Below are 72,089 nucleotides of genomic sequence, written 5' to 3'. Positions count from 1 at the left end.
GTGAACCAAGAAATTCCCTCAGTGATGGTGAATATCTATTCTCTTCAGAGCACCCTGTGATAACAGAATCACAAGTTGGAAGGCTGATAAGAAAAACTACAGGATGCATTAATTTGTCTGACAACTACAAAAAATAAAATTGTGTTTAAGTGGGATTAAACAGTTCATATTCTTTGTCATATGGGACACAAAGTTCTTTTGTTTTTTCCTTGATATTGTAAAATCAGAACCTTCTTTATTTTGTCTTGCCCTATACATCATCACTACCATCAGTTATTGTTCCTGTGTCCCTACGTGTTGAGAAAAAACAATTGCTTCCACTCAATAAGATACTTCATTATGCTCACCATGTGCCCATGGTCAAAATTAACTTTACATTTCCTCCTAATTGTTGTATTTTCCAACTGCCTTGATCTAGTTTATAACATCATCTATTCAGGCTTAAGTGGCTTTTCCAGAACTGTATTCTTATTTTAGAAGGCTTCTGATGTTGTTAAAATGTTTAAAAATAAGGTTTTCACCTCAATTAAAGAGCTTCAGCTGGAAGTCTCAATTCTTTGGCTCACCTAAACAGAGTCTGGTGTCCATGAATGCTTTCAGAGAGAGAGTGATTCAGGGGTCTAAGTTAAAAGCATGCATCTTTCCACTGAGTTTTGAATTCAGAGAAGAGACAGCTTGGGGGGCGGTGAGGGGGGAAGACAAGATGTAGTATATCTAAACAGTGATTTAAAGCAGGTGTCTACCCATATGGGAAGCAAAATGCTGTATTCTCTTTTGAGCATAGGTATGCATTGTACAGAAAAGAAATAAATGTCCATTTCAGTAGTTCAGTCCCAGAAAGTAGATAGAGACTGGGAATGAAGCTGGTCAGTGTCTCTGAAAGACTTAAACACAGGAAAAGTATTGAGCTTGCCAGGAAACAAAGTGTCAGGACCTTCAGGGCCCTAATAGGTCTTAATGCTCCTCCCTGGGGCTCCTGCCACCCTGCCCATGGCCCAGGACCCCATGTCAGCCCCCTGGGGCCGTCAGTCCTTGCCCCAGCGACACCACAGCAGGGCCGGTCTCCAGCTCTCGACAAGGGCTGTGGAGAGCCCGGCCCAGCCATGGGCCCCTCTGAACAAGGCCCACCTATGGGCTGATGGCCCCAGCCCATCCCCATGGCTCTGCCTAGCCATCATGGGGCTGTGTCTGACCCCAGTTCCCCTCATAGGGCCTGATCCTGACCCCCAACTCCAGGCTGATGTCCCAGCCTAGATTTGGCCCATCTCTATCCCCATGGAGGTTCGTGATGCCTGGGACTGGGGGCTGCTGCTATCCCCTCACCTCTAGCCTGCCCTGCTCCCTGGCTGGGGCAGTGAGATGGACCAGAGCTGCTGAGGCCCTTGGGGCCTCCTCTCCCCCCTGCTGTTGCTGGTGTCCAGACCCCAGGGAGTTGCTGACCTATGGGGCACCCTGACACAAAGACTTAGATCCTTTCATCTTCAAATTATTCCTAGGGTAATACTAGGAACTAGTACTTACTGGCTTTAGCATTTATTCTTAAGAGGAGACAAATTCATATTCCATTCCCTGTTCTGTATGCAAAACAAATTTTCATTTTTTGGACTCAGGCTAAAAAAGACACAGGTAATATTGCTCAAATAATAAAAGTTGTTCCATTACACAGTCATGCATGCAAGAGTCAAGGACCTTTGAACCCTGATGGGTTCTCACTAAGGGTGTGGAAATTTTGGGCCATACATATATTGCTAAATAAATGATGGTCAGGGACAATCATTTTTGGAACCCTGGTCCCAAAGCCAGAAGGCACAAAGTTTAGGAATGAGCACAAAGTTTAGGAGTGACTGCAATAGCATGTTTTTCTTGAAGAGAACAACTAGAACCTTTTCAAAATAGAATCAAAATAGAGCATGGAGGGATGGGGTTAGGAAAGCCAAAGCCCTTCTGCAGCTGAATCTGGCAAAAGACATGAAGAGCAACATGAATGGCTTCCACCAGTGCATCAGCAGCAAAAGGAGGACTAGGGAAAATGGAGCAGCCTGTGTAGTGACAAAGCATGTGGAAAAGGCTGAGGTACTCAAATCAGTTTTACTGGTAAAATTTGCCTTCAGGAATCCCAGGCTCCTGCTACTAGAGAGAAAGTCTAGAGCAATGCGGACTTACTTTCAGTGGAAGACCAGGTTTGGGAACATTTAAACAAACTGGATATACACAAGCCCATGGAACCTAATGGGATACACCCATGAGTACAGACAGAGCTGGTCCATGCCATTGCAAGCCTGCTCTCGATTATCTTGGAAAGGTCATGGTGACTGGGGGATGTTCCATAAGAAGAAGTGATAAGATTCTTTTGGGTTAGACTTCAGTTAGTTTAAAGCTGAACATTGACAAATTCTAGGTATGTAGGTTATAAAAATGTAATGAGGTTAAGTGCATAGAATCAAGCACTAACTAGAGCAATAATGTTGCTACATGAACTTGTAACTGGTGATTAATAGTTTAAATTAGTTGTAAATGAATTCATTAAAATCTTCCATTTTGCATTTCATCTACTGAGTATCAAGTGAGCATTCCCAGTACATTCAAGTCAATTTACTTTTAGTTAATACTTTGTTTTGCTTTTTACAAATTAGAAAAGGCAGTAAAATGTATTATTCAAAATAAATACTTTTAAAACATGTCTTCCTTGCTATTGAATTGTTAGTATAAAGAAGGGAACAAACTTATGTATGGAAATTAAATAAGAAGAAACCAAAAATTTAAAGGAAGTTCTGAACATTCCAAAGCTAATATAAAAAATATTGCTTATTCTTGATATGAAGATTACTCTATGTAGTGTAATGAAAGAGAACAGCTTATTGTATTTATAGATCAAGATAAGTCTTCAGGCCAAATACGTTTTCTCTCTGTTTTGTGCTCTTTTACTGCAAGATTCCCAAAATACTTCAAGATTAGCTGATAGTGCCTGAGAGTAATTTCAGTATACTTCAGTAGATTTCACTATGAAAATAATACACTTGAAGGTGTCTGTTGCAGAAACATGAAATCTCATCTTCGTTCATAATGCCTAACTTGAAGAAGTCAAGGCAGTGGGGTATTTTTAGGGATATTCTTTAAATGTGCTTTTTTTCTTCCCTAAAAGTAGGAATCTTTATAATAAATATATTCTACTAATAATTCAAGTAATTTTAATAATTGTGAAATTACCTATTCTTCCCCCCAAAATATAAGCACATTTCCCAGATTATTAAATTATAAATTATATATATATATATTTTTTTTTTTTTAAGGTGAAAACCCTAAGTGTTAATTCTACACTATGGATTAGGAGTGAACTTTCAGTAATATGTTCATTTCAGTTTCTTCTTCAAATCTGTGTTCAGATCTATGAATCTGTCATTGCGACCAGTGATTAATTTCATAATTATTTACTCCACACAAGAACTCAATACAGTGATAACAGGCAAAACAGGCTGTGTTCAACTATTACTTGAAAGATTCAAAGCAAAGTATGGGGTCTAATTTTATCTGTAAGTGGCAATATTTCTTCACACATCCTATTAGGGACGTTAGGATATACCTTTCTTAGAAACAGTGTATACAACATGAAAGGAAAAAAAAATTGAGTCTCGGGAAAATTTAATGTATTATATTACAATCCTCACAGGTCTGCAAAGCTATTAAACCTCATCTTAGTAGTGGGAACTATGAAAAAACATCCCTGCGGACTGATATTTTATAACTGGAAGTGGTGTATGCTTATTTAAAATGGTTGATTCTCTTGGGAATAGGATATATTTTCAGGTAAAGAAAATTAAAAATAGTCCATATAAATTAATTCAGAAAATATTGTACTGAATCTTGACTTAGCACATAAACACAGTTTCAGCAACATAACAAAAAGACAGAAAGTGAAATGCAAGTCAGCCATTTTATACCTTCCAGTTAAACATATAGCTCACAGTTGAACATCACAACTAAGGAGATGCTGAAAGATCCATCACTTTAGATAACTCAATGTAAATCAGAGAGAATGTTGAACTGTAGGCCAAATAAACCCTGGGAAAGAAAAATAGAGTAAATGTTTCATAATTGGTCTTACAAATTTAGAAAGAATGATGGTCCTGGCATATACACATGAAATTAAAGAAAGTATTTAACAATTTTTGAAATATAACATTTCCAAAATCCCTCCATTGTTTCTTATAAATGTTTTCTTTTTCTGCAAATATTGCATTGAGAATGTTACAGAGGTTTATTAAATAGCATGCAAATGGAAATGAAACTAAGAATCATATAGCAACTTTTGCACAAAACCAAATGACAGTTCAAAAATTATGAAACGTTCTGCATGTTTGAAGGTATAATATTTGATGTTGTTAATTCATGGTTACCTACTTATATTTCAAATCCATCAAAATCATATCTATCAACTTTTTGATTTTAATTGACAGATCTGCTAATGGATTTGGGTGCTTTTCAGACTCTGTTAAGCAAAAAGATGTTCTACTAGGTTTATGTTAATGATTAGCAATACCAAATATAGTATTAAAAGAATCAATGCATTTGTAAAATTGTTCCTTTGTAAGTGAATCACTGACGAGAACCTGTGCAATAACTACTAAGTGTGAATTCTCCTCCTGAACTGTCCCAAACAATACAGCCCAATAATATTTTTACTTAACCTGATTGGACAAAAGAGGAGAGGAGCAGCAATCTTTATACACAACTTTCTAAATTGCTGTCACTACATTAATGTATGTTTTTGTGTGGCTTATCCATGTGGGGGAAGAGCATAACTCCATGGTTTTGGTATTACAAAGCATATATTTTGGATGGAGGTCAACAATAATCATTACTAGTATCTGATAGTTTCCTGCTAACTATGTTTAAAACCAAAGAATCCAATTCATTATCCAACACACAGGATAATATTAATTTTGCAGTGTATTTTGTTTAATATGACAGTCAAGAAAAAGGTAATTTAATCATAATAAAAACAACAAGTCAGGAATTGTGCTCCACTACAATGTACCAGCTGAACTGTTTGAACGCTGGCAGTAGCTCTTTTTGTTTTCTCAAGTGTATGGGTTATTAACGTATGACAAATGAGCCTTGATGTATAAGACTGGGGTGATGACATTGTTAGAAGTCTATTTTTTGTTGCTTTAATGAGCAGTGACATGGAACAATAAAGTAGGTACTGAAAGTTATATTATGACATAAATTTTTGCCTTTTTGGATCTAGCCTAACTCCCCATCAGCATCTCAATCTGAACTGGAAAATCAAATTCAATAGAACCATGAAAGTAGTATTTTTACAGTGTGTCACAATTTGTCATTCTTGGGATTGAGAAGGAAATACAGTAAAAATAAAAGAGTTCTCCCAAGTCCATCATAATATGCACTAAAATGAAAACAAAGGACTGCTTTAGAACACATGAGAAGATACTCCAGGTGAAAGAGATATTTGTAAATTTATGCATTAATTAAAACTTTTAATAACTTTTAAAGATATATCCTACCTACTATCTTGTAAATTTATAAAAGCCTACTTGTTAAGGGTATACAAATAATAGGATTTGATAAAATGCCTAGATTTCTTAACTTGATAAGAATGAAATCATGAGCATTGTCTTGAAAATATTGTGGGAGGTTTTTTTCCAGATTATTTCAGTAATCTGCTTAACATTATGGCTCCCATGAACACTGGAATTATCAGAACATTGGGGAATGACAAATGGGGACAACAAATACTGTAAACCACCAGGGAAATCATAGCACTGAAATAAAAATACCTGGAAACAAAAATAGGCATTCTAAAATTTGAAAAGGCACATTGTCCTGGTTTCGGCTGGGATAGAGTTAATTTTCTTCCTAGTAGCTGCTATAGTGCTGTGTTTTGGATTTAGGATGAGAATAATGTTGATAACACACCGATGTTTTAGTTGTTGCTAAGTAGTGCTTACACTAGTCAAGGACTTTCCAGCTTCCCATGCTCTGCCAGGTGCACAAGAAGCTGGGAGGGGGCACAGCCAGGACAGCTGACCCCAACTGGCCAAAGGGCTATTCCATACCATATGACGTCATGCTCAGTATATAAAGCTGGGGGGAGTTGGCTGGGGTGTAGCGATGGCTGATCGGGGACTGGCTGGGTGATCGTTGGCAGGTGGTGGGCAGTTGCATCACTGTTTTTTTTCCCCCTGGGTTTTGTTCCTCTCTCACTCTCTTGTTGTTTTCCTTCTCATTATTATTACTATTATTACTATTACTATTACTACTACTACTACTACTATTATTATTATTATTATTATTATTATTATTATTATTATGTTCCAATTATTAAACCATTCTTATCTCAAGCCACAAGATTTCTTACTTTTGCTCTTTTGATTCTCTCCCCCATCCCACCAGCGGGGAGGGTGAGTGAGCGGCTGTGTGGTACTTAATTGCCAACTGGGGCTAAACTACAACAGTCCTTTTTGGTGCCCAGCATGGGGCACGAAGGGTTTGAGATAATAGCAAAGCATATTAAGGAATTTAGATCTGTTAGTAGTTGCAGGCCATATTGATTTATCTGTTCTCGATATTAGTTTACCTGATCTGCACCATGCTCATTTTTTTGCTGTACATGTTAAAGATTGGTGTTGGTTTTTGCAGTTTGCTCTGCTCTGCTGTGCTTAGTGATGTTTTGCCTGGGAGATTTGTTATTAAAACAGTGACCTTGGGTTTATTTTGGTATCTAAGTGCCATACTGACACCATTATTGTACGTCGGGTACCAACTTACGGAGACAATTAGCAATTATACTTCTTCCTCTGAAAGTTTTTTTATAGAGGAAATGCAGAATGGCACCTTCGCTACTTTCTTCTACAATGTTTCCTCCTTGGTTACAATAACTTTTCAGTATCTTGAACATCCTTGGGTAGTTGAGGTGCATCTATTCGTATTGCTTGGGAATATTGTTTTGGTTTTGTCTAAGATTAGTAAACAATTTAAGAATATCATCCAGACATCTGCCCCAAGGCTGGATAGTTATGAGTGGCAGGGTGTGTGGGAAAGTATGGGCAAATGCCTAAGTTATTGGGCACCTCCAGTGTTTTGGAACTTCACCCCTGAATAAGTGCAGAATCCTGAAAAATTAGTAGAATATTTGCAAAAAGTATGTTGTCACCCTGGCAATTCTAAGGAGATACAAATCACTGCAATGTGCTGGGGCCTGGCCCATGCCTGCCGAGCCCTGTTCAACACTATTCAGAACTCTCAAGGATCTGGTTACAAAACGACAGGCACTGCAGCTACTCCAGCCCCCCCTGCGACAAGCACCGTGGCTACTGCAGCCCTCCCTGTGACAGGCACTGTGGCTACTCCGGACCATTCTGCAACAGTCACTGTGGTCACTCCAGCCCCCCTGTGACAGATAATGCATTTCAACCAGGGAACAAACGCATGTCAGTATCAGTCACCCCTATACACAAGAAGAAATCCTGGAAGCGAAAGTCAGCTTGTTTAGAAAGGGAAGATGAAAGAGCAAGGCCATCACAAGGAGAGGAGGAGGAAGAACTTGTGGATGAGATGGAAAACACCCGATGCCTATCCCTGAGTGAGCTGCGAGATATGCAAAAAATTTTCAGCCGTCGCCCAGGCAAGCATTTTGTCACCTGGCTGCTCCGATGTTGGGATAACGGGGCCAGTAGCCTGGAATTAGAGGAAGCCAAGCAGCTGGGATCCCTTTCTAGGGAAGGAGGCATTGACAAAGCGATTGGAAAAGGGGCACAAGACATCAGCCTCTGGAGGCGACTCCTGTCAGCTATGAAGGAAAGATATCCCTTCAAGGAAGATGTTGTATATCGCCCAGGCAAATGGACCACCATGGAGAAAGGTATTCAGTACCTGAGGGAATTAGCCATGCTGGAGGTGATTTATGGTGACCTGGATGACGAGTGGTTACCCAAACATCCAGATGAGGTCCAGCGCACACGACCCATGTGGCAAAAGTTGGTACGGAGTGCACCATCATCATGTGCCAACTTATTGGCAATACTGAACTGGAAAGACGGAGAGAGTCCAACAGTGGATGAAGCAGCTAGTCAGCTCTGGGAATACGAAGAAAGTATCTCTTCCTCCCTTGTCTCGGCTGTGGAGAAAATGTCCCAGAAGGTCCAGCGACTCGAGGAAGATAGGTCCTACTTTCCACCTGTACGGACCAGTATCTCATCTATTAGGAGTCAGCGTTCCTCTGCTCAAGAGAGAGGATATAGAGGGTACACACCACGGGCCACCCTATGGTTTTACCTTCATGACCATGGAGAGGCCATGAGGAAGTGGGATGGAAAATCTACCTGAGTCCTAGAGGAAAAGGTACGTGAGTTGCAAGGAAAAACAATCACCAAAGGGGGTTCTTCCAGGAAAATTGCTGCTCTGGTTTCCGGTGGACAGTTCCCCAGACACAGTAAAAGGGCTGATCTTACTCCTGATTTTAATGAAGGAACTCCTGACTTGTATGTACAAGAAGTGGGTAATGAATACTATGACCAGGACTAGGGGGGCCCTGCCTCCAGCCAGGTGGAGGAAAGGGACAACCAGGTTCACTGGACTGTGTGGATTCGATGGCCTGGCACATCAGACCTACAGGAGTACAATGCTCTTGTAGACACCGGTGCACAGTGTACCCTAATGCCATCAAACAGCGGCAGAATCCATTTGTATTTCTGGAGTGACAGGGGGATCCCAACAGCTAACTGTATTGGAGGCCAAAGTGAGCCTAACTGGGAATGAATGGCAAAAGCACCCGATTGTGACTGGCCCAGAGGCTCCGTGCATCCTTGGCATAGACTGCCTCAGGAGAGGTTATTTCAAGGACCCAAAAGGGTACTGGTGGGCTTTTGGTATAGCTGCCTTGGAGACGGAGGAAATTAAACAGCTGTCCACCTTGCCTGGTCTCTCTGAATACTCTTCTGTTGTGGGGTTGCTGAGGGTCAAAGAACAACAGGTGCCAATTGCTACCACAACAGTGCACTGGAGGCAATATTGCACCAACCAAGACTCCCTGATTCCCATCCATAAACTGATTCGTTGACTGGAGAGCCAAGGAGTGATCAGTAAGACTCATTCACCTTTTAACAGGCCTGTATGGCCGGTGCAAAAGTCTAATGGAGAGTGGCGACTGACAGTAGACTATCGTGGTTTGAATAAAGTCACGCCGCCGCTGAGTGCTGCCGTGCCGGACATGCTGGAACTTCACTACGAACTGGAGTTAGAAGCAGCCAAATGGTATGCTACAACTGATATCGCTAAAGCATTTTTCTCAATGCCTTTGGCAGCGGAGTGCAGGCCACAGTTTACTTTCACTTGGAGGGGCATTCAGTACACTTAGAATTGATTGCCCCAGGGGTGGAAACACAGCTTTACCATTTGCCATGGACTGATCCAAATGGCACTGGAAAAGGGTGAAGCTCCAGAACATCTGCAATACATTGATGACATTATCATGTGAAGAGGAATTAGGCATAGCAGGAGTGAAAGGGTTAACAAGATTGAAGTACTGAGAGTTTGGGTTATGCCTGAGGGAAGGAGGCTGTGTGTCAGGAGTAGGAGTGGATGGGATTGGAGAGAGATAGGCGAGCGCGTGATTTTTTGCTGTGAAGAAAGGAGCTGCAAAGTTGCAAAAAGTCAGCCAATTGTATTAGCTGAAGGAACGCATGAAGGACGCATGGACAAGACATATAAACCAATAAGAGTTCTTTCAGTAGCGCATGTACAAACAATTAGAAGCCATGTAATAGTTCAATAAAGAGTCTTTGATTTATCCCAGCACTGGAGTCCGTATCTCATTCCCTTCAAATGGTGACCCCGACATTCGGAGGTAGCAGCGCTGCAAGTGGTGTCCGGAGGGAACCCCAGCTGAACGAATCAAGCCGGCGGCAGGACTGCGGCTTTAATCCCGGGACATCACCTTAAGAAACAGGTGAGCGGCTGGGCAGTGATCATCGGAGCTAAGATATCAGCCGAGGAAGAGGCCATAGTGAAGTTATTAATGCAGCTCCTATTAAGAAGAGGTGTGAAGTATGATCCCTATAAGATAAAGTTATTACTGAAGTTTTTGCAAAAGCAAGGGACTCCCTTTACAGTATCTGCGGTGTTTGATGTGAAAACGTGGGAACAGGCGGGGGAGAAGATTTGGGAGGCAGCATCCAGGGGGGACACCACCGCCGCTGAAGTTATGACCATGTGGCGTTTAGTAACTGAGACCCTGCAATCATGGCAAGCAGAAAAGAAAGTGCAGAATGCAGTCGCTCAGGTGGCACAAGCAGGGGATAGTGAACTGATCGCGAGCAAGCCCCAGGAAAAAGACATTCTTATAGACTTGGGGGAGCCACCCCCTCCTGCCCTCCCCCCGTTGAAGCCGCCCCCCCCCCGCGCGTCCGATACATGCATCAGAAGCACAACCCACGCCAATAGCAGAGCAGGCTTTCAACCCCCGAGATCTGTGGGAGCGACTCCATAGGGAGGCACTGAAGGATGGGGAAGCTGCGGGGTTTGTGTTTCCGGTGCGCGGACAAGACAATGGGCTGAATGAGTGGACCCCCTTCCAGTGGGAACTAATTAAGGAATTGAGAAAGACCGTCACTGTGTATGGCTTGAACGCGCCATTCACTCAGTCATTGTTAGAGAATGTTATGACAGGATATTTGCTAACCCCGTATGACTTGCGGCACGTAGCAGCAATGATTTTAATGCCAACCCAGCGATTGTTTTGGGAGCAAAAATGGAAAGAATCCTGCGAGGTGGCAGCCCTGAGTAATCTTGGGCAGCAAGATGGCGATCCCCTTGCCGGGGTGGGAATTCCCCAGTTGATGGGCACCGACCCTTTGCTGGATCCTCGAGTGCAAGCTAGATTGGATCTGAAAGTTCTCCGACAGTCCGTGGCATTAGCTTTCCAGGCTATGCTGCGATTGCCCGAAGTTGGAAAGCCAGAACAATCATTTACTAGTATACAACAGGGGCTCCAAGAACCGTATATGCAATTCATTGATAGACTGAGGGATGCGCTAGATAAACAAATTGAGAATCGTGAGGCGAAAGAAGCCCTAATGCTGAAACTCGCAGTAGAAAATGCAAATACGGACTGTAAAAAATTATTGCGCGCACTGCCTGTTAACTCTACGTTAGTATAGATGATCGAAGCATGCAATCAAGTTGGATCTATTGAACATCACACTGCTGCGTTGGCCGGAGCGTTTGCCGCTGCCCTCAATATCGGGCGGGGTGCCGTTGCAGATAAGCGATGTTATCGGTGCCATGCCATAGGGCATCTAGCTGCTAACTGCCCGCAGCGAGGGTCAGCTGTTGGCCAGGGCGCTGGTTCTAATCCTCCTACCTTATGTCCACGATGCGGAAAGGGATGTCACTGGGCCAGCCAGCGTCGTTCACAATACAATGCGGAAGGACAACCTCTGCCAACGTGTCAGGGAAATGGGAAGCGGAGCACGGGGCGGAAACGTGCGATGACACAAGTTCCGCCGCCCCTCGGACCGGAAGGGCAGTCCATGCCGGACTTCCGCCCAAAGGCAATGATGGCCAGAAGTTCAACACCAGCTGTAGCGACAACAACGCCAGAGACGTCGTCACCATGGATACCCTCTCCGCCAAGACCAGAGGGAGCGCCGGACTGGATGTCGCCACGGTAACGGATTTTACCCTTTGGGGACCCCATGTTCAAAAGATTCCACTGAATGTAAAGGGGCCCTTAGGGCAAGGGTATAGTGCACTTTTGTTGGGCAGATCTAGTACCACCTTGACGGGACTGTTCGTTTTGCCAGGAGTTATTGATGCGGATTTTAAAGGACAGATTCAAGCCATGGTCTGGACCCCCTCTCCTCCAGTGTTTATACCCAGAAAAACTGGAATTGCCCAGCTCATCCTGTTTAAGGCCACAGTTCCACAGGCTGAGAACTGCGAACGATGTGACGCATGGTTTGGATCAACCGGTCCTCCTGTAATTTTTTGGGCCACGCAGATTGCCGCCACTAGGCCTATGCTTACCGTGACGCTGTATAATCCCCACACAAGCCCTGCTTGTATTCAACTGCCGGTTCTCATAGACACAGGGGCAGATGTTACCGTGCTAGCCTTGAAAGATTGGCCATGCAGTTGGCCACTGGCTACCCCCACAGAAGGATTAGTTGGCGTTGGTGGCACTTCACATACCTTTCAAAGTATTAACTCGCTTAGTATTAAAACTCAAGAAGGATCCACATTCACTGTATGCCCGTACGTAGCTAATTTACCCATGAGTCTACTGGGGAGAGACGTGATGGCACAAGGCGGCTTTACCCTGAATTGCCGCGAAAAATTTCGGTAGCGGCCATTGATGAGTGACCAACAATGAAACTAACCTGGAAAAAGGAGACGCCAGTTTGGGTAGATCAATGGCCGCTCCCTAGAGAAAAGGTCGCTGCACTTCAAGACTTAGTCGCAGAGCAACTCCAACAGGGGCACATCACACCTACGACCAGTCCCTGGAATTCTCCGGTATTTGTTATCAAAAAGAAAAGCGGAAAATGGTGACTGTTGCATGATTTGAGACAAATAAACGAAGTAATGGAAGAAATGGGGTCACTCCAGCCTGGATTACCTTCACCGACCATGATACCCCGGAATTGGGACATAGTAGTTATAGACTTGAAAGACTGCTTTTTTACAATCCCTTTGCACCCTGCAGATGCACCTTGTTTTGCATTTTCAGTGCCTAAAGTAAATCGAGGCGAACCAATGGATAGGTATCATTGGACTGTTGTACCTCAAGGTATGAAAAATTCTCCAACAATCTGTCAGGCATATGTGGCCGAAGCCATACACCCTGTGCGACTCAAGATTTCCAGGAATGTATATTTGTCACTATATGGATGATATTTGCTTGCTAGCCCTACAAACAACCAAGTGCAAGAGGCGTTACCTGTTTTGAGGAGCACGTTGCAAAACCGAGGCCTCCAGATTGCGCCCGAAAAGATCCAAATGGAGGCACCCTGGAAATATCTTAGGTGGAAAATATTACACCAAACCATTCAACCTCAGAATGTGGCCATCTCTACAGACGTCAAAACATTGAATGACTTACAAAAACTACTGGGCAATATAAATTGGATTAGAACACAATGTGGTATAGACAATGAAATATTAGCACCGTTGTTCGAGTTATTAAAAGTTATTAAGAGTTATTAACACTGATCTTAATGCTCCACGACAATGGACCACAGCGGCGAAAGATGCACTGAGAACAGTGAATGAAAGACTCCTGCAGCAATGTCACCGATGAGTTGAAAATCTACCCGTGCAGTTATACCTTTGTAATCAAGAACAACAACCTTTAGCAATTATTGGACAATGGGAGACCCAGGAAAGAGACCCCCTTATACTGTTAGAATGGGTGTTTTTGCTGTATCAACCTACAAAGACTCCTGTTACTCGCATTGAGCTGTTTCCTGCCCTAATCAAAAGAGGCAGAGAATGAATTGTTGAAATGACTGGGGAAGAACCTGGACTTATTATCCTTCCAGTTGTAAAAAATTACCTGAATTGGTGTTTGCAAAATAGCCTGGAACTTCAAATGGCTTTAGCAGGGTTTGATGGGCAAATAGATACTCATCACCCCCCTCATAAGATGTTTACCTTTTACAATAATGTAAAAACCGAAAATAGGCCACTATATCAGTGGCAACCCGTTACGGGCACCACAGTATTTACTGATGGGTCAGGGAAGACAGGAAAAGTGGTAATTACATGGAAAGAAAAAGATCAATGGCAACATCAAATAGAACGAATTGAGGGTTCACCTCAGTTAGTTGAGTTGCACGCCATTACTATGGCTTTTAAAAAATGGCCTTTGACTCCTTTAAATATTGTATCAGACTCGCAGTATGCTGTAGGAGTAGTCCAGTGCATTGAAAGAGCACAGTTAAAACATATACCAAAAGAAGCTCTGTTTTTGAAATTTAAGGAATTATTATTTTTAATAGAGCAGAGAAGACATCCCTGTTGTGTGATTCACATTAGAAGCCACACAAACTTACCAGGGTTTTTGACAGAAGGAAATGCACGAGCTGACTACCTAAGAAATATGGCATTACACACTCCTGTACCACACACACTTACCCAAGCTCAGTTGTCACACCAATTTTTCCACCAATCTGCCAAAGTTTTAGCAAAGCAATTCACGATATCTGTGGGGGATGCAAAACTCATAGTTCAAACGTGCCCAGACTGTCAACAACAACCATCTGGACCATCTTTTATGACAAACCCTAGAGGTTTTTTTTCTCTCCAACTCTGGCAGACTGATGTGACACATATACCTGAGTTTGGTCGACATAAATATGTTCACGTGTCCATCGATACCTACTCTCATGCGGTATGGGCTACCGCAATGACGGGCGAAAACAGTTGACATGTCCAAAGCCACTTCCATGCTGGTTTTGCAGCGCTCAGTATTCCGAGGGAGATAAAAACAGACAATGGCCCTGCATACATTAGTCACACAGCATGTAGGTTTTTCCACACATGGGGCATCAACCATAAGACAGGCATACCCCATTCCCCCACAGGACAAGCTATTATAGAGCGCACACACCGCACCTTGAAAATGCTTTTACAAAAACAAAAAAAGGGGGCAGCTCAGGAGTCACCACAAAACAGGTTGGGGAAAGTTCTGTATGTAATGAACCATCTATCGTTACCTTTTCAACATGAAGATATTCCACCTATAGTTAAGCATTATAAGGCAATGGAGTCAGGGTTAACACCAATATCGTGGGAAAAAGCAATGGTAATGATGAAAAATCTAAATACAGGGTGCTGGGAGGGACTGTATCAACTAATAACCTGGGGTCGAGGATACACTTGTTTCTCCACAGGTCAAGGGCCCCGATGGGTACCAGCACGGGGAGTTCAACCTTGGTTAGAAGCATCATCATTGGACTCAGCGAGCCATGAATCTCTGTCCAACCCCGAAACAACATATGGGTAACGCTCGCCAACAGGACAGGGCAGGATTTTTTTTTGATTTGTGGCGATAGAGCACGACAAGGTATCCCTTCTCATATATCTGGGGGGCTTTGTACCCTAGGATGCCTTACCTTGCTAACACTAAAAAAAAAGAAAGAAAAGAAAAAAGAGAATAAAAGAATGCAAAAGAAGGAACAACAAGATAACTATAAACCAATGAAATGCTGCGTGATGAAAGTTACAGAGCAACCAATAATGATCCTTTGCTTTTGATAGAATGGGTGTCTTTAGCGCAAACGCTGAATCAAACTGCTTTTTGTGTATCTAGGGAACAACCAGAACAACCATTCGATACATGTCTTGTAGGATTGCCTATAGATGAGGTAGGGTTAATATAAAAAGAAGCAAGTGGAGTGCTAACTGTAGATAAATGTAATTCTACCACCAGTAATGTTAGCGCCTGCTTTGTGGATTGAGATAAGTGGGTGGCTTAAATCATTATTAAAAACTGGGTTATTGGTTATTGGTATATTTTTATGTATCTTGCTGCTTTTACCCTGTTTATTGTCACGTGTCCAAGGAATGCTGCAGAAAATGGTGTAAAAAATATATGTTGTTGAAAAACAAAAAGGGGGAATTGAAGAGGAATTAGGCATAGCAGGAGTGAAAGGGTTAACAAGATTGAAGTACTGAGAATTTGGGTTATGCCTGAGGGAAGGAGGCTGTGTGTCACGAGTAGGAGTGGATGGGATTGGAGAGAGATAGGCGAGCGTGTGATTTTTTGCTGTGAAGAAAGGAGCTGCAAAGTTGCAAAAAGACAGCCAATTGTATTAGCTGAAGGAACGCATGAAGGACGCGTGGACAAGACATATAAACCAATAAGAGTTCTTTCAGTAGCGCATGTACAAACAATTAGAAAGTATATAAGCCATGTAATAGTTCAATAAAGAGTCTTCGATTTATCCCAGCACCGGAGTCCGTGTCTCATTCCCTTCAATCATGTGGGGCAATACAGCAGAAGAAGTTTTTGAGAAAGGGAAGAAAATAGTCCAAATCCTCCTGAAAGCAGGTTTTGCCATAAAACAAAGTGAGGTCAAGGGACCTGCAAAGGACATCCAGTTTTTAGTGTTAAAATGGCAAGATGGACGTTGTCAGATCCCAATGGATGTGATCAACAAAGTAACAGCCATGTCTCCACCAACTAGCAAAAAGGAAATACAAGCTTTCTCACGCATTTTGGGGTTTTGGAGAATGCATATTCCAAATTGCAGTCTGATCTTAAGCCCTCTCTACCAAGTGACCCCGAAGAAGAACAATTTCAAATGGGGCTCTGAGCAACAACAAGCCTTTGAACAAATTAAACAGGAGATAGTTCATGCAGTAGCCCTTGGGCCAGTCCGGGCAGGGCAAGGTGTAAAGAATGTGCTCTACACCACAGCCGCGGAGAATGGCCCTACCTGGAGCCTCTGGCAGAAAGCACCAGGGGAGACTCGAGGTCGACCCCTAGGACTTTGGAGTTGGGGATACAAAGGATCTGAGGCCAGCTATACTCCAACTGAAAAAGAGATATTGTCAGCATATGAAGGGGTTCGAGCTGCTTTAGAAGTGGCTGGTACTGAAGCACAGCTCCTCCTGGCACCCTGGCTGCTGGTACTGGGCTGGATGTTCAAAGGGAGGGTCCCCTCTACACACCATGCAACTGATGCTACGTGGAGTAAGTAAGTGGGTTGCACTGATCACACAACGGGCTCAGACAGGAAATCCCAATCGCCCAGGGATCTTGGAAGTAATTATGGTCTGGCCAGAAGGCAAAGATTTTGGAATATCACCAGAGGAGGAGGTGATGCATGCTGAGGAGGCCCCACTGTACAATAAACTACCAGAAAATGAGAAGCAATATGCCCTGTTCACTGATGGGTCCTGGCATATTGTAGGAAAGCATCGGAGGTGGAAGGCTGCTGTATGGAATCCTATAAGACAAGTGGTAGAAACTGCTGAAAGAGAAGAGGAATCGAGCCAATTTGCAGAAGTAAAGGCCCTCCAGTAGGCTTTAGACATTGCTGAACAAGAAAAGTGGCCAGTGCTCTATCTCTATACTGACTCATGGTTGGTGGCAAATGCCCTGTGGGGATGGTTACAGCAATGGAAACAGAACAACTGGCAGCACAGAGGTAAACCCATCTGGGCTGCCGCACTGGGATTTTCCCGGAGGCTATTCAAGAGATATTCAAGCCATTCAAGAGAAAATTCAAGCCATTCAAGAGAAAATTTTAGGAGATTTCTGTATGTATAATGATAATTAATTATAATCTCTGATATAACAAAACGTGATGTGTTATGTATTTACTTTGAAAAAAAAAACAGTTTTAGGTGTCTTAACGATAAACAGAAGAATTAATATGTTTACATTATTGGCTAAAAGAAAGGGAGCAACAGAGAGGCCAAGGGACTAGAAGAGACATAAGACATCAAAAAGTTATAAACTTAACAGGCTTTTATACTATTTTTTGTTTGTTCTAGTTGACTATTCTTTCCTCACTTACTAATCTAAATTAAATTCTGTCCCTTTCCCTTCTTTCCTTTTCCCTTCTTTCCCTTCTTTCTCTTCTTTCCCTTTTGCTTTCCCTTTCCCCTCATTATTTAAGCTTTATTTTCTACAGACAAAATAAATTAATTGGCTTCCAGCTTATCACATGCTTCTGCCCTTTCCTGTGTTCTCTTTCATTTTCTATCAATTGATTTTCTATCTTATTTGTACTATTTATGGTGATTCTGAGTCTATTTAATTTATTTTTTGCTTGCCGTTTTTTCAACTTAATGAAATGATGCAATAGAATGAAGCTACGTTTTTCAGTATGAAACGAGGATTAGACTATGAAAGACACGGTATGATTAATGTATGATGTAACGCAACTGGCCAGTAATACTCAAACTGGATACTAGGGAATCTGCAGACATCCTTTGTGACACAATAATAAAATAATATTTTAGCCTATCACTTGCACAACACAGCTGCCCCATGATATTCAAGTAACCACATGGTTTGATCAAGATTGTATTTCTAGACAGTTTATTGCTTACATTACCATCATTAGAATGTAATGTTTCCTTCTTTTAGGTAGGAGGAGAGAGTCACTGAAGATTTTCTTAATCTTCATTAGAGATTAAGCAATCAATTCATTTATTCATTGGAATTCGAAATAACTTCCCTGGATGAGAAAGAAGATGCAACCTGTTACTGACACTTTTCAAGTTTTATACAGGAACAGGAGGCAGGTGGTTGTAACTTGAAAAAGAATGCGGGGTTATAGCTAACCTCAAGAACATTAGTCAAAAATACTCTTGGGGAAAAAAAAAAAAAAAAAAGAAAACAAAAAAGAAGACCAAAATCCTACTGCAAGCTGAAGTTATGACAGTGATTTTTTTCATTTTATTCAGCCCCAGCTAGGCCATGTGTTTGAGCACAGATGGGATCTAATCTCAGATGGCTCAGAGGAGATTAAAGAGCATGATTAGGAGGGCTAAAAAACATGAGGCAACATGAGGCCTATGAGACAAAGTCAAAGAGGTTTGTGTTGTTAACTTCAGAGTAGTGGTTTTAAACATATGATCTCCATATCAAGGAGAGAGGTTTTTGCTCAGCACTTGGACATAAAAGACATAAAGAAGCAAGCCTAGTGTTGATAAGCTTATATTAGCTGTATAAAAAACTTAATTTCCATTGGAAAATGTTGGTGATCCACCAGTTGAAAATATTTGAACGGTTTTGGTTTGGGGCAGCAAGAAGTTTGACATAAGTTTGCTTTTCCCCATAGCATTTGAGGTAGGGGTCTACTTTTTCAATTGCCATGGTTATACCAGGAGTAGGAAATCTGAATTTTGGAAGCCTATGCCTTTAAACAACTCTTGGATCCTACTCCTTCTGGGTTCCAGCAAAATTTAGAATGTTTCAGAAAAAAAAATTAACTCTGAAAGTTAAGTTTCTTGTACTTCAAAAATCACCTGCAATGTGGGCTCTTTCATTAATGTTCCTCTGTTAGTCAGCCACTACAAGAGGAATCAGCAGGTTGCCAAAAATATCTTTTTATTGCAGTTGTAGGACTCCCGAATGAGTTGCTTGTACCTTTAAAACTGCACTTGTGAGATTGAAAGGTTGCTTCACATTCCTCATTCATCAAAGTTTTCAAAGCCATAGGTTTGTATGGGGATATTTCTCATTTGAGCTGTGTATCAGATAATCAAGCATACTATTTCTTAACACAACACCTTGGTTTCCGTTACACCTAGTACACCTAGGGAAGCTCAGTACACCTAGGGAAGCTCAGTTACAGGTGATTTTAACAGTCATATTTTCAAAGTTTATGTGAATTTCATCAGTTTGAATTTTGTTTATGTTTGAAACTGCTTTTGAATATATAAAGCTGAAGCAATGAGCCCCAGTATTTTGAAAATCAGGTCCTAACAATTTTCTATGTCACTCAGAGCAAGCATGGAGGGTAGAATTGTCTTATTTCTTCATTCCTTCTGACTTCTCTTAGGATCTGACATGAATTAATTTACATTCTCCCTTTTTGAAGAATTTTATCTTTTCTTAAGTGTCAAGGCATCAAAAGAGTTCTAGTACCCTTAGGTTTGGATTCTAGCACTGCTCTCAATATAGAGTCCTAACTCCTGCCCTCAAGCTGAAAAGTAGAGTTAGGGAGGAAGAGTCTGACAGCAACAAATAAATTATATTTACTTAAAAAATCAAGAAAATGTATATATAACTTCACAATTGCTATCAAACAAAATTTATTTGTTGCACTTATTTTTATGCATGCATATGATTATGTACTACCACTATTCTTTACACAATGTGTTACTTAAACAGTACTTTCTTCAGGGCGGTGATTTATCATCTTCAATATTGTAAAATGCAGCATTTAATCATTCTGTACCATAGGCATAATAAATGGGGAGATAATATGAGGAGTGGTATTGCTGCTTAAGTGAGAGAATACTAAAAGTAGTTATTTATTTATTGTGTAAATTGAGAGCATTATATATCAGAACTGCTGCAGCAAAATCTCCATAGGCTAGAGAAATCAAATAGATTACACAAGTATTCTAATGCTACATTTGATCACTGTGAATGCAAATATCCATGCCACCATCTAATAAAGTAAGAGTTAACATGATTCTGTATGATTTTAATTTAATTTCTCCCCATTTTCAGTTTAATGCAAAGCTTTCAGATTTATATGAAACAATTTAGTATCTACTGGGGAATTTATTTCTGTCAAATAATTTACAAAAATGTTGGAGTTCACAACAAACTGTACTCTAGAGGGGAATAGAAAGCAGTAAAGACTTCAAAAATACTTTCTGTTGGGTATCATAAAATTCATTATCATTATAAATGTACACACTGTGCTAAAAAGAAATTTAATTTCTTACAAAATTCCCATAATATAGATTTGTGTCACATTGGGGTATACACTATTTTAAATTTTGTGAGCTTTCATGTACTTCACAGACTCTAAGGGTTTGATCACACTAGTTAGCATGAGAAGAGCTGTACTATTTTGAATGAAAAAGAACCAGTACTTGAATATCTAGAATTCTTTGGGACTATTCACACAGCTAACACTCTTCAAAATCAATATTTATGCTATACTTAATTTAGTATAAGGGTTAGCTATAACCATTAGGTTTCCCCATTGGTACTACCTTCTGACAGGAACCAGTAGAATATATTATTTACTAGAATTTACCTGGGAGAAATGAGCTTATATATAAATGTAGGAATGCTTGAAAAGTCATCTACTTTTGACAACTGCAAGCTGGATCAAAACATTTGTAACATCATGAAATATTTTCTTGTGTTAAGATGGAGATTTTATGGCCTTTTCTTCTTTATTTTTCCTTTTTTCTCCACCTTGCTCTCCCAACATAAATGGATGCACTGAAATACTACAGAAATAACAGGTTTGCTTTGTTCAATTATAGGCTAGTATAAAATGAAGGAAAGCCCTTAATTCCCCCCCCGCCCCCCCAAGATTTAGCTTACTTTTGTCGAGCTATAGCATTTACATAGAGTTTGGCTATTTACTGGATGTGAATCAAAATGTCATTCTTTTTTATGTTTAATCTTTGCTAGCATGAAGCCCAAACGAGGAGGTGGGACAGTTATTGTTATGGCATATAAAAGAATTTGTTCTCGCTTTTATCTGTATTATCTCTGTAGTTTCTAGTAAAGATCTACAAGATCCAAAGTGACCTCTCCACTTACATCCTCCTTCCATCTTTTGGCCCTTGCTCCTGCCTGTGACTCCATTTCTTCCCACTTCAACACCATGACTTCTCAAGCCCTGCTGTCCTTTCTCCTGTTTCTTTTGCTAACAATATAAGCATACTGTAATATCCAGCAGCTTCTGAAAGTCAACCCTTCTTTCTCCCTTTCTTTTCTGTATCACTTCTTCCCTTCATCAGTGAACTCCTTGAACTCCTAGATTATAGCAATTGCCTCAAGTTCCTTTTCTCTCAATCCAGCATAGATTCTCTCCAATTTGGCTTTTATTGTACACCAAGGATATGCTAACATCAAGGCCTACAATGACCTCTCCATGTCAAGTCTCAGGGCCTTTGCTCCATACTTGAACTCCACTGTTTTTATCATGACTGATCATACATTACTTTTCAAAATCATGCCTTGCCTTTGCAACTCTGTCCTCTCCTCACCATTTAACTATTCTGACTTGAACATATCACAGATGGGCCACAAGTGGGAAAGAAGGGGAACTGTACTAGACTTCTAAAGCTCTCTTAACTAAAAATACAGATCTTTTCTGAAAAAGACTTTGTCATATTGCAGTGTGAATTTCTTAATGTAAGCAACAAAGGCCTGCTTCTCCATGGCTTCTACAGTTCTGTCATCTTCAGCAGATTTATATTCCACTTCTCTTTTCATATTATTTTTTGAGTTGTGGAGGAGTGGTAAAGGCAGCCAGCAGCATACTATCAACATGTTCAGGAGTTTTGGGGGTTTTTTAGATGTACAAATAGCCCTAAAGTGTCATCTCATGAGACAATATAGCAGGGTTGCACTATCATAACCTTTCTATCAGGCTTCTGAAGAAAACAGAATTGAAGAAAACAGAATTGAAGGTGCAGGGGGAAAAAAATCACTTCCTTGTAGCTAAGTGAATATATATAAAACTTTAGTCCCCTAAACCATAATGAGTTCATCATTTGGACCTGGATGATCAGTGAGGTCCTATCACTTCAGTGTTTTAATTTATTAACTATAGCTGATTCCCATTTTTTAACTCAGTGAGTATCACCAGAAGCTTCTATAGGTATCTTAGGATGCTAAGACAGTTCAAGTTCTTTCCAACTTTAAAGAACTGCTAAGAGAATGTTAATATGAAATATATGAAACACAAAAGCTCCATGAAGTCAGAAATAGTGTAGTTTTGAGCTTCAAATGTTTTTCACAATATTACTTCAGTATTTCTTTGGTATTTTGAACATTATCAGGTTGCAGTTAGAAAGATAATATGACACTTCAAAAAGAAAAAAAGTTTATTCCAATTAATTATTTTACCTGTAATACAGGAAACACATTTAGGGCTCCAGCTGAAGAAATAAAACTTGACTTATGTTTTGTAGCCTGGAAGAGAAGACTTACTTACACTTCTGAACAAATTGAATTAATTCTAATTATTATATAGACATATTTAATAACTTCCATTAAAGTTCTGAAGAGAAACAAAACTCAGCTGCCAGAAAATGGGAGGGATAACATGGAATAGTGTTTTTGCATATCATCTTATTCAATTTTTCACTTACAAAATCACAAAATGGCCTTATATTCTAATAAGTAAGATATTTAGCGTAAATATTGTTTGAACTCTGATTTATTATGAGTATTATGTATTATGACTATATAATATACCATAAAATAAAATTTGAGAAGGAAGGGAGAATGACACAGGAAGTAAGAAGACAATTAAAATACAATATCTGACAATATTATTTTGCACAGTAGAAATAAGTCTGATTTTCAGTTTAAAATGTTGGGTAAGTATCCTGTGTTGTGGGAAACACTGTCAAAACATCAATGCGTATCTAGATCTTTCTTAGGCATTAACCACCATAACATTTAGGCACAAGAGTAAAAATCTTGGAATAGCATAAAGCCAAATCCTTACTGAGTCCTATTTGTATCTCCCTCGTCCCTAGTTTTGCAAATACAAACAACTACTCTTACTCTTGGTGATTGTGTCAGCCTCTTTTCCACTCTTCTTCTGTGTTTCTGTGCATAGCACTCCTTAAAATACATTGTCTCCCTTGTACTCCCAGGAGCTGATCTACCTGTCGTGCTTGCTGCACAAAGGAATAAAAAACTATGTAATGAAACACCTGTTGGGAAAAGAAATGCCAGTTGCAAAAAAAATTGAGAGCTGCTTTTTTGCCCTTGGAAATGCTGTCTCCAATGATAGGTAGACTACTAACTCTGGAGGCATATCATAACTGTAAAGCTGTAACAACAGCCAGAAAAAGCTAACTGAAAGCAGTTCTAGTTTTATTTGCTAGTTCAAAGAGGGGTCAACACAGCATTGCAAAATATAAAGAAATAGTAAAGACTGATTCCCTTAAATGAATATGACTTTCACAACAAGGTTAAAAACGGAGACATCATAACTATCAAGCTGTCACCTGAACAATGTTTTAACTCCACATTGCTGAAATTTAATAACATGGAAGAAGCAGAAAGCACAAATTAAAAAATGGGCTCTATTTCAGTTCTTCAAAGGGTTATGTAGCACATCTTACGGTATTTTGTTTCTTTCATTACTCTTTTCTTGTTTGTATGAGTGGATCTATTGACACTCTCGTCAGTCACTCTATGTGAAATTCTGATTTATTTTGATACTAATAAGCTAAACAGTGCTAGGGACATTCCTCTGGCTCAGATGCCAAATGGTAAGGCTTAGCCATAACTGTACAGTTAAATGTGTTATCCTTTGGGACAGAATAGCTGCATTCAGGCTGCTTGCTTCTGGTCTGTGCTAACTGCTCAGCTGTACCTGGAAATTATTGAGGCCAGTAAATTGGCCAGGACTAAAATAATTCCAGGAACCATACTAACAATTTAATTGTATAGTTATATTCTACTGCTTCATAGTACTTAACTTACCAGTATAGCTAAAAAACACATGATCATCATCTTGACTGCACTAACCTGATGAAGAGAGAAACGCATTTCAGTGTTGATCACTGAGCCTGTGGGATGTTTTGATGCGATGGAGGACTGAAGCTTAGCAGCTGTACTGACTGTACTTCCATGGCAGCCAGATTCTGAAATGTGATTTTTTTTGTCAGCTCTTAATCACTGACATTTTGTTTGTTTGCCTCTCATGGTGGTTGCAACCATCCCTGAATCTGGCAGAGCCTTGAGGCATATCTAGCTTGACTTAGTTCTTAATTTGCATATACATTTATTTCCCTTTCATATATGTTATAGTCACATATACAATATATTTTGGGACATTAACTTCTGATTCTTCTGTCAGATAGTAGTAGAAATAAGACCAGCAAAAAAAGCCCATAGCTAAACAACAATAAAGGAAACTGTTTGGATTGTCACAGCCTTATTCTTGTTAAGTTGCTCCGAGTAACCAGTTTTGTCTATTAAAGGAGAAAAATATCTGAGAAAGGTTTTGTTGTTTTCAAAGAAAAATTTCTGAACCTTCAATTGTTGTAGGGCATGGACTGTTATGGAAACAGATACAGAAAACAGAGAGAGACATGACAGAGATAAAGAAAACAAGTTTCTGTGATGTGAAAAACTACTTAAAACAATTACAATTATAACTTGAATTAACATTTGCTTAATTTCTGTGAACTACTGACATTTTTTATAAAGAACATAATTTGTATAAATATTCTACTTCAGTTTTTCCAGAAAGGGTGCAAGTATTGCCTCATCTATCCCATAGCTATCTGGTCTATTTCCCCTAACAAATGAATTAATATTAGAATAGAAAATAATATTTCAGTTAGAAGGGACCTGCAGTGATCACCTAGTCCAACTGCCTGACCACTTCACGGCTGAGCAAAAGTTAAAGTATGTTATTAAGGGTATTGTCCAAATGCCTCTTAAACACAGCCAGGCACGAGGCATCAACCACCTCTCTAGGAGTCCTGTTCCAGTGTTTGACCAGCCTCCTGGTAAGGAAATGCTTCCTGAAGTCCAGTCAAAACATTTCCTGCTGCAGCTTTGAACCATTCCCATGTATCCTGTTGCTGGACCCCAGGGAGAAGAGATCAGCACCTCCCTCTCCACTTCCCCTCCTCAGGAAGCTGTAGAGAGCAATGAGGTCGCCCCTCAGCCTCCTTTTCTTAAAAACAGACAAATCTGATGTCCTTAGCCGCTCCTCATAGGACATGCCTTCCAGCCCTTTCACCAGCTTTGTTGCCCTCCTCTGGATGCATTTGAGTACCTCCAGATCCTTCTTAAATTGTGAGGCCTCGAACTGCACACAGTACTCAAGGTGAAGCTGTGCCAACGCTGAATACAGCAGGATAATCACCTCTTTTGACCATCTAGTTATACTGTGTTTGATGCACCCCAGGATGCGGTTTGCCCTCTTGGCTGCCAGGGCACACTGCTGACTCATACTGAGCCTGCTGTTGACCAGCACTCCCAGATCCCTTTCTGCAGGGCTGCTCTCCAGCCACTCCTCTCCCAGTTTATACTTGTGCTTGGTGTTACTCCATCCTAGGTGCAGAACCCAGCATTTCAACTTGTTAAATTTCTTCCAGTTAATCATTGCCCAATGCTCCAATCTGTCTAGGTCCCTCTGCAAGGCATCTTGTCCCTCAAGAAAGTCAACAGCACCTCCCAGTTGGTATAATCAGCAAACTTGCTAATGGTGCATTCAACTCCTGCATGTTAAATATATTGAACTGAACTGGCCCTAGAATTGAACCCTGAGGAACACTGCTGGTGACCGGTCGCCAGCCAGAGGTAGCCCCATTCTCTACAACCCTTTGAGCTCTGCCCTTCAGCCAGTTCTTCACCCAGCACACCGTAAACCCACTCATCCCACAGCTGGACAACTTGTCCCAAAGGATGCTGTGAGGGACAGTATCAAAAGCAGCACTAAAATCCACAAAAACTACATCCACCACCTTCCCTTCATCCACTAGGTGGGTGACCTTATCATAGAAGGATATCAAATAAGTTAAACAGGACTTTCCTTTTGTGAACCCATGTTGACTGTACCTGATGATTACATTATTCTTTAAATGCCTTTCAACAGTACTCAGTATAATCTGAGGTTAGACTAACAGGTCTGTAGTTCCCTGGGTCTTCCCTCATGCCCTTTTAGTAGATTGGAATAAGATTGGCTAGCTTCCAGTTATTGGCTAGCTTCCTATTTTTTAGAGCAATAATTTAATCTAAATCTAGACAGCATCCAATTAAAATCCCGGTTCTGCCAAAATATATACCCATGCATCACTTTGTTAGTGCTTATGGGTAAAGGTATTTCAGAGACTTTTTCAAGTACTTCTCTAGCCATTTTGCATGAGCTGTTCATTAGGGCTGAGATTTAAGCCTTCTACTTGAATAGCATTTCTTATAGCATGAGAGACAATACGTTGCTCAGGTTATTTTCTGCCTGAATACATGTATTTCCTGACTTTTCTAAGTTGTGTGTTACTGAGTATGTAGCATCAGTCAAATACAGTAATCAAAAAGACTTTGAATCAACCTGGCCTGAACCTTACTTTTAAAGGATGAAAGAAAGTGTGATTTACATCAGTAAACACTTTTTAATCAACTTCAGTTATGCTTATAGTATTTTTTTTTTTGTTGCAAAGACAAAATGATTGGATGTTAGAATTGGTAAAAGGGGTTATTTAGTAAGAAGAAGCAGCTGTGAAATGCGAAAAAAGGCATTATGCTAATTCAATTAATTAAAACCAGAATGGAAGTACACATCATTAACCATGACCAAATTATGTTGGCAGTAGGTTCATTCAGTTTTTTGAATCATATATATCCAGCAAAATCAGCTACTACAAAGAAAATAATTTCTATGACAGATATACAGAATATATGAAGTCACAGGGGTTGTTTCAGCATTTATGAAAAAAATAGAGAAATACATGAAGGTTTCAACAATGAAATTATTTGCACATTAAATTTTTCTTTAGTAATAGTAAGTTGTGATACAAACCATAGAAAATAAATTATGCTTAGGGGAGGGAAAGAAATTAGTGCAATGAGATGCCAGTAAAGTCTTTTGACTAACATCTGAATAGAAAAAAAATCATTAGAAATATTAGAAAAACCAAGAGGCACTAACATAAATAATCAAACTAAATAAACTATTTAAGGAAAAAATGCAAGTACATCATCATGATAAATAACAGTAAATGAAACATTTGTTGCTTCTATCCTGTGTGGTGAAAATTGAAGAAGAGTTTCAGAAAACTTTTCTATAATATCAGTAATATTAGGAATTTAGAAATGGATATTGCTTAATCTTTTAGTATATGAACAGCTATGATTACTTAATGAAATTGGATCTGTGAGTGGATTTCTTTGTGAATAAATCAGTAGAATAAATATCCAGATGCGAAAATTTATTTCAGCTAATTTCAGCTAACAAAAGCTAACTAACTAAATATAAATTTGGGCTGGGAACTAAAAAAAAAATAAATTAAACCATCAGAAAACTGAGGCTATGAAGCAGTTTCCTAAATAGTATAGTGGATATAAACTACTTCATTCATTTTAGGATTTCACTTGTGGAGATTATGAATAGGTAACACGTTACAGTTGATTTTGCTAGCAAATGAATAAATTCATTATTACATTCCTTTCTAAATGGATTTGAGTTTTATCTATGGGTTTTGTTTTGCATGAAAAAAAATATTTTGTTAATAATGTAGAAGTTATAAAGCTCCTTTCAAAACATTCCAAACAAGTAAGTTAATACATTAAAATATATGATAATGTGCTGGTTTTGGCTGGGATAGAGTTAATTTTCTTCATAGCAGCTAGTATGGGGCTCTGTTGTGGATTTGTGCTGAAAACAGTGTTGATAATTCAGGGATGTTTTAGCTACTGTTGAGCAGTGCTTACACAGAGTCAAGGCTTTTTCTGCTTCTCACACCACCCCACCAGCGAGTAGGCTTGGGGTGCATCCTTGACTCTAAATTGGAGAGATACGGATTTGATGCGTGGACTGCTCAGTGGATAAGGAATTGGTTGGATGGTTGCATCCAGAGGGTAGCGGTCAATGGCTCAATGTCCAGATGGAGATCAGTGACGAGTGGTGTCCCTCAGGGGTCCGTACTGGGTCCAGTGCTGTTCCATATCTTCATCAATGACATAGACAGTGGGATCGAGTGCACCCTCAGCAAGTTTGCAGATGACACCAAGCTGAGTGGTGCAATTAACATGCCAGAAGGATGGGATGTCATCCAGAGGGACCTGGACAAGCTGGAGAAGTGGACCTGTGTGAACCTCATGAGGTTCAATATGGCCAAGTGCAGGGTCCTACACCTGGGTCGGGGCAATCCTCGGTTTCAATACAGGCTGGGGGATGATGTGATCGAGAGCAGCCCTGTGGAAAAGGACTTGTGGGTACTGACGGATGAAATGCTGGACATGGGCCAACAATGTGCGCTCACAACCCAGAAGGCCAACTGTATCCTGGGCTGCATCAAAAGAAGCGTGGCCAGCAGGTCAAGGGAGGTGATTCTGCCCCTCTACTCTGCTCTGGTGAGACCTCACCTGGAGTACTGCATGCAGCTCTGGGGCACCCAACATAAGAAGGACATGGAGCTGTTGGAGCGAGTCCAGAGGAGGGCCATGAAAATGATCCGAGGGCTGGAGCACCTCTCCTACGAGGACAGGCTGAGAGAGTTGGGGTTGTTCATCCTGGAGAAGAGAAGGCTGCAGGGAGACCTTATAGCAGCCTTCCAGTACTTAAAGGGGGCTTATAAGAAAGATGAGGACAAACTTGTTAGCAGGGCCTGCTGCAATAGGACAAGGGGTAACTGTTTTAACCTAAAAGAGGGTAGATTTAGACTAGATATAAGGAAGAAATTTTTTATGATGAGGGTGGTGAAGGACTGGAACAGGTTGCCCAGAGAGGTAGTGGAGGCCCCATCCCTGGAAACATTCAAGGTCAGGTTGGATGGGGCTCTGAGCAACCTGATCTAGTTAAAGATGTCCCTGCTTTTGCAGGGGTGTTGTACCTGTAACGGTCCCTTCCAATCCAAAGCCTTCTATGGTTCTATGATTCTAAGAAGCTGGGAGGAGACACAGCCGGGACAGCTGACTCCAGCTGACCAAAGTGATATCCCATACCATGTGACATCATGCTCAGCATATAAAGCTGGGGAAGAAGAAGGAAGGAGGGGATGTTTGGAGTGATGGCATTTGTCTTCCCATGTAACCGTTACATGTGATGGAGGCCTCCTTTCCTGGAAATGGCTGAACACCTGCCTGCCCATGGGAAGTAGTGAATGAATTACTTGCTTTGCTTTGCTTTGCTTGAGTGCACGGCTTTTGCTTTACCTATTAAACTGTCTTTATCTCAACCCACGAGTTTTCTCACTTTTACTCTTCCAATTCTCTGCCCCATCCCACCCAGGGGGAGTGAGTGAGGGGCTGTGTGGTGCTTAGCTGCTGGCTGGGGTTAAACCATGACAGTCTTTTTTGGTGCCCAACATGGGGCTTGAAGGGTTTGAGATAATGACAGATTTGATTGGAATGTGTTAGATCAAATTTATAGCTGTTATTGCTGTTTAGGTATTAATTGGCATGATCCTGTGCTTGCCATGGGGCTTGCTTGCCTTACTGTATATTAGAATCTAGTGCTTGTTACTGTCTGCTTTTTGCTTTATTTGCTTGCTGTACTGCTGTACCACTTATCATCTTACTCTGGCTGTGCCTGGGAACAAAGGATGGGAACGGGAGTGGTGGATAATGAGGTTGTATTGGATAGTGTGGTACCTGAGCATGATGTAAATGGTATGGAATAAGGGTGGGGAATGTGCTGGTTTTGGCTGGGATAGAGTTAATTTTCTTCATGGTATCTAGTATGGGGCTATGTTTTGGATTTGTGCTGACAAGTGTTGAGAATTCACGGATGTTTTCATGAATTCCTTGCTTTGCTTTGCTTGTGTGTGCTGCTTTTGCTTTACCTATTAAACTGTCTTTATCTCAACCTATGAGTTTTCTCACTTTTACTCTTCCAATTCTCTCCCTCATCCCACTTTGGGGGAGTGAGCAAGTGGCTGTTGGTGCTTAGTTGCCGGCTGGGCAACCATGACAGATAGAAAGGAAGAAAAGTGCAAGGCACTATTGATAGTTACAGGCACCAATATTTAGGCATAGAAGGCACCAAAACATCAAACAACTTTTTACTGTACTTTCATTTAAAGAAAAGCACTCAATGGGGATTACAGAGACTCTTCTGTTCATATTAAATATGATACAAGATTTATTTATTATTAATTTATATCCTTTTAAATTCCAGCTTTAATATGAACAACTCAGTAATGTTAATAATTCCTTTAGAAGTATTAGTATTAATTAAAATGTTCTTTGTTTAGAAGCTCAGTTATTGCCTCTTTTTTATCTTTTTGTGCTCTATCCAACCCTCTTGTCTGAAGTTTGCAACAGTAGTCCTTCAAGGTAAGTGTGTTTGTTGAAAAATCTCCTACATTCAATCTTGTCTGTATCAGAAACCTCAAAACTGCAGTGTTTATTTATAAAATGCCTATTTGGGCTTAGCAAGCGTATTACCCTACTTTTGGACTTCTCTTCAGTAACCCAAAGCCTCTTCCAAAAATTGTTTCAAGTTTTTTATCCCTAATTCCAATCAAACCTTGAAATCTGGGACTTGATTAGATTTTTATTATTATTATTTAAAAGGTTTTTATAAATTAAACTATTTCCTGGTCAAACACAAGTTTCATATTCTCTTCAGATAATGTCTGTTTTTCTCTCTAAAGAGCTTTAAGAAGCAGAGGAGGGAAGAATTTAGAGTAAATTAGTCAGTAATTGATTGTGTAAATACAGTATCCTGATTTTTCTAAGTGTAGACTTCCACAGAAGTTCTCAAAGAATGTATTGAGGCCATATGCCTGATATATATTCTTTATATCTTAAAACTGCATGAGTTAGTGACTTGGAACAAGCAAAAAACGTTTCTTTTTAAAGCATTTTATTGTTTTATATTTTTACATGTTAGCTGTGATGTTGAAATTTTCCTCATCTGAATAATTACTAATTGGCTATAATGAGTTTTTAGCAGCTATGTAGCCTAGAGGAAACATTGAGGAAAAAAAAAAAGATAGAAACTATTTTGGATTACATATTTATATTTGGCATGTTATTTTATGGTAATAAAGTGATTTGATCTTTCAGGATGGTGCTAAAAAAGTTTGGATCCAGTCTGAATTCCTCACCAAATCACCTAAGAAGACAAGTTCTCACATCTAAAAGATAGACCTAATTTATTTTATATTGCTTTATTTTATTTAGCCACACCTCAGATGGTGTGACGGTATGCTTCCCCTGCCCCCGACCTTTATCTCCTGTAACCCTGCTTAGGTGATAACCACCAGCGGTGATTGTAATGGATGCATCTGGTCACGATGGCTGCATCAGCTCAAAGTGAATTCAGGAGACAGATAACAACACAATAGCCTAGGGCTATTGTGCAATGCGCCCACCGAAGAAATTAAAACCTGTGGTCGGCATGCAAATATGACTATGGGTCAATCATCTTATCCCCATAAATAGTGAGCAGCCCAAGAGCCCTTTGAGCTCTCCTGCATGGCAGTGGGCTGCACACCAGGATCTTCCCTGGAGCAGGGATGCCTCTCAAGGTTGCTCCTCGAGGTTGAGAGATTCCTTGCCGCAACAGATCCTCGGTAAGTGACTAATAGCATGCTAAACTTTGAAATCTTAGCTAAGTGATATAAAGGATTGATTGCGCATATATAATCCTTTAGACATAAACCGTTGACCAAGTCTGGGACTAGGACTGGATCTAGCCGCACCTAGACTCCTCTCTGAGAAGGAGTTTAGAAAGCAAGGGGATCCTTCCGAACCTCATGACTCAACGGGAGGGTCTCCCTGACAGTTTTGTCTGACCCTGTCCTCTATGCAGTAAATAATCAAGTGTGCCTCGCCATCGAATCTTGTTAAAACACTGTCGCATTGAACTTTGTTAAGTCCCTATTCTGTATCAATAAACTATATTTTTACTTCTCTCTTACGAGTGAAGTGCACGCTCACTCCATCCGCGACAGATGGACATTTTAAGATTATATAGATTTGATTAACTTGATATTTCATATCTATAAAGAAAAGAAAAGGAAAATATATTTGCAAGGAGTATGAATGAAAGTATGCAGAAATAATTTATATATGTGAGATAAATACCACTGTTTACTATTTGATTTGGGTCCATCTGATTAAAAGTTACAGGAATCCTTTAAATAATTCAAGTTTAATTTATAAACTTGAAAGTCAGTAGGTTCCTGTGCCTCTAACATGCAGTTCTTCCTTCTTTTTACTCATATTGTGTTAAGTGACTAAATTAATCAAAATGAGTACACACATTATATTAAGTAAGTATTTAAATTAAAACCCCTCCTCCACAGTTTATAAAATTATAAATACCATCTTTAATTTGCTGTGCTTTTGCTGCACTTTGCAAACAGATCTGTAATATGCTTGTGCAGAGAAAGAAGAAAGAAAAAACTAATTTATATGTGGAGTAAATCACCACTGATACTTTATAATTAATAGAGACAATGATTTAAAAAACAACAACAACAACAACAACAAAGCAAACCAACCAACCAACCAAAAAAACCCCCAAACCCCACAAAACCCACAAATCCCCAAGAAATGTAACCACTTCCTTAGGATTATTCATAAATATCTTTCCAAAAAGATCTCAAGAACTTATAATTTTGTATAGTTATCCTCCGGTGGGTGTATATATCACTGTTATTTGCTCCTTTATCTTAAAATTACTCTTGCTTTTGTCAGCCACTTCTTGAACTCTGTTGCTTCTTTTCCTTTATGGGGAAAATAAAGTGTTTGTCTTATTTTTATTTTCATTTTAAAAAATCTAGAAGTTATCCCAACCTCCTGCTATTCTACAACAAATATTATAATAAACTTCTAGAATAAAAAACTTATCTTAAAAAACCTCTATAATGATTTCAAGACTGCCCATAACATTTGACCCGAAGGTTGTTACACAAAAAGCAAAGAGCATGATAAACAGCAAGAAAGCTTTTAACCCATCTGGGGTCTAAGGAAAACATTTATGGTACATAATTAAAACAGATTTTAAAGATTCATGGCTGACTAATTAATATGTGTATATTATTTTGGTTTGTGTATTACCACTATATTTGGTGACTGACCTTAAGATACTGCTGTTCATTTAAATCCTCAATAAATCTCTAATGAAAAACTTGTATCTTAGATGTGCAGTTTGTTCAATATTCCAATGTAAAAAAAACCAAGCAAACAAAAAAAAAACCTTCCCAATTGTGGCAATGACTATTATGGCAATGGCTATGTTTAAGCATTTAAATACGTACTGAACCCATTTGAAATAAAGAAGAACAAGGATATTATTCACTTCAACAAACAAATTAATTTCAACATAAAAACTATTAATAGGATTAATTGTTGTTGGTTTATGTTTTCCAGTGCCTAAAGCTGAATATTATTTATTCCTATAGGACTGACAAAAACTTTGATGAAAAAATATTGAAGTTCTGATCCCTCTATATTGGTTAAATAAATGTGCAGAAGCTTTCTTTTATTTCCTGTTGAATCTATAAAAATGAATGAAAAAGCTATAACCATTTTGAGATTTTTATTTTGGATTAGCTCTAGACAGAGGATTAATCTATACTATTGTATTATCTCAGATCAGGTGTGCACTTGTCAAGAAATTATTCCATACACCCCCACATATCATATTTTGGACTCAAAATCTGGCTCATAAGGATGTTTCTGTTTTCTAATCTAGTGTAATTGGATTAATGTAAAACTAAACATTCCTTCTAGAAAGCAGAACCTGAAATCACAGTTAGACCTTCTCAGAAAGCCAGGTTTTCTCTTGGTAGTTTGTCTGAATGTCTATCAAAATAAGTATATTAATTATACTGCATTTTATAGCCCTTCTGTAGAAAAATCAGTAGATAAAATACCAGATCTACTTACCAATATGTTCCTATTGATCAAAAGCTGTCTACAGGAAAATCTGATTCATTATTATATTTGGGATTCCCCCTCAATAAGGTTGAAAATGCCAAAATGCCAGGATTCCATATTAATATTAACTTCATCTTGACACTTTGCTTAATCATGCTAGTTAATTTTAATGTGAATTTTATTATATGGAAAATTGTTTGTCTTCATTCTTAGTTACCAATATAATTAAAACTTCGAGTATACCAGGAAGACATAGCTCAGAGCAGACAGAATTGGTTCCTAAAATAAAACCAAAGGCCTTTGTATTCTATGTATCACTGCAAATGTTTAAGTAAATTTACTGTCAGAAGCACAAAAAATGTGAGTCAGGATTTTAACTTCCTTAGAAAATCTCCATTAAGTAAGGGGTTTTAACCTAAAAAATGCAGATGAATAAATAAAATTAGATTCCTTCTTCAAATCACATAATGATTTAGTATGTCACATTTTCAAAAAAACCCTAAAAATGAAAGCATTACAGAATTTATTGCAAGACCATAGAGGAAAAAAAAAATATATATATATATACCAGTACTGAGAGGGACACAGCAAATTTCTAAAGAATGGTACTAGCAGGTTCCAAATATTCCTTCTGCTCTCTGTTGATAAGACAAAACTCTTAAGTCACAAAGCTCTAGTAGTGCTTTTTCACCTTTTAATATAGTGGAACAAAGAAGCTTTCAGAATAGAGGAACAAAGCAACAAAGAGCTACAGAGACATTAGAAACACAGCATTTTAAAATGAGATTTCATGCCCAGAAAACCCCTTCATTTTGGATTGTTTTCCTGACAGGTTTTTTTTGGTCATATAAAGGATGTATGTCAGAATGAAACAAAAAATATGGAATTTTATTTTTTTTTATTTTTCTCCCTCAAGCTCTAAATAAACTACTATCACAAGCAATATTAGAGAATACAGACTTAACCTACTCCTAAATGAGGCTTAAGAGTAGTAAATTGAATAATCTCCACTAATGTGTTTGTAGCAATTGCTTGAGATGGAAGATAATGTCAGAGAAAAGGACACAATCCCTGAAAATCCTCATACACTAAATATGAGACTCAGTCTTTAGAACCCCATTAAGGGACTGAACTGCATTTTTCAGAACAGCATCCCTGCCTCTTCCCTGCTTTGTGATCCCATGCCATAGGCACACAGGGTGAGCAGATCTGTGAGCTTTTCAAATATCTCACCTGGCACACATTTTAGGGAACAGGTGAGAGTTATCAGGTAGTAGTTCCTTTGTGTTAATCTTATAAACTATTATGCCACAGCCATGTGGTACAAGCACACATGCATCATGGGACTGGATTCCCATCACCATCACCTGTCCTGATGCATAGATAAAGATTTCTTTTTTTTTTAAGAGGTCCAATGTACACACATACATGTGTAAGTACAAGTGTTTGAATATGCATATGAATAATTGAACACAAATATAAAGGTAGTCCTAATTTGTATCTATCTACAGTCTGACATAGGAAGAGAATATCCTTAAAAATTCTTAGGAACTTCCCAGTATGCAATCTTTTTGTCTCATTTTCTAATGGAATTTTCCTTTTGTGCACCCTGAATTATTCACATATTCCTCTCTTGGAGTGGAGCTGGGAGAAACTGAAATATATCCTCAAAACAGGACAGCTTTCTTTTTTTTTCTAAGATTGGTTTTAATTTGCTGTGATTCTATACTTTGCCGATGTATCTAAAGATTGTAGACAGATATATTTGTATAAAACACTGCATCTGTGTTGTTGAATTGTCTATCTGCATTCATTAAAACGTGAGGCAATATTAAGGGGTACTATTGCTCCATGTGTTGAATGTAAAGAGACCTGGCACAAAAAAATTCTCTGAAACAAAGATTTGGCCTTATGTGTAGTTTTCCCTAAGTAAACCTAAATAAGAACTGAAAAAATAAGGGGTTTTGTCTCTAAGCACACTGAATTTTGAAACATTGTTGCTGTCATGACTCTCTATGATTTATCTAGATGTTATGCTAAACATTTTCACATTTTGAACTGTGTGGTGAATTTTTCATAAAGACATTACACTGTTCTATAGTCTTCTGAATTGTCATGTAAAAAAATAGAAAAATGTAATCTCTGCACTAGTTAGCTTAAGCAATAGGTTTTAGGGATTCATGGGAAGTTTACATGATTCTCCATCTTTTTCACAGAAACTCAATGAAATGAAAAAAAGCAGCCAACCATGTTAAGAGGAGTATCTTATGACAGTAAACAGTGTTACATAACATTGGCCTGGAGCTATGTGAACTTCAAAATATAGATGTATGCATTTAGCTTTCTAAGACATTTGCAAAGAAGTTTAAGTTTCTCAAATGTAAAAGCTTCTACTATTCCCTGACAGTGAAAATGTCTGTCTTTTTTTTTTTTTTTTTCCTGGCAGAAAACAGAAGTTTGATATAAGTTCTAAGTTTGGTATATTGGCATAATACCATCTAACAAAATCTTAACTTTACTTTTCTATGTATTTCTATGGACTACAAGATAACTTGCATATTTAAGGATTTTATATGTCCTTTAAAAAATGCAAGCATGAGACATTTATTTGTAAATGCAGTTCTTGGAAAATAATATACAGATTAATTTAGAAAGGGGAGCAGAATGGAAAGGGAAGAGTAAGTATTTTTAACAGAACATTTAAAAAATATTAAGAAGGAAAATGGGGAATTCTCAGTGTTTGTGATCAACAAATGCACAAGGAAAGAAAAAAAGTAGGTGCAGTCTATTACTATCCTTTTCTCATAAATACCCTTATTCAGTCTTAGAAGAAAATAACTTTTTAATCATTTCTTATAATTGTCTTATGACAAACTAAAATAAACAAGTTAACCATTAATTTGAAAATATATTTATCAGTGTTACAGGTAATACATACAAAGGCAAAATGTTGCTTCTCTATTTCTTCCCTCACACTGGTAACTTCAGAAATACATTTTTTAACTCCATCTCGAAGGCATTTAATTAGATCATTAAGACTAGATTCTACACAATAAAAATAGGGTGTTGTAGAGAGACAGAAGATACTAATACTGTTGTATTTCTCAGGTAAAGAATAATATTAAATGTACTGCTAAGCCTAATTTCTGCAGTTCTTCTTTTAAAATACTTTAAATTATTTAAATCAAGGAGACAAAATGTAAGGAGAGAAAATAAATTTGATTGCAATGAGTACTCTGTAAACTATAACAAAAAACTTGTAGGAAAATTATATAGTAAAAAGGTAGCCAATCAGTTACACAAATATCATCAAAGGTATCAAATTTTGAACATGATAATAATAAAATAATTTTATAATTTTTCAGAATTTCAAGTTCATCTAGCAAATGTAGCATACGGCTATAGCTTGATTCAAACTCATTATTTAAAAATTCCTCATATGTTTTGAGTTTTACTTTCTAATCCTTTATCAACACAGTTTTTCTTACCAATCTTTATAAAGCACATATTCATGCCAAGTTATTATACTTCTTTCTGGGCTTCAGATTTCTATTAAGTCTAACAACTGTGCTTTGATCTGTTAGCAACTGGCCTTTTAAACTTAATTTTCTTGCTGTTTTTTTACTTTTAGCCATAGGCTCTCAAGGATGTTCCCTTTTACTTTTTTAAGAGCAAGGCTTAAATGCTTAATTTTTAATTAGTCTGTCTTTGATGACTCTCGAGATGTTGAATTTGTTTTTATTTATGTATTTGTATTTCCCTCATTATTTTACTGCAAATTGCTTCAGGGTATTGACATATTATTGACTCATAATACCGGCTGGTACTGTACAGCATGTTGAAATCTCTTCAAGAGACCAGAAGCTGGGGCTGAACTTTTACTATTACTCATATCCTAAATAAAGATGCTTCATACAACTTCTGGACAGATTTCTTTCTCCTTTCACCTTCATCATAGAGGCTCATAAGCTGCATCACAATGTTAAGACTGAGGCTTCTGCAATGTATAATCAAAGATTTTATTGAAAACAAACTTTATTGGCCTGGAACATTACGTAGGTATTAAGAACAAAATCACCATTCATTGAAAAACTAGTGTTTTATTTATCCCTTTGATTTTTGTAACTTTTAAAAGCAAGCATTCTAACAATCATTTTTCACAATACACGTTAAAATTTTCCACATCTATTAACAAAAAATTAATCTAAACCATCAGGAGTTTAGCAGACATCAGGAGTTTTCGCTTCAATGACCACAAAAGTAAATAATACCTCAAGAAGAAATATGACATAAAAAAATCCAAGCACAGAAATCATTCCCAAAATAGATGCACTGACCTCATATTGTCACCTATCAGGTGGTATTTCTCAATATGAATCTATCTAATGCATCTCTCTCTAGGAAAAAAAAAAAAAGAATATCCTGTTCTGTTTTCTCTGACGAACAACACAGAAAGCTGAAACAGAAGGAAGAGGATGGCAAACTTTTAAGTTATTCATCTTTTTTTCCAGTGGTTTTGACCTCATCATGGAAGTGATTCTCTCTGGATTTATAAAGTTTTTGAAAATAACTCTCTAAAGAATTATCAGTGTATGAGGGACAGGGGGAGATGTTTGTTTGGATTCTCATGCAAAAACTGAGACTTTGTTTACTCAGTGGAAGCAAAAGTAATTAAGGAAAAAGAAGGACGTGCCTATTAAAAGCACTTGTAAAAGAAAAAAATAGCTTAGACGATTATAGAATAGTGGAGTTTGGCATTCCATTAATGAATTTGGTTGCAGATATTGAAAAAAAGCATGTCTTTCCTCTGGAAGAGGTAGCATAGGACAGATTTCATTCCTTCATATAACATTTTTAAATGAGATTACCCATAGGCTATTGTGATATCAAAATTGTTTAATATTTTTACAAAGTGTTCTTTAGTTAAGCTCAACTCTAATGATTCAATCACGTCATTGCTCAATTACAATCCCCAGAAGATAAGCAGGTGCAGGAATTTCGTATTACAATTCATCCACATTACTGCTTGCAATGAAAATTTAATCTCTGTTCTGCATTTTGTAAAGATACAGCTTTGGTTTATGAATATAGCCCCCAAAAATTAAGTTATCACAATGGGGAAAAAAAAAAATCAGTACGGAACAACAACAATCTGCTGTCAAATACCATAGCTGCAATGACAGTATTGTCCTTCTCAGCATCATCATAACATTTATTTATTGTATCTTGTATATTTTTTCTTCCTTAGGTTTATCTAGAGATGCAATTGTGTTGTTTAGAGTGACACAGAAAATCAAAAGAAAAAAGGGCCATAAGATACAGTTCGCACATATTCCTGAAAAGCAGTCATTGGCTTGTAACATTATGCACGTGGGAACTTAATTAAAAGAGTTTGCTTGGAGCTGGAATTTCTTTAATTGCTTTCTCAGCAGAATTACAAGATTGAATTCATCACAATAGGTATAATTTATGCAGAGGTTGCAACCACAGTAGGGTAACTGGTATTCTTTACTTTCTTTACTTTCTTGCTTGCTTTCTTATTCTTGAGAGGACTACCACCAAATTCCCACTGCAAGAAAGAATGAAAATAAGAGAAGCTGAAATGTCCTCAGGAAAAATATTTTATATATATTCTCTCTCAAAAATATAATATGTCTATATAATATGCATATATTCAAATGTAAAACATTTCTATTTAATTTTGCTCTAATAAAACAGATCAATTAGTTACACTCCTGACCTTTAAAGATCATCTAGTCCAACCACACTGCCATGGGCAGGGACATCTTTCATAAGATCAGTGCCTCCTAATGCAACCCTCATCACAAAAAATTTCTTCGTCTCCAATTTAAATCTACCCTCTTTCAGTTTAAAACCATTACACCTTGTCCTGTCGCTACAGGCCCTGGTAAGAAGTCTCTCTCCATCTTTCTTAAAAGCCCCCTTTATACGTTGGAAGGGCACAATAAGGTCACATTCTGTTAATTGAGATGCATAAAAAAATTGTCAGTATTTATATTATAGAGAGCATGGTAGCACTCATTTCTGAGCCAGATAAAGTATCATAGGATTCATATTCTCTCTTTGAATGTGCTTGCTACCACCACTCTGATCCTGGACTCTGATCCTGCCTGAACCCCCTGTATGCTAAGATCTTTTCACCAAACAATGAAAGGGAGGCACTGGAGACATGTAACTTTAAAATATACTATCAGGAGTGAGGAATAAAAGCTAAAGGGTACTCTACCAACTGAAACAGCAAAAGAATTCTAGGAAGAGAAAATGTAGCTAGTCACCTGAAAAAATATTGGGTAGCCAGGGAAAACCATCTCTTCTACTCATCCAAGTATGCACACACTCTAAGAAATTCTTGAGCACTTTTAATGTGGTCAAATGGCCAAAATTCCATACTATTGCTATTACTGCAGGACAAATTACTTTCTCGGGTCAGAAACCCTACATTGTCCCTTATTTCCTGGGATTAAATAAGACAATGAAACAATGCATTTTTTTCTCTGAGTTTAGAAAAAAAGCAGATGTTCCTGCTAAGTTTTAGTTCCTTAGGAACTAAGTAATTTGTTCAGCATGTGCCTTGTAATTAATTACTACAGAGTAGAATACTAATGTATTCTTACTAATGGAAGAAGACCTACAGCTTCTGAAGTGGTGTTTTGTTAAATGTAATTCATTAATCCACACACTTTGCATCTTGTAGTTAGTGTAATTATGAGAAATCCTTGCATAAATTAAACTTATTTAGCTACATTTAGCTTTATGATTTTGACCCAAAATTAACCCTTCAATAGCATTTTTCTGTATAAAACTTCCTTCACAGCAGTTTCAATGTCTTCTATGGTATAATAAATCAAAGTACACACATTTCCATGTGAGACAAACCCATGATGTTGAAAGCTTAATGTTTAGACTATTTAGTGAATTCATTGTTAATTACATCTCTAATCTACTCCAATTTAATTGCCAGGTTAACGTGGCTTTTAGAAAAAAGAGGAACATGTTGTGTAGCTCCACAAAATCAGTCCAGCTTGGCCTTTTTTCCTACTATTTGGAAAACTAATTTGTCTTAATAGTATACGTGTGTATACATCATGTATTTCTCTGCATATGTACATATATGTACATAAATATGTACATATGACATAGGCAAAGCTGTTCATGAGATTTCTTTGTGGCTTATATGTATATATACAAGCCAAAAAGCTACTTTTTATGTATTATACTACACACCTGTAAATTTTTAAATATGTGAATTTCTGTCTGTACACATATAAGCTATTTTTGATGAAAGAACAGTCTACATAGCAGTGTTTTCATTTAATCTTATAAACTATAATATTTATAGGTAGTTTTATATATGATGTTAATATTAGTATTCTCATTCTTTCCTGCCAAATATTGTTAAGGTTGCTTACTTTTAGGAATGTGTTTGTATATTATCTTTATCACTACATTTAGCTTTTCTTTGTTAAGTCATATTTTTATCATCATAATGATAACTCTTCTTAGGACAGCTTGTATATTTTGAACTTACAATTAGATTGAAAACTTTAACTTCAGAATGAAACTTCATCATACATATGCACAAGATTTAAGGTCTGATTACTCCAAATAGATACCTCTGACTTTACAGAACCACAAAATCACAGGATGGTTGAGGTTGGAAGGAAACCCTGGGGGTCATTTTGTCCACGCCCCCCTCCTCTCCCCCCCCCCCCCCCCACTTTCCAAGGATGGAGACTACACAGCCATTCTGGGAAACCTGTTCCACTGCTTAGTCACCCTCACACTAAAGAAGTGTTTCCTAATGATCAGATGGAACCTCCTGTGCTTCAGTTTGTGCTCACTGCTGCTTGTCCTGCCACTGGGCACCACTGAAAAGAGCCTGGCTCCATCTTCTTTACACCCTCCTTTCAGATATTTGTACACAATGATGAGATTCCCCTGATCCTTCTCTTCTCTAGGCTAAGCAGTCCCAGCTCTCTCAGCACTTCCTCATAGGAGAGATGCTCCAGTCCCTTAATCATCTCTGTAGCCCTTTGTTGGACTCTCTCCAGTAGCTCCATGTCTCTCTTATACTGGGAAACCCAGAACTGGACACAGGACGCCAGATGTGACCTCACCTGTGCTGAGTAGAGGGGGAAGATCACTTCCCCATACCTGCTGGCAAAGTGCCTCCTAATGCAACCCAGGATGCCACTATTTGCCTTTGTCACAAGGGCATATTGCTGGCTCATGTTCAACTTGTTCTACCAGGACTCTTGGGGCCTTGTCTGCAAAGCTGCTTTCCGCAGGTGTAGAACTTTGCACTTTTCCCTGTTGAACTTCATGAGGTTCCTGCCAGCCCATTTCTCCAGCCTGTTGAGGTCCTTCTGGATGGCAGCACAACCATCTAGTGTATCAGCCATTCCTCTCAGTTTTGTGTTGCTGAGGGTACACTCTGACCCATCATCCAGATCATGAATTAAGATGTTGGACAGGATTGGAGACACTATTGATCCCTGGGGTACACTGGTAGTTATTGGCCTCCAACTAGACTTTGTGCCACTGATCACCACCCTCTGGGTCTGGCTGTTCAGCCAGTTTTTAGTCCACCTCACTGTATGCTCATCCAGCCCACACTTCCTCAGCTTCATGAGGATCTTAAGGGTGATAATGTCAAAAGCCTTACTGCAGTCAGGGTAGAAAATATCCAGGGCTGTCCGCTTGTCTACCACACCAATCATTTCATTGTAGATGGTTATCAGCTGCCGAGCGTGACTTCCCCTTAGTGAATCCGTGTTGACTACTCCTGATGACTTTCTTGTTCTTCATGTGCCTGGAAATAGTTTCCAGGATTAGTTACTTCATCACCTTTCCTAGGGATCAAGATAAGGCTGATTGGACTGTAGTTGCCTGGGTCCTTGTTGTTGTCATGTTTGAAGGTAGGGGTGACTTTTGCTTTCCTCCAGTCCTCAGGCACCTCTCCCAGTTACCATGATTGTTCAAAGATTATGTAGGGTGGCCTCGAAATGACATCGGCCAGCTCCCTCAGAATTCAGCTAAGTTACTGGGTTTAGACATCAAGCTTACATGTAGATAATTTTAAAATAACTTATATGTGTCACCTACTGTTTGAAGAAACGTAGGATTGTCACATAAACCTCTTAGTCATTTGTCCTGTCTATCAATAACATTCAGATATCTGGTACACCCTCAGACAATTACAAAGGTGCTACATGCCACCATCAGGCAACTAAATGGGGAAGAGTGGCTTGGGGAAGAGTGGCTGGAAAGCTGCCTGGCAGAGAAGGACCTGGGAGTGTTGGTTGACAGCCACCTGAATATGAGCCAGCAGTGTGCCCAGGTGGCCAAGAAGGCCAATGGCATCCTGGTTTGTATCAAAAATAGTGTGGCCAGCAGGACTAGGCAAGTGATCGTGCCCCTGTACTCGGCACTGGTGAGGCTGCACCTCAAATACTGTGTTCAGTTTTGGGCCCCTCACTACAAGAGAGACATTGAGGTGCTGGAGTGTGTCCAGAGAAGGGCAACAAAGCTGGTGAAGGGTCTAGAGCAGAAGTCTTATGAGGAGCGGCTGAGGGAACTGGGGTTGTTTAGCCTGGAGAAAAGGAGGCTGAGGGGAGACCTTAACGCTCTCTACAACTACCTGAAAGGAGGTTGTAGAGAGGTGGGGGTCGGTCTCTTCTCCCAGGTAACAAGCAATAGGACAAGAGGAAATGGCCTCAAGTTGCGGCAGGGGAGGTTTAGACTGGATATTAGGAAATTTTACTTCACTGAAAGGGTTATCAAGCATTGGAAGAGGCTGCCCAGGGAAGTGGTTGAGTCGCCATCCCTGGAGCTATTTAAAAGACGTTTGGATGAGGTGCTTATGGACATGGTATAGTGGTGGTCTTGGTAGTGTTAGGTTTACGGTTGGACTCAATGATCTTAAAGGTCTTTTCCAACCTATACGATTCTGTGATTCTGTGTAAATCAAGCATCTTCATTACAAACACCACACTATCAGTGACTAAATCTAAACCAGACTCACACTCAAAGTGTTTTTATGTCTTAAATTGAAATTAAGTTTGCTCCCAGCAAATTATTCTTTTAAGAAAAAAAATAAAATTATGAGTTTTGGTGTTGATTGCAAATGCTTTATTTTAGGTTTAACTATTATTTCAGGTACTTTTTTTCCTGTTTTTATTTTGGTTAGGAAGCTAAACCTGTCACTGTTAATTAGATCCAAAATACACTTCCCCCATGCATTTTAACTGAGCCAGTAAACCAAAGTACAATTAGTCTTAAATATGTCTTTCTCAAAATGTATGTTATCAAGCAGTGATAATGCAGCGAAGTGCAAAATGAAGGGATATTCTTAGATTTGCTGATTATTGCACTTAAAACTGCTTCATAACTCTCTCCTAGCTCAGACATCTTCATTTATGGACACCAGTACCTGAGGTTGAAATGCCTAGTCTGCCTGGAAGTTAGGCTGATTCAAAGAATTAATTCACAGGCCATGCCACCTCCTAGGCCAAAATGCTAATGACTGTACTAATGATGGAAATTCCAGAGCCTTCCAGATATGTTTTAAAAAGAAGGGATAGCTTGTGTACTTACTGAAACCTATGGTGTTGTTTCATTGCTATGAATTTCAGATTCTTACATGCATCTAATCAGCAGCTCTATCAAGTTCCCACTGTTTGTAGAGTATCTTAAAGTAAAATGTGCCTGTGAATTCTACTCTTTGTGGTAGTCCCTGATAGTTATAAAGAAGCTCATGTAATACTTGTTTGTAACCACTAATATTGTATAAGATGTATAAATTGTTAATCTTCTGTACTGGTTTTAGCTGGGATAGAGTTAATTTTCTTCACAGTAGCTTGTATGGGGCTATGTTTTGGATTTGTGACCGAAAAAGGGTTGATAACACACTGATGTTTTAGCTATTGCTGAGCAGTGCTTACACAGAGTCAAGGTCTTTTCTGCTTCTCACACCACCCCACCAGTGAGTAGGCTGGGGGTGCACAAGAAGCTGGGAGGGGACACAGCTGGGACAGCTGACCCCAACTGACCAAAGGGATATTCCATACCATATGGCGTCATGCTCAGCATATAAAAGCTGGGGGGGAAGAAGGAGGAAGAGGGATGTTCGGAGTGATGATGTTTGTCTTTCCAAGTAACTGTTATACATGATGGAGCCCTGCTTTCCTGGAGATGGCTGAACACCTGCCTGCCGATGGGAAATAGTGACTGAATTCTTATTTCACTTGGCTTGCTCAAGCAGCTTTTGCTTTACCTATTAAACTGTCTTTATCTCAACCCACGAGTATTCTCACTTTTATGCTTCCCATTCTCTCCTCCATCCCACTGCAGGAGAATGAGTGAGAAGCTGTGTGGTGCTTAGCTGCCTACTGGGTTAAACCACAACATATTCAGATGTTAAAACCCTTTGTTCTGGATTTCTAGTCTGATGCTGACACTGCTGAAGTCTATAATGGGAGAAAAAGACTGCTTTAAAGAGTCTAAGATATAAATTTGTTTTAACTAATATGAATGAACTCTTCAGTAATTTGGGGCCAGACTGAAAGCTGACTGTATCTCTATCTTTTCAGAGATTTTATTTACCGTGTTGCTAAATAAATTTTTCTCTTGTATTAATCACAGAATACATATTTACCCATTAAGAATATCTTATTCTGGCAGATGTTGATAAAGAAAAGATTTGAATTATCTGATCACCTTCTACTGCTTTTAATTCAGTGTTCTGGTGTCAGTGTTGGACTCAGACTGATGAGGAATACAAATACTAGATGAGGTTCATGTTACTAAAAGGCCTACCATAAACCTATGAGATGGTTTTTGAGCTCATTTTAAGATCAGTGGAGAGAAATAAGTATGTTAGGAGTGATTCATCACCTTCTGAAATAGTATTCTAAAAAAGTGACATGAACTATATTTGTAATCTTGATAATAAAAGGAGCCTAAGGTCAATTCTTTTTACAGACCTAATCAGTTACCTAAATATTGGTGTTTAATGGCATTTGAGGTGCCCTAGAAGACACTGCTTCTACTCCAGCTGCCTTCCCAAAGAAAGGCATTAATTTGCCATAATCTTCGAGGCATCTGAAGCTGTCCAAGATGATTAGATGTGGGCAATTGAAACAACTACCTAGTTATATACAAGACATATAGATAGAAATGTTGTTAGTAGAAACAGTCGGAGTTTCATCTTGCTTATGTTACTTGATTATGAGTGCAGAAGAAATGCCATTTCCAAAAATAACATTTTTGTGAAATAATTTAATTTTCCTGACACAGGCTGGGGGAGGATTGCCACTATGAATGGGAGGAAAATGAAGAATAGAATAAACATTGTATCCTTTTATCCAGTAATCATGGGGGCAGGGATTCCTTTAATCTGTTTTAGTCTCCTTGTTATTATCCTCCAGTTTGGATAAGTCATACAGGTAGGATCAACACTGCTTAATAAAGAGGATTTCTCATCCTGAAGTGAAGTGGTACTAAGTGGTTTACATCTGTTCTGATTATTTTGGAGAAAACTAATTGAAGAAATCAAAAACAGAGCCAGAGAGTGAGTTACCTCTTCAGTAGTGTAGATGATAGAGGTCCAGTGTTCAAGATCATTCCCTGACCTATATATGCTCTAAATAACAATATAGACAATTCATAGGCTTCTTTAATATTCAGTAACCAGGAAGAGGTACTTTCAAAAAGTCATATGACTCTAAATTAATTCCTAAAGCATTTTTAATTAATTGTTGTCTGAAGATGTTTGTCTATATTGACTGAATGATCACCTCAGACTAAAACCTAACTTATAGATAGCTAAATGTAACTTTAAATTTGTTCTCTCCTGAAATAACAAATGGGAAGTTTATTTCGACTTAATTTTGACAAGCAGAAATGCTGATTGTACATAACATTCCTCAGAGCAAATCATATATGAATTCAAATACATTGCATGGAAAGATAAATAAAAATACTTTTAACTTTTCTTCTTTTCCCTTTTCTTTTCTTTTCTTTTCTTTTCTTTTCTTTTCTTTTCTTTTCTTTTCTTTTCTTTTCTCTTTGGGGTGTGATGTAAAGTGCCATGATGATTTTTTATTTATTTGATTTTATGATATTAGAGTTTTTGCTAAAAAAAATAGCAAAAAAAATCAGTAGATGATATTATGGCTTGTGATCAAGATATACAGATTAAAAAAAAGAATGAGACATTGAGACAAATGGGAAGAACATTTTGGTTTGCTTTTTAATCCAGAAGGGCTGCAAGGAAAATGGGATAAGATAGAGAAAAGGTTACCCCTTGGTAGATATTATGGTAGATGAATACAGTGCCTTCCTTTGATGAATAATTATTTGTTTTAAAAAAGGAAATGTGATACATTTTGTCTACTTCTACTTCAGTAAGTAATTTGCTATGATAATATATAGCTAATAAAATAACTAAAGGGGATAACATTTGGCTGAAGACAGGAGATTATGGTTACCCTGGGGCAGAGGTAGAAGGAGGTACGAGGTTAGAAGAAGGTTACCAGTGAAGTACTGACAAATTAATTACTCTTATGTAATAGGCTTTTTTTTTTTTTGGTGCTAAGAACATTGCTAATAAACTTTCATAATGGCAAAAACTTGTGAGGTATTGTTACTGCAAACAAGGACTTTCCTCCCTCCCCCCCAAAAAAAAACACAACAAAAAACAATTGGATGACCTCAAGGTCCAGAATAATAATTAGGAGATTAAATTCAATACTACAGAATGCAAACCCATGTGCTTAGTTTGAATTTTATTTCCCTTACTGTTGCAGGGAAAAACTGCTCACCTCTTGTACTTTATATCAAATCAGGATCAGATCATAATGGTTTATTTATTAGTGATGTAATTAACAGAAAAGCATGAACTACAGCTTCAGGATAAATATAACCAATAAAACAGATAAACCACATACTAGACACTTACCAAATGTTAGCAAATATCTACAAATTCCATCTATCTGTCAGGGAGCAGCAAAAGCAGAGCTGCTCCAGAAGGGAAGGCATGCTGGGAGCCAAGCGGGACTCCCCAGGTATGATGGCAGGACCTCTCCCAGCAACCCCACTGAGGAGCAGGGCAAGCTGAGGGGGCCACCAGGGGTAGGGCATGGGCAGAGTTTGGGGGGAGATCTTAGGGGAGGCTGGGCAGCGTGAATAAGGCCTGTTAGTGCCCCTCAGGCCCCTGACACTGCTCGTCCATAACTAATCCCCAAAAGTTCTAATGCCCCCTCTACACATGCATGCACTCACAGCTACAAGCCCACCCTAATCCCCAGCTGTGGGCCCTCCCCTGGGTGCACGCTCCTCCTGTAGGAGACACACTGCCCCAGCTTTGTGTGCCCTCCTGCTGCTCCTGACACCTTGCCGATGCACCCACCAGCAAGGAACGTGTCCCTGGGACGTGTCCCCACACCCCAAGGTTGGGTCCCTGCATATTGCCTCAGCACTGCCATCCTGTTGCTGGGTGCCAGCTGAGCTGCTCGACCTGGGCAGGGTTTGGGGTGCCCCAGGGGCACTGCTGGAGAGGATAGACTCCCTTGGATGGGTGCTGCTGATCAGTCTAAACTTCTCTGCAATATGATGACGTCCTTGTTTAAAAAGTCTCCAGGTAATCCCCTCATTACTGTTTAATTCCACTGATGGCTGTTTTAAACTGTCGTTCTCTTCCTCATACTATTAGTAATTTTTGGTCAACAAGCCTTTCAGAATAGGCAGTATTGGGTATTCCATTGACACACAGTGTCTACGCTTAGTTTCTATCACATAGGTTGTTTTTTACTCAAACCACATTACCAAGAGAAGGCTCTGCAGACTCCCCCACAATTTATCTGTAGATAGCTAAAGCTGTTGAAAGTTGTATAAATAAGGTGTTTAGGTTTCCTCTATATTAATCAAAGAGATAAGTTTATCACAACTACACTAAACACTTATTGTTGAGTTAGTGTTATCACATTTTCTTTATTGACTACAGAAGGAACAAAGACAAATAGACCACCTAACTTTTAGACAGTTAAAGCGAGACAAAATGTAGACCGTATCGTGGACTATCAAAACTTCTTGTATGTGTTGGGAGTTCATCAGGAGGAAATAAAAGAGGTAAAGAATGACCTGATTTTACCATGTGATGAGAAGGAACTGAATTCTGGCTTATGAACTTTTTATTGCTTTCTTCAACTTTGTTACGGTTTAACTCCAGTCGGCAACCAAGCACCACACAGCTGCTCGCTCACCCTCCCCCGTCCTGGTGGGATGGGGGAGAGAATCGGAGAAGCACAAGTAACAAAACTCATGGGCTGAGATAAGAACAGTTTAATAATTGAAATTAATAATAATAATAATAACAACAATAACATATAATAATAATAATAATAATAATAATAATAATAATAATAATAATTTGCAATTAAAAGGAAAATAACGAGAGAGAGAGAAGAACAAAACCCAGGGAAAAACAAAAAAAACCAAGTGATGCAACTGCTCACTACCCGCCGACTGACGCCCAGCCAGTCCCCGAGCAGCGATCCCCTGGCCACCTCCCCGCAGGGGAGACATCATATGGTATGGAATAGTCCTTTGGCCAGTTTGGGTCAACTATCTTGGCCGTGCACCCTCCCAGCTTCTTGTGCACCTGGCAGAGCATGGGAAGCTGAAAAATCCTTGACTAGTGTAAGCACTACTTAGCAACAACTAAAACATCAGCGTGTTATCAACATTATTCGCATCCTAAATCCAAAACACAGCACTATACCAGCTACTAGGAAGAAAATTAAGTCTATCCCAGCCAAAACCAGGACAGATTTAAATACAAGAAAGGTGCCTGCATCCATCCCAGACATGACAGCATGCTTCCTGAATGGAGCCCGCAATGAACATGAGTCCCTTTGTAGTAAGACAGCGAATCAGCCAAACATATTGTTAGTGTCAATCAGATTCAAGATCTGCTGTAGGAACTAGAAAGTATCATTGTGACTGTACAAAGCATGGGTGAGAACATGTTTTCCACTAACCTGTGCTCAAAACAGCTCATTCAAACAGCAGTGAGTAAACAAGAAGATTATTAGAATAGTCACAAGAATGGATATTCTGACTCACTGGAAGACTTGAAGAGATCATAGTTTGCTAAAGTTTAAAGAGGGGCTGATAACAGACAAACGTGAATATATTTGTGCTGAAAATTAGATTTCTAGTCATCTTCTGAACAACAGGATCAAAAAATGTAATTGGTTTAAAAGTAGAACTTTGTCAGCTTGTGAACAGAATCATACAAAATAAGGCTGGAACTGACAATGAAAATTCACCCAGACGATGCCCAGATATCATGGTAAGAACAGTGACACTCATGACAGATTCTAACCTATTTTTAAAAAACAACTCAAATGATTAAAACTGTACCAGCTTCCCATTACAGTTTATTGCACTGTTGACTAGACTTTTTTTTTTTTTCCCCTAATGTCCAGGCAAAAAAATTATTGGTAGCATTAAATGTTGTCTTATTGCTCATGATAAGAAAAACACTATTATTGCCTTTTTTGTGGCAGCCTTCCATAGAACTCTCGTCATGTCCTGTGACAAACTTGGTCTTTTCTAAACCAGCAGAAACCTAATTCTTTCTGTCTTCCTTATAGTTAGTTCAGTTTTGTCTAAACTTTTGTTAGGTACTGTATAACATAGTTTCCTGCTGTAGCTGGGGGCTTGAGCTGATGACACCAGAGTTATAATCCAGTATGAAATCCTTAAGCTCAGGCATGATTTATCTTCCCTTTTTCATATCTACTTGCATTTTTATCACTAGAACCTTATTTGGCCTATTTTTATTTATTTGCATTTGAACAAAGTAAACCATTTATCCTCACGTTTATCTCCTGGGCTTCTGTTCAGTAATAGAAATTACAAACCAATATTACCTGGTCTGCTAATCAAGATTGTTCTCTTAGATGTCTTAATCAGCAAAGAGCATGAACACTGATAACCACATATTTCGTTTTACCACACAGGTAAATAACATCTATAGTCTTTAGATTCTAATGTCCTCAAGAGTCTGTGAAAAGAAAGTGGGTATTAGATAATTTTCTAAGGGTCACTCTCTAAAGCTGCTTCAGATTATGGAAATTCCACATTTGAGAATTAGCTGCAGAAATTCTTTAACATTACTCTTTCCTTTTAAATCGAGGAAGCCATAGCTCCAATTTCCAACAAAAGCCAAATTCCCAATGAAGCTTGTAAGTATCATCAAGCTTGTAAGTCTACTAGTCAAAAGCTACATCACTGTGATGATAATTAAGGACAGAGGTTTTCATTTAGAATATAACTCTTTTTTGATAATTCTACGTTTTTATACCACATTTTAAGGTTATTTCTCTTAGAGTTATAAATAGACTAAAATAAGTTTTCTAGTTTCAAGGACAGAAAATACAATGGATTCCTTAACAAAACAATTGTCTTCAAATAATTGCCTTCTTAATGCTTACTGGGTTTTTTCCCCACATTTCTCATCTTTCTTGTTTTATTTGTAATATTGTGAAAAAGATTAAAAACAAACAGCAAAATATATGTAACAAAAGAAGAATCCAACATATAAATAAATACTTCTCTGTGGTTTTAAACTGAAATGCAATATGCTTGGTTTCATTTTATTTTCCGCTATCCACATTTTTACTGCTATTTAATACTGAGCTGCATCTTGTTTTACTAGTTATCTCACTAGAGTAGCAATTCATCATATAGTGAAATTATAGGCTATGCTGGGGGTGTGTTATGTTTATTTGTTCTAGACATACAAGAATTACTGTTTAATGTATACCCATGAGTCTGTGAACTAGAAAGCAGTGAAGTATGGACAAACTATTGGGGCTTAAAGTTTGCTGCTGGTCTAAATGAAGAACTAATTATTATTGTTCTAAAGCAAGGAGAAGCAGGAAAGAAACTGACTGTGAAAATGCAAAAAACTTCCCCTTCATTATTTGAATGTCTTAGAATTATGTGACATCTTGTAGGGATATGATTTAGACCACTGTTTTCACTTGAATGATTCCTGAGTGTTAGTCAGAGTAAATCTGACCAGATCTAGTTTAAAATTTGAATTTTAACAAACATATTGGCAATAAATCTCATAGTATCTATTACATGAAGGCAAGAAGTACTTCAAAGATACAACACTGTATTATTATTAGCAAGTGCTTCAGTTTTCTATAAATATTAAATGATCGTATTAAGCCCACACAAAGAAAACAAGTAAATAAGCAAAAACTTGTGCTAAAGCAAGCTTAAATATCCCCATAAGGTTGGATTTCAGGTTATTATAGGAAGAACAACCATCTTTCTACTGTGAATGGAAAGCAAAAGGCATTTCCAGCAAGATGTCTAAAAGCCCTTTGATGTAGCTATCCTCATTTCTGCTTGTTTATAACGTATTTTTTTCCCAAAAGAGAGAATTGAAAAGCACTACATTTGAGAGAAAGGCAGTTAGGATCATATAATCACAAGAAAATTCAGGTTGGAAGGAACCTTGAGAGGTCTCCAGTCCAACCTCCTGCTCAGAGCAGGGTCAACTTTGAGGTCAGACCAGGCTGCTTAGGGATTCATCCAGCTGGATCTTTTAAACCTCCAAGGATGGAGCCTACACAACCTCTGTGGGCATCTTGATTGCCTTCATGAGTCTCATTTCCAGTCAGGGACTCTCCTCTTTCAACTTATGCCCTTGTCCTACCACCAAGCATGTCTGTGAAGAGCCTGGCTTCCCCCCTGCCCCACAGTGGCCTCCCCCATAGTCACTGGGGCACTGCTCTTAGGTTGAATTCAGTCCCTGGGAAAATCTTTGTGTGATTTCCCTTGGGGCACATTTCTGGGTACATGAAGGAGAAGACTTTGGGAATAGTCCAAAGGTAAAGGGTAAATTAGACCTAGACAATCTGATTGTCTTCTGTGATAAAATAACTAGGTCTGTGGAGAGCTGATTCCCCCTCTTGTGGGCTCAAGTGACTGTTGCTGCCCAGTGGGAGTTACCACTGGCTTGGGGAGTGCTCTGGCTGGCCGGGGCAAAGGCCTGATGGACCTGGGGTGGAGGGGAACAACAGCCCTTTGTGTCACGGGACGGGGGGCACCTGCCGCCTCCCTCGCAGGGCCTCCAGAGGAGCCGATAACAGGCCAGGGAAGGAGAAATGACACCCCAAAGCCTTGAGCGGGACCCTGGGATGAGGGGGCCGCACCCATGATTTCAGTGATTACCTTCTGCATCACATTAGTTGTGTTGGCAGAGCGGGACATTAGAAAGAAGAGCACAATGCCAAAGAAAGAGAATAAATAATAAGTACTCTTGGTTTTGGCTTTTTTTTTTAAAAATTATTTTAGCTGCCTTTCTAGTGAAGCTTCTCTGTACAAATAGATAATTTAGATTATTAGACTGTTAAAGCATTATCTGGTGTAACAATAAATGTTAGCTTCACATATATATAATGTGATGATATGATGTTCCACATGATATGATGTTCCCTTTTGCCCATGAGAGAATTTAAAAGGAAGATTTGAATTTTCATTTCTGGATATTTTTTGAGAGATCAGTGACATTTACATTAGAGCTATCAATTGGTATTTCTTCAGTCTTAATTTTTCTGCCATGCCACCATTCCCTTTAAAAAGCTATTAGAAGCTTGACATTAACAAGCTGCACTCCATTCCTAAATTGGAAAATCCTAAAACCCCTGGGAGATTAAAAAAATCCAGTCTTGAAATTAGAGGAACAGAAAGAACTTCCCAGATAAATGCTCTCTAAAGTAAAACGTCTTCAGCTTTTCCTTGCATTCCTGAATGGACTCATGTCTTCCTGAATCCACAGTAGCTGTGTGCCAGTATAAGGAATGGAAAAAACAGCTACCCTGGATCCTCGGGTAGCCTCATCTACCTCGTCTAGTACTTAAAGAACTTTCCTCAGCTGTGGGAGGCACAGATTCAATCCATTTTGGCTAAGAAAGGTGTAGGAATTACATATTCCAACTATTCTTTGGCTGCTCTAACCATCAGACTTGTGCAACATGAGGGTACTAAGAATATCCTTTCATTACGGCCTTACACTAAGGATAATTTATCTTTTTTCAAGTCAAGAGACTGATTTATCAGTCAATGTATAATTGACTGATACAAAAAGTCAAAAGTATAATTTCTGTTGATGGGATGGTCCTCTGGGTCCAGGAGCACATCTTTTGTAAATTAGACACTAAATAAGATACCTAAATTAGAGGTACCAGATGACGCACAATTTTTTTCTGGTTTAATTTTATTTTATCTCTTTTGCTCCAGTCTTTTCTCTAGACAGTGTTTTGAATTATTTCATGCTACTCAATTTTATGAAATCTGTTCTCCATGTAATGACTGGGGACAACTGCTGACATCATAAATTCCATGATTATTCAGAATGAGATAGAATAGATATAATGCACTGTATTCTTGAGAATTTTCCATTTCAAATTCAAGATATTTAATGGGTAGTTTCCTTTATCATCCTTGTATTTAGTTCTCATAACATTAAAGGGATTTGAACCACATTAACAGCCATTCTGTTTGAAACAATATTCTTGTAAGGACAATCTTATCTGCAAAGCTCTTACAGAGGTAGAAGATGAGAAAAGGTCAACCTTTTATTGAGCAGTCTGCTTTTACTGACCAACATATTTCTCCCTGTGTGGGAGGTATGAACTAATATTATATTTTAGTAATTCCCAATAAATATTATTTTCTCTGTACTGCTGGGCGGAAATTTGCCAAGGAGTGCAAAAAATATTATTTTATTCTGTAAAAAAAACATTTCTAATAGGTAAGCATCACTTAGAACTAACTTATGCAAATTAGCTTTCTGCTTGAACTCACCCAAGTCATTGCCTTAAGAAGTTAGTCCAAGATCATTAATTACGCTAGTCCTATTCATTTCACAAAACCAGGCTTTTATTCTCTTTGTAGGCTTCATATTTCTGATTCATATTGGAGTATTTTGCCATAATTCAAAGAACAAGATGAACTGATGACATTTATTAATATCATTATCATGAACTCGTAGTAGCCATGACCATTTTCTTCCATGTAAACTCTGTGTAATGATCTCATTCCAGTATGGAACTCAGTATAAGCTTGACCTGCTGTAAACACTCAGAGGGAGCAATTTTTAGGTACATTATGATCTCATACTGCATTAGGTTTGAAAAATCTAATAGTTCTAAAAATAACAGACTATTAGAGAATTCCTTAAAATATTAATTATGAAGACAATAATGAATAGTGCCCACTGATTATTTATATGAAGAGCATACGTGATTTCAAAATTATGAGGCAAAATCCCATCCAGTATGAATGCAAAAGAAAATACTGAAGCATATAAACAATAGTAACAAATTGGTATTTCAGGTAAGGTCCTGAAAGAAGGAATTAGCTGTGTAAGGACCTGATTCACTTGCAGCCCTCTGGTCTTAAGAAAAAACAGATACTGCTGCAATACATTGTTGCAGGGAATTAATCTACTGGAAAAGGAACAGAAAACAGCATATGCTGTGTTCCCAATACCACTTCTCAGTGCTCCTTTTGTGACAATATGGATACTTATAACACACTCATTGCAAAACTGCTTTTAAATGCTTTCAAATGAAAATACACAGTAGCATGTCCATGTAACATGTTCCATCCTTTATCATTATTCTTTTTTGCTTACTGCAGATATGTGCATAATAAAGCACCCCCCGTACCATATTCTTTAACAATGTCTTTTGAACTAAAAAATATGATTTTTTTTTCCACTCCTACCAACATATAAAAATTTGTTAGCTTATATTTGCTAAAATATATGGAGAGAGTAATCTAGTAAGTCACATCTTTATGAAAAGTCAATACAATGTCTGTCTCTGGAGAACTAAAACTACAGGAATAACCGATATTTAATTTCTACTTGTCTTCTTCCCCTAGCATTTTTACTATTGGAAGTTTATGTGTAAAATGAAAGGAGCTAGTTTTGGCTTTCTTTATAGGTAAAGCATTGAAAATATGTTGCTATTATCAACCTCCATTTTTTATGCTGAAATTCACCTTCACATTACTGGTGAATTCTACTTACTAAAAGTTTGTTCAGCTGCTCCTTTTTTTTTTTTTTCTTTCTTTCTTTCTAATAAACACTACAATAAGATTTTGCTACAATAATCACAGAAAGTAATGAACTATTTTGATCTGGCTTTATTCCACCTAATTTTAGGCTCATAAATGAGATGTTTATATTATGAATATAGTTTATGCTGGGAGACAGGCAGTTGTAGAGGATAATTCAGATAAATAATAATTATCTCTTTCCATTTACTCTATAGCCAGTTTATGGCAACTACACTCTTAGCTCAAGGATCCTATATTAGTACTAAAAGTTAGATGAAACCAATCCAAGCCAGTTTAACAAACTGCAGGAGAATTAAGACCAATTGCATTCCTATAAGAATAAGGTTCTATTCAGTGAGAATAAGGATGGCAGATTTATGATGTAAACTATCTTAAATTTTATTCTGACAATATAAATAATTTAATTTACTATTCTTATTTTCTAAGATTGAAAAAAGTTCATGCATCTTTTTGAGAGACTCCAATACCAGATTAAATAATTGAGAAGTTTTCAGCCGTAACAGCCCTTCTCTTAGGAGGAAAACAAACTCTAAGACTTAAATTACATCACTTAAAATATTACAGTGCATCCTCACACACAGGATTGCATATCATATTTGCAGGGTGTCTCATACATCATTGAAATAACCCTGTACATAAAATAGTTTTCATCTTTTTAGACAACAGAAAAAATCCTGCTTTAAAACAACAAGGAAGGAAAAAAAATGCAACCATTTATTTCTTATTTGATAATATCAGACAAAACAAAATTTACTTAGCAAGTTGATATGTTTTGTGAAGGTTACATTCTAAAAGTTGAGTGATCCATTAGCCAGCAACTAAGTTGGAGAAGTTACATTATTCTAACAGAAACCACGGACCGGTAGGGGACAAATCCTGGGTGACCTCCCATGCATTCAAGTGCACTCTGAGTTGAATAAAAGCCTTTCCATTACTTTTGCAATGCTACAAGGCCTGATGGAATAAGGTCATATTCTCGGTACTAGAGGATATTGATTTGTTGTTATTTATATCAGTGTTTTAGAAGCATGTTTAACAGTGTGAAGTTAATTTCGAATGTTGAGGGGTTTTTTGTTGTTTCATTTTTCTGTTTCTGCTGCTCGGGTTTTTTATGGCTGGCTCTTTCATTGTATATGTAAGCACATGTACAATTCATAAACAAAGACTTGGTGTTGCATTCCCCTGTAGTGACTGATCTCTAGAAAATGTGGCAGCTACTAGAACTGCCTATTACTGAAGCTGTTCCTTTGGTTCAAGAAGTAGACATTTGTTTTTTGTTTTCTGTGACTTAAGACTGTGACTTAGGATTCTCATTGAAAACTTCACTGAAGTACAAGAAAAAAGGTCCCTAAGTATTTTCTTGGTTTTAGGTCCCGATTCCAGAGAACATTCAAACACATAAAACCCCTGTTCAGTGAAGCCTTTCACTTGAAAATACTGTAAACATTTTTTCAATCTTAGTTGGATCTCAGAAAAACTTAGATAAGATAGGTATCTCAGGTGGAGGGAAGGATAGCTGAAGAGAGAGCATAACCTATTCCTCTTTTCTGACTTACTTCCAAACAATTCAAGACAAAAAGACCCCTCCCCCTCTCCGAAGTGAAAGACTCACTGCAGTAGAATTGAAATTGAATTCAAAATTCCAAATAAAATAATGTAAAAAAGCTTGTTAGTCAACAAAAGAAAAACTGTTTTTCACCATGGAGGTTGTCAAACACTGGAACAGGTTGTCCAGAAAGTCTGTAGAGTCTGTCCTTGTTGCTATTCAAAACCCAGCTGCACATGGATGTGAGCAACTTGCTCTAGTTGACTGTGCTTTGAGCAGGGGGTGGACCAAATGATCCTCAGGTTTTCTAAGCACCTTCAGGTTTTTGTTTAAACTTTATAGAGTCCATTGGGGAAAACAGAATCATAACTACCTGATTACAATACAAAAAAATAAAAAGATTGCATATTGCAATAAATTTAGCAATATTCTTAAACAAAAGTTCCAGCACCCATTTATATACAGCTTTTATTTTGTAATATGTAAGTTTTTGTAAATATTTCTAGATTACTTTTTATTCCAAGCTTGTTCCAATACCGAAAATTTCCCCATTTTTGAAAGGGCAGGTAGGAATATAAGAAAATAAGTCAATCCGTAAGTAAAACTTGCTATCATAGATGCTTGTCTATGGTTAACGAAATCCTCTGCTTTTCCTCTGCTTCTTTAATTTCCAATTTATAGAAATATTATGCTACTAATTCTTCTTTACTACTGATAGCTTCATATATGTTTTTATTGTATACCAGATATTGTGGCAAAGTAATATTTCTCAAAAATATCTATCAGCTTTACCCATTTGTATGAAGTCGTCTTTACATCATTCTGACAATACAAAAAGCTCTCAGTACAGTGATCTGCAGATTACATGTTACAAGGATGACGTTTCTCATGGCCAAAGGCAAATAAGAAGTTAAAGTTCAAGTCAAAAAGAAGAGCAAGTCATAATGTTGCCCACAGCTCATTACTTACCTCAGTAATGAGTTTCAGAAAGTTAGGGACTGATATCATAGAGTTTAAGTGAAATTTGTGCCCATTTCAAGGCTTACTTGTATAGTCAGAGAAATGCAAGGAAATTTTAATCTGATCAAAATCCTATATGCCTTCTGCTTCTGAACTCGTTGAGTTCAGCTGTCAAAGAAGTAACAAGTATAGGGTGAGGTGAGTTCCATACCTGCCATACCTTTTATATTTCACTTTCATTTGCTATGAATTAACTTATCTTAGCATAGAGGACTGTGTCCCAACAAGCTGCTGTCATCCAGCCATCATCTCCTCTGAAACAGTGTATGCCTCTCTGAGCAACCAGCAGAGAGTAACTGAGCATGTAAGTGCCTCAGTGGAAGTACAAGCTGTCTCCACAGGGAGAATAGTGAAAATCAGAGATGGGAGAAGTAGTTCTCAAGTTCTAGGAACTCTACAAGCTGAGTGCCTTAGCTGATGCTCCCAGAGTGTGAGCCTCATCACGTACAACAGAGAAAAAAAGGGAGAAACTGATTCAGTTACTCCTGTGAAAATTACGCTATATGCATGAGAAAGAGAATAGAAGAAAGTGCACAGTTAAAAGCTCAAGCCCTGGGGACTGAAAAAGCTTGAACAATTACTTTGTATGATGGCAAAAGTTTAGAGGGCATCCTGACTATATTATGCCCAGATTTAAAAGAAATAAAAAATAAAAAATCTATCCAAATATGCTGAGAATGTATCCCACAGAATTGACGTTAAAAATTGTACTTACTTCCCTGGAACTCAGCAGTTACATTTTTTTTGTGGCTGCTCAGAAATTAGAAAGAACAGCAAGAATTTAATGATCGTCTTCCCACAAACTGTAGGGAAGTAAAGGAAACATTTTTCCTGATCGTGTTAATAATGACATACCAGTGCAGTAGTATGTCCACTGATTTCAGTGACAGCAGAGTTAAGCCAGTGCTGAACAGTATTTCTGTAATTATTTTATTTGCCCTGGTGACCCAGAAATAAGAATTTTCTTTAAGGTATGTTATTCTTTTGAGGAATATTTTTAATGTACAACCAGTAAATCATAAAAGCATTAAAATGTATATGTTAAGATGTATTTGCTGTTTTGAGAGAATAAATACAGCAAGCCCAGGGTTCTGCTTTCCAGTTTCTTTATACTCATCTGAACATGCAAAAATCAAACAGAACCAAAGGTGGGGATGTAGCACTCCTGTAAGCTTCCTAACTATATATACACCTGCCTAAAGTAACATTTTCTTCTAAACTATATTTTTTTTTCTGCAGGCTCCCACATATATAACTGTCTTCCTGGGATATCCAGTTATGAGGTCACCCTGAAGCACTCAGTTTTAACTGTTATATAGCTTTGCAGCCATTCTGCTTATTTTCATTCTTGACAACATAATTTTTTTCAAGGTTATGATTGGGTATTAAGAAGAAAGTTGCTTAAAAGTAAAAATATTTCCTTCAAAATATTTAGTGGGGCATTTTTAACAACTTTTAAGTAAGCACTGAAATTCAAATATTTGTTCTTACAGAAAGTGTTTAAATTAGAGGTCATGGAGAGTCCATAAATTTCATGATATATTACATTTTTCCTGATATGAACAGTTTAACAATTAAAACATTTTAAAATCAATCTAAACTTTAGTGAATTTAAAAAATAAAGTAACAAAATTGTATATACTGTGGCTATATTAAACTGCTACCATTTTTTTTTAAATTGCAATTGTTTTCCAAAATCTTGTTGCCCACCAACACTCAGAGTCTCAAGAACAGTCAAGGCGAGCTGCTCTGGAGCCAGCCCGATCTGCATCGGAGTGGCAGATCTTGGTGCACAAGGTGGGGTACCGTGAGGCAGGGAAATGCCAGGGCAGTGGAGAGACCCGCAAGGAGCCCGCAGCTCTTGCGAGAGATGCTGACAAGGCCTGGGCATTGCCAGAGCAACCGCAGCCACCCCACACCTATAAAAACAGCCTAGGGAGTGCTAGCAACCAGGAGAGTCGCGAAGAGAGCAGGCAAACAGGGCATGGTGCGTCAGTTTTCATGGTAGGGCATGCAGGAAGGGCATTGTCACCCTACCAGCTGAAAAGGCCAATCTAATTGGTGGTCAGCGCCCTCCCAGAAGGAGCTTAGCTATGTTAACCACCCAGCAGAAAGCCATGTCCTCTGCACTCACCAAAACTGATGTGGCTACCCAGACGTAGCTCCCATGAAAACATGCAGCCATCCAGGTCTCAGGCTGCAGGGTGTGCCAAAGCCTTTCACTACTACCTGATAGCAGTAGCGAGAACACCTGTGTGAGGTGTGACCAAATAGACGATCTGCTGAGCTTGGTGGCAGAGTTTCAAGAGGAAGTGGACAGGTTAAGGAGCATCAGGGAGTATGAGAAAGAAATAGACTGGTGCAACCATGCTCTGTCCTCCCTGAGACAGAAATGGGAACATACACCAGAAAAAACACAAGATCAGGGGGATCCTGTATCCTCCCACCACCACGTGGAAGGCAGTAACTTAAAGGAAAGGAGTTGAAGGGAGGCAAGTCCATACTCGGGGTGGCAGGTGAACTCCCTCCCTGCCTATGTTGCCTTCCCAGGTGCCTCTGTACAAAAGGTATGAGGCTCTGGATTTAGAAGGTCAGACAATGGATGATGTGGATGATGGTCCATCTACACCAGAGCTGTTGCCAAGATCAGAAAGGCCTACTCTTCCCATATCACAACCACCTCTGTGAGTAAGAAAAGACAGGTTATAGCTGTATTGGGTTTGCATGACAAGGTTTTGGTAGCAGGGGGGCAACAGAGGTGGCTTCTGTGAGTAGCTGCTAGAAGCTACTCCCATGTCCAATAGAGCCAATGCCAGCAGGCTCCAAGATGGACCTGCTGCTCCCCAAGGCTGAGCCCATCAGCGACGGTGGTAGTGCCACTGTGCTAATATATTTAAGAAGGGGAAAAAAACTCTGCGTAACAGTAATTGCAGCTGAAGAGAGGAGTGAGAATATGTGAGAGAAACAACTCTGCAGACACCAAGGTCAGTGAAGAAGGAGGGGGAGGAGGTGCTCCAGGTGCTGGAGCAGAGATTCTCCTTAAGCCTGTTGTGAAGACCATGGTGAGGCAGGCTGTCCCCCCGCAGCCCATGGAGGTCCACAGTGGAGCAGATATGCACCTGCAGCCTGTGGAGGACCTCACAGTACATAGAGAGTGCATATGTACTTATGACATCATAAATATATGAAAGCACATAAAAATAAGTGTATATGGTCTTTCTTGCTCTCTCTTTCCATTCTTTTCCTGGTTTATCTCTCTTTTTTTTCTGTAATTTAGTCAAAATCAACTTTACGTTTATTTATTTGAGAAGCTTTCTGGTTGTATTTAATCTTCATATTACCATGTTTACAAGCCAGCTCTGCACAATATAGACCATATAATCTCACTAGTGTTTCTTTTTTTTTCAACAGCTGTCTACTCTACAAACTTTCCTAAAGACACTTCCTTTCAACAAATGTTATTTGGGTATTTTTTCAATTTTCTAAGTCAACTAGTTTTATATTTTCCTGCAAATCCTTTCTCCATTATATGCCCTTGTTTTTTTTGTTTTAGACTTTTAATGGTGTTCATCACTGTGATATCCGAGTGCTTGGTAAACTCACATGGATTTACTCTCAGACCATGTGCGGCTGGAAGGGATGAACAGTTCCATTCTACAGATGCAGGCTGGGGCTGTGTCACAGACCTCTCCAAATGGGTCATTATTCAGATTTCATCAGGATTAATGCTTTTAGAGACACAGGAATTAAACAGTTAATTTAATCACTTTTCAAAAGAGATGGGAACACAGTAAGAAATATGCTAAAGGCTTCTAGTGGAATTTGGTTTGAAGACTCTGGAATTACAACTTGTAGAACAGTGCTACAGGAAGAACAAATGGCTCTTTGCAGTGTCCTTCATGTACCTTAGCTAAAAACTGGCAGGAGTCCACATGATGTTTGGTTGTTAGATCTAGTTGACCTGGAAAAAGGAAAAACAACAAGGAAAGGAAAAAAAAGGAAAAAAACAAAAGGAAAAAACAAGCATTTTGTCAAAAACATGACAGATTGTTGGCCCAGGGTAGAAAATATGCAGCTTATCAGTTCCATAATACCTTTAAGTTCCCATATAATCACAGAGCCTGGCCACGGCATCTCCACAACGCTCAACCCTCCGAGCAGTGCCTCTTAGAGTCAGCACACCAAGTTCCCCTGGCGTTGCCGACATCTAAGGTTGCAGGCCTAGGGAACTTCCATGGAATGGATTCCTTGCATGTCAGCCGCACTCCACCTGGGAAGCTTCTTCAATGCTGTGCCTTACCTAAAAGTGTGAAAATAAGTTTAATTTCTAAGTCACCTCCAGCAATTATTCCACACCCCCTTCCCTAAATGATCATCTTCTATGAGATTATTCCAAGCAGGTCCTTGAACAGGCTGAAGTCTTCTCTCTTAAATCCAGGGTTGTAATCCTGCTGATCCTGAACTCTACCATCTTCCTCATGGTCACTGCTGCCAAAGCTATCCCCAGTCTTCACATTCCCAACCAGTTCTTCCTCACCTATAAGTCTGAACATCTCTCCTTGCTGGCTTCTTGATCACCTGCATCAGGAGGTTGCCATCAATGCACTCCAGAAATCCCCTGGATTGTTTGTGCCCTGCTGCATTTCCATTCTAGCAGATGTAGGGGTGGGTCAAGTCCACCATGAGCCTGCAAATGTGATGTTTCTTCCAGTTGTCGTCTACTTCTTCCTGATAAGGTGTTCTGTAACAGACACCCACCACAACATTGCCCAAGTTGGTCTGTCTTTTAATCCTGACCTATAAACTCTCAATTGGCTCATCATCCATCCCAAAGAAGACCTCCACACATTCCTGCTGCTCTCTCCCATAAAGAAGAATTCCCTCATTTTCCCAAGCCAGTATCCATCCACGACAGCTCTCCAGTCACCTGAGATATACCACCATGTCTCTATGATCCCAATGAGATCGTAACTCTGCAACTGCACACAAACTTTTAATTCCTCCTGGTTCCTTCCCCATGCTGTACTTCAGAGGGGAACCCAGTTATGTTGATTTCCTAGAAAAGATAGGAGGATTTCCCCAATAATGCTGTCCTGTAGGTACTTCCTTACTCTGGTGCTTTTATGCTTGAGGTGGTCCCACTTCAGCTCTGTTTTGTTGATTACAAGATATCTCTTGTCCACGGCACCGTTCCCCTCTTTGCTTGTCAATCCCATCCACCACTTCCACATTTGATTGTGGCTCATTTTCTCCCACACATGTTGTTCCTACTTCAAGTTCTCACCAGGTTGGCCAGCCTGTTGGCAAAGATGCTTTTGCCCCATTTTCAGATGGATCCTAGCAGTTCTCAGTCCTCAAAGAAGTTCCCATGGTTATAAAAAACAAATTTCTGTTGTCAACTTCAGCTGTACAGCTATGTGATGACTCACAGGATCCTTCCACTAATTCTCAAGCTCTTTTCCCTCACTGGAAGGATTGCGGAGAAAACCACCTAGGCCCCTATGTCCTTCACCATTGCTTCCAGGACCCTGTAGTCATGTTTGATTTGCCCCTCCCCTGGCTATGTGTGTCAGTGATGTCCACATTACAGTTAATGTAGCTGGTTGCATGCTTAGCTTTGGTAAAACACATACTAAATTGTCTTTACCCATCCACTATAGCACTCCCATCTGTCTCAATTTATTTCCTATGTTGTGTAAGTTTGTATACAGGCACCTGAGATGGACCTCTTGTTGTACGGCTAGGGGAGTACAAAAGTATTCCCCATCATGTTGTCCTCTGAATGCTTCTTCATAGCCCCCCTTGCCTTCACTTCTCTGCAGATTATGGCAACCCTTCCTTGTTGTACACAGCTTAATGCTCTCCTTAATAGGTTAGCAAGCCTATTTTTAAAGATATTCTTGCTCCTCTTCATCAGATGGTCCCTCTCCCTGCTCAGTAGTTCCTTAAAGAAGCTTGAGCAATTGTAAAGGTCAAAGCCCTGCCTGCAATTCTAGCCACACAGCCAGGTGCTGACCTGCTGATGCATTAACTCCTACCTGAACATTTTCTGTTCACTAGAAGGATTGAGGATACCAACACCTGGGTTCCCAGGTCCTTCACTCTCAATGACAGAGCTCTGTTGTCACTTGCAACACGCTCAGGGTCTCTCCAGCTGTATCATTGGTGCCTTAGTGGATGAGAAATAAGGGGTAATAGTCCAAAGCTGTACAAATTGTGGCAGTCTCACCACAATACCTCAGATCAAAGTCTCCAGCAAGCAACAAACTTCCCAAGACACCAAGTCAGGTCAGAAAATGGGTAAGACTGTCCTCCGCAAGTGGGAGTCATCATCTGCCTCTCCCGCTTAGTGTGCCATACTTGATTGAGGCTCAGGTGGGTCTGATGATGGCTCTGACTAGTCTTGCCTAACCTGTTGCCGGGACACTATATCCCTTTGGTAACTGCAGTTCTGGAGACAAAGAAGGAACCTTTCCTCTGTTTCCAGAAGCCACAAGTTTCTAGCATAACCCACCTTGGAAGTCTCCATGCACTTTTCTTCTGAGTGTAGCGTCTCACAGTCTTCCTTCCCTGCACTATATGGTTCAGGCTCTTGCCTCTGCAGCATCTCTGGGTAGATCCCAGCAATCACCTATTCTCCCTCCTTGGGGGTACGCTGCTTGTCCACCTCCTCTCATAGCTCCTACTCCTGGTGACTGTGTGCTCGGTTGGACCACAGCTCACCTCCTACAGGTGAGGCCACCCTTGCCCCAGCACCAGGCATAGGTACTTGCCCTCGCTGCGGTCCAAAGCCTGGACAATGTCATCATCTATCTAGAGCTCTGACAGGGTCTTGGCTTCAGATGCCAAGGACATCACCAGCCAGTAATGGGGGAACAAGTGTTTTTTATTCAAAATCTTGTTATGGGCAAAAGGGAATGCACAATATTTATGGAACCAGGATTTATTGTTAGTCCAATTAATGTTTTCACAGTGTAATAAAAAATACAGACAACAGCTACTACTAGTCCAGTTACAAGAACACTAATGGTCATACACAAATCAATACAGAAAAGCCTCATTAATAACACATTTAAAATTGTTCTGCAATGCCCCCTTCCCATCACCTTTCTCTTTTACTCTAATGTTGTGGTCGCCCTTCCAATGTCCTTCAGGGGCACAGGTTGACAGTTTCAGGCTTTCCCCAGGTGAATGCGCCTGTTGGAAGGGGAGGATACAACAACTTGGTGCCCTGCAGTCCCCACTGGGAGAAGCAGGGTGCCCATGGCAGGTGCAGCGACCTCTTCCTGGGGCTCTCCTTGGGGGTCTGGAGGTGCACTTCTCCCCTTCCCCTTGACACAAAGGGCTTTCCTCCCCCACCCCTGGGGTCTGTCATGCCGTTGTCCCTGGCTGGCTGATTGCGCTCCCTGAGTGAGTGGAAGTCATGTGGGCATGGTAGTTCCAACCAGCTGCTTCCAACTGGCTCCAACCAGCTTCAACTGGACAAGGTTGCCCCAGCTCCTGAGAGAGACCTGCCCTGCCCCTGCTGGGGCTGTGCCACTAGGGAGGGGGGAGGGGGGTAGCAAAAGCATGCATTACTTTGAAAAAAACCATGACATTGATGAAAAAATCCTTGTAAAATGGAACCACTCTTAATCTGTGTTCCTGAGAAATATCTAAATGCATATTATGAAATTGCAGATGTATTACTTTAGTTCATTTGAAGCATAAGGCAGTTACGAAGATGAAAGGCTCTGAGAATTGTCAAAAAAGTACTCTACTTTTTTGTTATTCTTTTAGTCAAGTAAATATACATTTTTTTATCATGACCAATACTTTTTTCCTTATTTCAAAACAGTCTTTTCCTTTAGAGAAAAGTTGGCTATTGAGCTGTAGTTGCACCTGAAGTGTCCTAAGATGATTCATTTAATTTTGTGACTCAAACATAATTGTACTTTTCCATACACAGTTTTCCATATACAGCTCTTTCGGAGAAAAGGTTGGCCTCTTGTTAATTGCCATCAATTAAGAAGGTGATGGCAAAAGTTATGTTAAGATATAAATGCCACCATCTTCAACAAAAAAATCTCTCAAGGATTTTGTGATTCACTCAGTGATCTAGTTTTTCTTGCTGACTCTTAATGCTCCTTCCATAATGCTCTGCTTTTTAAATATGTCTCTGCATTCACTGTAGGTGGCATAAAAAAAGAAAATAAATCTAGGAGTCCTAGAATATTACAACAATCAGGCTTTTTTGAAAAGAGGGTCCATTATATGAGGATATTTCTCTACAGAAACAGCTTTCATACAAATAACAATTTGATTTTGCAGCTTCTTCTCACTGAGAATAACACTGTGCTTACCAGTCTCTTACACCAGAGGTAAGGAGCAGAGCTGTGTGAAACATTCATTTCACACCTTGAACTTGTTGAAACGGAGCCTCATTTTGAGGTATATTATGTTGCGCAAATTCCTACAATGAAAAGAAAAAATCATATAGACAGTAATTTTATCATCCCAGATGAATGTTCTGGTCTCTCTGATATCAAGGCACATGCTTTACCACCAAACACAGTAGTATTTCTTGGATTTGAGCACATACAGAAACTCTCTGATTTCAGACTGTGGTGAAAAAAATCCACTATCTGATCTTTTGATTTCTAAAGGAAGGAAACAGGTATATAGCTCAGGTAATAGCAGTAGTGTAGTTTAAAAATATGAGTTATTGGAAGAACCTGGAGCTGAGTGCAATTTGCCTCAGTATCACACAGTATGATATTGGACCTCATCAAATAGGAAATATAATAGGACACATGTATTAACTTAAAATCAACATATAGAATAAGTAACCTGAAGACAATACAGAAAATTGAGTGATTGCTCAAGATACTTGGGAATTGTAGTCCTAGTTCCAGGAAACAATCTGGATCTTTATTATTAACTTCAATATAACAAGGTTTTCATCATTAGCGAGTAAGAATATGTAACAAAATTAATGAAGTCCAGATCTTTTTTGCATATGGAAACTATGCTACTAATTATTTGCTCAGATTTACCCTTTCATGATAATACAGCAAAGTCTAACATTTATTAATAGTAGGATTGATTTTACCTAACCGTAGCCATCTAAGAGTTAAGTGGCTATTCTTAGCTGATCAGCTAGGCTCCCCATCTTGAGGGAGATATTGATACAAATGCCTGCAGTGGTGATTCAACTGATTAAGTTAAGTGAACAAGCTGACTTTCAGAGCTGGCGGTTTCTGTCCTACTGCTGTATAAACAAAATGAGCAATTAGTTCTGCCTAGCTGATTGGTTTTTAGGTGGCTAAAGCTGGTGAAATTGGTCCCACCTTCTTTTACTGTAGTTGAATGCAGAACGTGGTTCAGAACCTAGAAGTTCTTTGCATTGGTCAAAGAACTTTGCATGCAGCTATCAGTCAAACTGATAGGATTTAGGGTTTTCACATCTACCTGTGCCTCCACTAATAGTTGTTGTTCCGTTGAACAGGCATGATGTCAAGACTTAAAAACTTATGAGCAATCTGTTAACCTCAGTGAGCTTAAAAAATCAGAATGAAGAAAAAAAATGAAGAAAGAAAATGGTATTTGCCATTATTATCTCACCACATTATAGAAGAGGACAATTATTAGACACACAATCAGCTACTATAGTTCTGATGTGCAAACTGGAAACAGATATGACATGTTTTTCACATACTTGTAACATCCAATCCTCTGAAATAATATTTATCGATGATGAATTACACAGAGTTAATCTCTGTGTTGCAGGATGATTTACTGAAAAATTTAACTTGGTAATATTTTTCATCAGTGTCTCCCTTAGGAGTTCTGTGTATCTGTTGATGCCCATAGGTATTAACATTTCAAAATAAACCCCAAAAAAAGAAGTTTGAGATGGGCAATGCGAATTTTATAATTTTTACTTATAAAACATTCCAAGCCATTGTTCTTGCAACAACCTTTTTTTTTTAATTTTCAATAATAAGAAATGTTAAATGTTAGCTAAAAAGAGACAAGAAGGATTAATATCATGTTCCCCTCTCCATTGACATAAAATGTAATTAATACATTGGTCTTGGTTGGGTTTATATTACTTCACGGAATTTCTTTCTCTGTCAAAATTAGATAACAAATTTAAGAACTACTATTTTATGCCTCTGTATTCTCTCTTATGTTTCACCATTAGACATATTATTAGCAATCAATTCATGGACCTGAATTACAGTCCTGTGAATGTGCTGCAGAAAAGAAACCAAAGTAGAAAGAAGTGATGTCTTCAGTGTTGTTGACCTAAGTATTTAGAGATCCGTTCTGTTTAGTTTTTCACTGTTGGAGGCATTGATTAAAAACTTGATCTGGCTATGAACTGAACTATCACAAATTATTAAAAAGAGTAAAAAGGAGGACTGTGGGAACTACCGACTAGTCAGCCTCACCTCCGTGTCTGGTAAGATCATGGAACAGATCCTCCAGGATGAAAAGTCAAGGCATATGGAAGACAGGGAGGTGATTAGAGACAGCCAACACAGCTTCATGAAGGGCAAGTTGTGCCTGACTAGTCTAGTGGCCTTCTACAATGGAATGACTGCATCAGTTTACAAGGGAAGAGCTACAGATATCATTGACCTAGACTTCTGTAAGGCATTTGATACTGTCCTCCACAACATTCTTACCTCTAACTTGGACAGATATGGGTTTGGTGGATGGACTAGTAGATGGATAAGGAATTGGCTGTATGGCTGTGTCCAAAGAGTTACAGTCAACAGCTCAATGTCTATGTGGAAACCAGGAATGAGTGGTGTCCTTCAAGGGTCCGTACTGGGATTAATACTATTTAATTTCTTCATCAATGAGATAGACAGGGGGATTGAGTGCACCCTCGGCAAGTCTGCAGATGACATCAAGCTGAGTGGTACAGCTGCTTCACTAGAGAGAAGGGATGCGATCCAGAGGGACCTTGGCAGTCTTGAGGAGTGGGCGCATGTGAACATCATGAAGATCAACAAGGCTAAGTGCAAGGTCCTGCACCTGGGTCTGGGCAATCTCCAATATCAAAACAGACTGAAGGATGAATGGATTGAGAGCAGCCCTGTGGAGAAGGACTTGAGGGTACTGGTGGATGAAAAATTAAACAAGAGCCAGCAATGTGTCATTGTAGCCCAGAAACCAAATCATATCCTGGGCTGCACAAAAAGAAGCATGAGCAGCAGGTTAAGGGAGGTGATTCTCCTCCTCTACTCTGCTCTCGTGAGACCCCACCTAGAGTATTGCATCCAGCTCTGGGGCCACCAGTACAAGAAAAGCATGGACCTGTTAGAGTGGGTCCAGAGGAGGGCCATGAAAATGATCAGAGGGCTGGAACACGTCTCCTTTGAAGAAAGGCTGAGAGAGTTGGGGTTGTTCAGCCTGGAGAAAACAAGGTTCCTGGGAGACCTTATTGTGGCCTTTCAATACTTAAGGGGGCTTATAAGAAAGATGGAGAGAGACTTTACCAAGGTATGTAGTGACAAGACAAGGGGCAATGGTTTTATACTGGGAGAAGGTAGGTTCTGATTGGACATAAGGAAGGCATTTTTTTATGGTGAGGGTGGTGAGACACTGGAACAGGTTTCCCAGGGAAGCTGTGGGCGCCCCACCATTGGAAGTGTTCAAAGTCAGGCTGGACAGGGCTTTGAGAAGCCTAATCTAGTGAAAGATGTCCCTGCCCATGGCAGGGGGATTGGACTAGATTATGTTTAAATATTCCTTCCAACCCAAAACATTCTGTGATTCTATGAACTTTAAGTTACTGAAAGTGGAGCTATTTGAAGCTTTCTGTAATAAAGCTTTTTAAACTGAATCCTTACTTTTGTACGGATTTTTATCTGCTTGGAGATTCTACTTCAGTGAAGAAACAAACTTGCGTTGTACACAAGGAAACCCTCAACTCAGCATATACAATGCATAATTTACACAGTAAATGCAGATATTTATGAATGCTGACAGCATAAATATATGAACAAATGAAAATAAGAGTTTATGTGTGAAACTACATCCACTAATGCGTATGGCATCCAGACAAATAAATAAATAAAAAAGACGTAGGCTCTATGACTGTTCCTACAGAGATTTGAATTCTCTTGCTTGTTCATCTTAATTGAGCTAATGGTTCAGACTGACAACCAAATTGCTTCACGTCCTCTAAGCTGTGATAACTGTCATGTGTCTGTTCCTAGAAAATGCAAAGTAATACAATATTGTTTAACTTTCATTCATTGTAAGTCATTGATCAGGAAAAATTCTAAACTATCTAAAAATAAATAAAAAATACCAAAATTGGAGTATTCACATAAACATACTCACTTTTAAAATATATTTTTACTTTGCTACATACCACTGAAGTTATCTAAATGAGAAGGATATGCAGTAGAGTGGTATTAATAGACTAGACTAAAAGTTTTGCTAATAAAGAAACAGTTTTTGTGTGTTAGAAATGTTTTGGTTTGTTTTGGGCTGTGGTTTTGTTGGGGTTTTTTTAAACATAAAAATAATCCCCATTCTCATTTAAGATTTTTTTTAAAAAATACATTATTCATAAAATACAATCTGAGGGAAAATAAGCAGTTTATATTAATCAAGCCGTTTCAATATTTAATCACAAAACTATCCTTTACTTTTTAGCCATGTTTTAAGATAATTGGCCTACATGACATATAACAAGCGGTTTACTAAAGAGATTCAGAAACAACAAGAAAGAACAATTCAACAATCCTAATTTTTTTTCACAGTATTTTTTCATAGTTTCTTTTCTCAAACTTTTCTTGTAACAGTTTCTCTTTTATTGAATAATAATCTTTCACAAAAAGAAAAACTAACAAAATCTTTATTTAGGTTAAATAATCCCTTTCAGCTTTGGCTAGAACAAGCTTTGGCATCTGTAACCCTTGACTGTACTGGGCAGATGGTAACACAACAGGACAGGGTAGGAAGCCAAGTCTATAGTGAAGTGACACCAGCTTTTGCTTCATGCTATGTGATCACTTCACCCCGAGACACTGTGGAGATTCCTCGATGTAAAATGTC

The sequence above is a fragment of the Ciconia boyciana genome, chromosome 1, assembly GCF_034638445.1.
Source record: "Ciconia boyciana chromosome 1, ASM3463844v1, whole genome shotgun sequence".
NCBI lineage: Eukaryota > Metazoa > Chordata > Aves > Ciconiiformes > Ciconiidae > Ciconia > Ciconia boyciana.
Note: the sequence above shows the minus strand (reverse complement) of the source record.